Source organism: Solea solea, chromosome 5 (genome assembly GCF_958295425.1).
Source record: "Solea solea chromosome 5, fSolSol10.1, whole genome shotgun sequence".
Lineage (NCBI taxonomy): Eukaryota > Metazoa > Chordata > Actinopteri > Pleuronectiformes > Soleidae > Solea > Solea solea.
In genome coordinates, this window is record NC_081138.1 from 23,001,856 (window position 1) to 23,073,944 (window position 72,089).

The 72,089-nt window shown below is 41.4% G+C and overlaps 2 protein-coding genes and 1 long non-coding RNA gene across 3 annotated transcripts; 2 read left to right on the top strand and 1 right to left on the bottom strand.

The window, feature by feature from the left end:
- The first annotated feature begins 9,134 nt into the window (after positions 1-9,134).
- On the top strand, positions 9,135-13,883 carry LOC131459878 (putative uncharacterized protein DDB_G0286901). Its single transcript, XM_058630015.1, has 3 exons — positions 9,135-9,280; positions 9,635-13,151; positions 13,430-13,883. Exons 1-2 carry the CDS (start codon positions 9,226-9,228, stop codon positions 13,006-13,008), a joined length of 3,429 nt encoding a protein of 1,142 aa, XP_058485998.1. The 5' UTR covers positions 9,135-9,225; the 3' UTR covers positions 13,009-13,151; positions 13,430-13,883.
- A 7,425-nt stretch (positions 13,884-21,308) lies between these two features.
- Positions 21,309-37,633, bottom strand: large2 (LARGE xylosyl- and glucuronyltransferase 2). Its single transcript, XM_058629088.1, has 14 exons — positions 37,499-37,633; positions 32,571-32,863; positions 32,093-32,175; positions 31,790-31,913; positions 29,901-30,072; positions 29,506-29,610; positions 29,212-29,324; positions 28,097-28,222; positions 26,966-27,121; positions 26,475-26,638; positions 25,785-26,063; positions 25,551-25,697; positions 24,809-25,004; positions 21,309-24,042 (listed from the first exon to the last, which is right to left on the bottom strand). The coding sequence occupies exons 1-14, from the start codon at positions 37,596-37,598 to the stop codon at positions 23,845-23,847; spliced, it is 2,256 nt and encodes a 751-aa protein (XP_058485071.1). The 5' UTR covers positions 37,599-37,633; the 3' UTR covers positions 21,309-23,844.
- LOC131459361 (uncharacterized) lies at positions 33,310-37,623 on the top strand. Its single transcript, XR_009240241.1, has 3 exons — positions 33,310-33,498; positions 33,750-33,840; positions 37,506-37,623. It is a non-coding gene; the product is annotated as an uncharacterized LOC131459361 (long non-coding RNA).
- Positions 37,634-72,089: the final 34,456 nt, after the last annotated feature.

Sequence of the window (72,089 nt, forward strand, 5' to 3'; positions counted from 1 at the left end):
CACGCTCTTGCACCATTGTATTATCAACACGTTTGTAATTGCATGTAACAAATGTGAAGACGCCATCACAACACGTGAGTCATAAGTCTTAAGGCCTTGGATCTCAGCTGCCAGCAGATTAATGATCTACTTATTTAAGGTTTTTATTTGAGATCAATTTGAACAGAGCTGCCCATGAGCCGTCCATTTTCCAGGGGGTCAAAGTGCATTTTCTTTTCCCTGCATCACAGCTGAAGGATGAATGGAGGGATGGTTCCTCCAGGCTTCCTAATGCTCATTGATGTTTTAACTCTCACTTTAAGGCAGACTGGTCTACATATGATTTGAACTGTTATCTCAGGACCCAGTGGCTATAAAGTCTTAGTAATACATTTGCCTCTGGTGGCAAATGCCAATATTTTCATTTAGGTCAATGTAGTGGTCTCCAGGGTTGTTATTACCCGAGGCCTCCAAAGCCTCCTGACATATAACAGAGGCAAAAGGGTTCATGAGCTTATCCAGGTTTGAATCCTTGATAAATCATCATTTTGTCAGGTCGTCATCACCATGCACATTGAGTGTATGTACCTGTCTAATTTTGGAAAGTAAAACTCTCTTCCACTCTTTTTAGCCAAGTCATTCAAATGTTTGGCTGCCTTACAGAGATCCTGCTTATGCCTCTTTTTATCCTCTCAGAATAAGACATTTACCGTCACGATACCACACGCTAAGATAGAAATGATTCCCATTTTGTCACATGACTTCGCAGCTAATGAGCGAAGTGCTGCAGCTGAAGCTCGAGGGCTTTTATTGTCTACACAGATAAAGACTGTTAGCGGGGGAAACAACGTCTGACTCGTGTGTTTTCGTATGTTTTGACATATGTATGTTGATGTTTTGTATTATTAGGAACCACAACTCTTCATCAGTGTCTGTTCTGTGTTGTTTTGCCAACAAATACGCCGATGCTCACTGACAAGAAAATTGACTGAAGCATTTAACTGGATGTTTGTTTGTTTGTGTTTTGTTTGTATGGCTGCTCAGTCTTTGGTTGTATTTAGAGATCAGCCTGCTTGAGGGTAGAGCCCAGAAACGGGAAGTGATGTGATGTGATGTGATGTGATGTCCGCAATGAACTGAACTTGGCGTATGCATAAATATGCAGTGCTTAAAAATGCACCAGACCACCTGTCATTAAAAGGAGAAAACGTGTTTCTGTTGTTATGTAAAGTAGTAAATTAGAACGTTTGTGGATAACAATAATACAATTAATGCTATATATTAGCATTAAAAATATCATTTTGGTGAAAGAGCTTCTACATACTGGTATGTTAACCATTACAGCACATATACATACATAAAATAATATTTTTCCTTGTTTGCAAGTCTTGTGCCGGACCACTGCAAAAAATGAAAATATATACTATGAGTGAATGTATCTAATCACACCATTTTTTGGACGTATTTACATAATAAGGCTGAAGATTTGACTTTTTTCAAGGTATTTTTTTCTTGTTTGCCATTTTCTTGCTGCACTGGCTGAGTAATGTTCCCCTAATAGTGGTTTTATTTTCTTGTTTTTTTTAGAGGCATTTTTGCTGGTGGCTGCTCACACACAGTCAGTCTGGAAGATAGAGCCAAGCCGATAATAAGTGGAAGGCGGGGTTCAAACAGGGCAGGTCACCAAGGCCGACTAGACAAACAAACAAAGTACAGACAGAAACACTTGTACATAGCAAACAGAGGTGACCTGACTCACTCTTCCACTCAGCCTCCTCTGGAACGCAACAGAAAACCCCACAAGAACAATAACAGCAGAAAATGGCCCATTCAATACAGCAGTTAAACAAAAAGAAATCTGATAAGTGTATAAGAACTGTGTTTGGCGTTACCTCATTTTAAACAACGGTCCTGCTCTGTTATGTTGTTCGTTTTACTAATGACAAGGACTTCCCTTAACACATTACAACTTCTCTCCAGGACAGTGAATCAATGGCTGTAGGAGTTGTGACACTGTTACAGAAGTCACATTTTTCCAGCCTTAATAGAATGGGAAATTATGTGACCATGGCAGAATATTTGGCCAATAATTTGTTCTTTTTGGGTACTTGAATGCCCGCTGTCATTGAAGAAATTGAGAAATTGTATGGGCGGTGGAGACTATGAAGTCAAACGCAGCCAGCTCTAACATTGTTTACTGTATTCAAGTACTTGTTGGTAGAGAATGAATTTATTAACTTCATTATGACCTTAGTTACAGAACTGAGTCTTACGTCAGTTTGTAGAACAAAGGAATATGCTAAGTCAGCATAGCTGAGGACTGGTGTGCTGACGAATGGTCCTTAGAGAGCTGGAAGCCGCTGCTTACATCCATCATGCCGCTTGGTTTCTTGGAGGCTTAGGGTAGAAAAACGTGGGAAAACAATAGCGATGGATTTCAGAGCGCTCATGAGAACATCTTCAGGTTTCCCGGGCATCATTAAGTGAGTCCATGACTCTGACTGGGCTTCTTTCCAGCATGGACCAGCAGAAATATGGAGTTGACAGACAGATAATTCTCGCTAAGAATACCATAAACTGTGTACAATAAAAACCCAACACATGCTCCTGATATGTTGCCCTCTCTCTACAGGAATGTTCCTTACTTGTTGGTCCAGCAAATCATTGGAGCGAGGGGAGGCCCTCATGATTTAAACATTCACCAGTGAGCTCTGATGAACCTCTGCTTGCTGCAGTCTTAATTGACCCTCTTTCCCTGTTGATAATGGAAAAGTGGTCACTCATGTAGGCAGCTTCAGAGTTACACAGTGCAGAAAATGTGAAGCTGTGGAAAGTGTCAGAAAAACATAAATACTACAACGTTGACATTAGGAGCATGGTGGCCATTTGTTTCCTGCCCTAAGGGGGTTGTGTTTTAAGCTGTGTTTATCAGTGATAAAAAAGAAGAAGAGACTTGTATTAATAAATTGTATGAATACATTTGGTGGCGATCTGGAGTGTATCGACACTGAGGAACTAATTAACCTTGTCAGAGGTTTGTGCTCTCAAGTTTCATGATGTTTCATGATGGACGCCATCATATCTGCTGTTTTTGACCTCATTATACATAAGGGTTCAAAATGAAAGTCCTTATTAATAAGCCTTTTTAAGTGCTTTCTTTCTGTTGTCCCGACTCTTCATTAATGAACACCTTCTTTCACATACTTTATAATGAATTATTTGCACCAAAAGCAACCAATCAACCTGACTATTAATAAGTGGGTACTTGTGTAACCGCACTCACTATAGTTGGATGTAGACGTCTACGTTTGGTTGAATTCTTTTCCTTTGGAAGGTTGATATTGATTTTATTCAAACGTCAGACGGATCAGACTCAGATCAGACTCAGATCAGACCTTTCATTGTCAGTCGCTGAGTCGCGCTTCATTCCTCACCCAGCGGAGGAGAGATGGAGAGCAAGTGCCGGGGAAAATAAATCATCAAAGACATTTGGTGTGAACCTCAGAGATTCCCAGGCTCCTTGACTGAACTACATGATTTTAGATCTTGTGACAAGAGGATATGATGAAGTTGTTGCACAGGGGACTTGCTATATTCTGATAAAGGACATTGCTTCACAGCTGTTCAAAAAGACACATTTTGACCTTTGGACATTTATTCTTTCCCCAGCCCCAGTCATCTCTGTGGGCAGTAATAGTTATATCACATAGCTTTTCATAAATAAAGATGGATGGTTATATGGTGATATGGCCAAAGATGTTACCACGATAGGTATGTTTCTAATACGCCCATAACGACAAACGTCACCATATAAATAAAGATTAAGTTTTAATATTGAGTAAGTTGAAGAAACCAGGTAATAGTGGATTTAACGCTTAGTGCTCACGTGGCACAGATCTGTGTAAACACACAGTCTGTGGTTGTGTGTTTACAGGTCACATATTCAGGCTGCTATGTGTTGTTTTTCATCTTCTTATGTGTTGTTGAGTCAGTTCTGATTCATTTTATATCACATTTTTAGTAGTGAAATAAAGCACAAAATAGACTGTTTTTCTTTGCTTTTTGATAATAAAAAACGCTAACATAGTAATGGAAAAAAAAGTCATCATAGCACAGCTGCATGAAACTGCCGTGACTTTGGTAAAAAAAAACAACCCAAAAACAGGAACAATAATTTAATAAGAGCTGGCTTTTATTCAGTGTGAATATTCACAATAAGCTTCACCTCCCTGGGTCACAAGACTGTGTAGTGTTCCCAGGTATTTGCAATGGATGCAAACCTGAACCACAGAAATAATCCAATGAATAAAGTTCTGGAGAAAATACTATGGAAGCGCATTGCATTCATTTGAAAAAAAAAGTAATTCATTTGTTTCCTGTTTTTCTACTAAGCAATTACTTCTGCTTTTAAAAAAAAAAAAAAAAAAGAAGCAGAAGTTGATGAATTCTTGACCGCCTGAAGAGGTTGTGAATATTTTATCATTCGCACACATTTACCCAACAACAGAAAGTGTCCTTTTAAACGGCTGTGAAGTCGTTTACCTAATATGGTAATGTTAAATGCACCTCAAACTTCCTGATGTAACTGGTAACATCAATTTCAATTGCTATGATATTAAATTATGTAATATCAAAGCGCTGGCTTTTGTCATTGGTGTGAATGTGCACAATAAGCTTTACCCCATGTGTCACAAGATTGTGTAGGACTTAAATAAAAGGAATAAAAGACTATTTTTAGACTATTATTATTAGACTAGTATTATTATTTTTACACTATCAGGTTGATATGCATGCATGAAGTAAACGAGTAACGTAATTCTGTCCATCAGTGAATATAACTTAGGGCATGTTTCCACCGGCTTAGTTGCATTTCCACTAGCATAGTACCTATCAGTTAAAAAGACTTAACAATCATAAAAATGTGGGTTAATCTCCAGGGTAATGTCTAAAATCTGTTTTCTGTTTCGGGTAAACAATAACGTACAAGTAATGTTGTGATCCTCCGCGTCATGTCTTCCTTTTTAAGAATCTGACAGAGAGGATAAAGGAAACAAGGGGTCGAATCAGCTAACTCACTGCCGGTGCTGACAACACGATGCCACAGAGATTAAGTCTGTGAAATGCCGTGGAAAACACTCCACCCTGGTGTCGCTCCACAGGCCATTAATCTGACACGACACCCAGAAGATGGGGGGGGGGGGGGCATTTAGTTCCTGAACAATGCATCGTCATTGCCTCCCTGCCTGTCATGACTCTTCAGTGATATGTGAACGAGTTCCAGTGTTTTCTATAAGACGACAGTGCATATCAATGTAACCGCTGTACAAAATCATCATCATCATCATAATCATCATCTTTTTCTTTCATTTACATTTGAGCAGACCTATGAGAGGGCTTTGCCATGTACAAAGATTCACTAACATTCAGTGAATTATGCAGGAATTGCTGTTAAAAACACAGTTTTCCTTGTCCTCACCTTCCTTTGATCTGAATGCAGGTTACCGTGGTAACCATTGTCGTGGCAAAAAGATAGTGTGCACGAATAGCACGCAGCAAGCTTCCTCCCCATCTTGTTTTTAGGGCAAAATTGCTCCACGATGATATTTTATTTTTAAGCCACACATTGCACCACCCACTGGCAACACTGGTCTGCTTTAGTTTTTCATTAACTATAATCACCTTGGGGCCGTCGCTCTCTGTGGTTGAATTATTAGGATGATTCTCAAAATCAATCAATCCATAAAGTACATTTTAATCACCTGACCCTGCGCACCCCTGTTGACCTTCACTTGCACCTTTTCAGTGAGCACTCAACAGCCACAAATGAAGGCCCTTCTACTTTGACTTGACAAATTAAAAGAAGCCATCATCTGTGATTTATTCATCTGCTTTCCTTTTTTTCTGTCTAGGCTTAAACAAGCAGCAGCCACAAATTTATATGACTTATTTAATGTCAAAGGCAAGACCTTTTTTGCACGAGACACCTTCCATGTCCTGTCGGTCTGGAAATGACAGGTGTAGAGAAGATTCACAGTGTAGAGACAGTCATGTTACTCCTGACGCCTCAGAGATGCTTCAGACAGTTGTGTTCAAGGACCGACCACTTTGGCAGAACATTTCAGTGTAGTGTGTACAGTATGTGATGCACTTGTGTCACTGGTTGAAGCCTGAGGCGATCTGTGTGATCTATCTCAAAGCCTTGGGTGTTGTATTTCGTCAACTTGTCCTCCAACTGAAACGTAGCTATGGGTCGTTTTGGGCCAAACCCTGAATACGACCCATAGATATGTTTTTAGGACACAACCCATAGGTATGTTTTTAGTGCGCCGGTCCAGTACTTTTCAACTCAACTAAGCACAAAAAAAGACAGGGTTAGGTTGTAAAAATAAAAAAAATAAAATTATTGAAAATAACTGCCAACTGGATAACGACACATCCAAGGAACCAGGTTGCTGTCATTTATACTAACACTAGGGGTGCTGGTTTTGAAAATAAATAAAGTAAATATAGGTCATGATTCCTTCACAAGACCTTGATTCCGCAACCGTGCACCGACTGAACAGCTGTCAGCCCCAGCACAGTATGACTCATTGAGACTCTGAACTCCTCAGGAAAATGTTCACTTTTGTTTTTACTAATTAGACAAACAAGGACCTCTTAAAGTGTTAAGTATTAATATTCCATTTAACATATAGCACAAGGAGCGTGTAGCCCCATACAACCATACAAGCTCTGAGCAGGTGCATCAGTGATTGTATGAACTGGGATTTTCTACCGTTATTTGAAAATAATTGTCTTTAGAGACGGGGAATGGAGATTACAGATGCACACTCAGCTTTAGTCACTAAACCAAAAAAAAGAACTACAAACCATGACAGAAATCTTGGTGCTGTCATGGACTCAGACATTAATTTTAACAGCCACATTAGTGCACTTACAAAGTCAGCCTACTACCCTCTTAAGAACATAATTATGGATTAAAGGATTTATGGTGAAGCAGGACTTGGGAAAATGTGCCCATGCATTTATTTTCAATAGACTTAACAACTGTAATGTGTGTCTGCAGGCCTCTCTTAAAAGAAAACCCCCAAAATGATTCAGAACTCTTCACAAATACAAATTAGGGGATCATATCATTCCAGTTCTCAAATCTTTACACTCAGTTCCTGTTTGTTGATGAACTGACTTCAAAGTACTACAGTTGGTTGATTGTGATCTGTGTTACGAACCATTGGGAACCTTTGGGTTTTCTGGTCTTTAGGTTTAAAACTTCTTCAGAGTCAAAACTAAACATAGAGAAGTAGCATTCACTTTATATGCTCCAAAGATGTGGAACAAACTTTCAGAATTTGTTTCATATCAGGTTCTCAGGTTTAATTCATTTCCTAATTTAATCTCTCCTTGCAAATGCCCATTTTGTACAGTCTTGGCAATTTATCATGATTGTGTTGATGTAATGTGCTGTAACATGAATTTGACTCAATCCTCACAATGTATGTGAAAGATATCAGATGTCATAAATCAGAGATGAGTTCTGTGGCAGCAGTCATTTGTTATTTGAAATGTCAGACGTTACACTGTGTCGTTCTTTGGCAGCGCACACACACACACACACACACACACAGCAACATGCTGTGTGTCAGTGCTGCATCTCTGTATGTCTCTGTATGTGGAGCAGCCCCGCAGCAGCCCTTCCCTCAAACACTGGCACATGTTATATCTCCACAAGCTGCCAGTTCACAGCAGGGATACATCCACTTCCCCCCCCCTTCAGGCTTCTTAGCAACAACTTATCAATTATTAGTCAGCGTCTCTACATGTAGGTTACCCGGCTCCACCTGTCACCAGGCGCGCTGCACATATACTGTATGTTTACGTCTCGCCAAAGAGGTTAACAAGTATTAACCACATGCTTATCTCCAGGTAAACTAAGGGAAACTCTCTTTTAGAGAAGGGAAACTGTCATTGTTGTGAAAAACAGCGAGAATCTTCTTCATCACTGATTTCACACTGCTTTTGCATTTGTACATAGTCTCCTGGTATATTAAGTAAGAAATGGGCCCAGGTCGTCTCTCCGTTTATCTGAATTACACATTCATTATTCTGATGTGTCCTTGTTCCTTCAGAACATGTTTCTTTTAAAAAAAAAACATAATTACACAAACACTACTGCAGCAGAAAAATCAAGCGCTATCCTCAGGGTTTGCCCGGAGACGACAGCGCAAGATGCAAATCCATGAATTAATCAAAGATGTGTTTTTTTTTTGTTGTTTTGTTGTTTTTAAAGTGTGGCTCTGAGAGGTCTGTAGCTGTAGAATAGTCAGACTGACAGAAACAAAGAGACGTGTCTGCATCTTCTTTTCCTACACAGGTGCATTGAGGTGTTAACATGACACTTTGTATGAAATCTTTAAGGACAAAATAAGAGAGGCTTGTCAGTGCATTACTGTCAGCGACAACTTTAGCCAATTAAACAGCGGAATGATCTGTCTCTGCACATAAGACAGGCCTCTACCTTTTCTGTTTTTAAATCTTTTCTCATCGACCTTTGACACTACTTAAGTTGTTGATGTTATTTTATTTTGCTTTTATATTCTTTATTAGTTTTAAGTGTGTTCTATTCTATTTTTACCAATGCTTTATGTCTTTTAATATATTGTATTGCCTTGTGTGAGCTTTTGTATTTATTCTGTCTTTTGGTACAGCACTTAGGTCCACTGTGTTTGTTTACAAGTTTTCTTTACAATAAAGTTGGATTGGATCGGAAATAGAGGCCAGAATGGGGAGGTGGTGTTAGACATAAAAGGAGGGAGAAGAAGAACCAATAGAACCTTGAAAATCGTGACAGAGTTTATAAACAGCACGGCCACAAGAAAGCTCCATGTTCAAGCATTTGACATGGAGACAAGAAAATGAGCAAAATCTGAAAATCAAACAATAAAATACAACATTTTTGAAAGATTAAATCAAAAATGTTTTGCTTCTTAAAAAGTGTTGTTTGATCAAAGTGTCTAATTCCATATGGTAACCTCTATCTAATGAACTATAACATCAAAGGTCCATGAAGCCACATTCCTTTACTTGCAAGAATATTTAATCAAAGGCTTAAAGCCAACAGTTACTTACCAAAATTACGCTGCGCTGTTCTGTTCGTGCTGATTGACAACAGCCGTGTTAGTCGCCAATAAGATGTTTTAAAAACCCTCATGAGACACAGGTAGCATCTTTCTGTTGAAGGCTGAAACTATGGCTGCTGTTGGAGCGTTGCTGGTTTTTGTGCTGACTGTCCGGATTTTTAAAGGTTTTTATATTTCTTATATTATAAATTGGTCATGTACTTGAGAAGGTGTAAGCAAATGCAAATGTCTAAACCACTTTCTTCAGGTGTAAGCCAGTGTGTAAATGTATCTAGTTAATGTTGTTTATTGCTCCAGATGCAAATCATTACAGTTTAAAGTATTGAAATTATACATGTTGTGATTAAAATCGGTGTATTTACTGCCTCTCTGATCAAACACCAGCTCCTGTATTTGAATTTTGCCCTTGGCTATTTTAGACCTTGCTGTTTTATCACTCTCTTGTCTAATTGATGCAAAAGAAGTTGTGAGTTGGTGTGTTGTGAGTCAAATGTTGCTAACACTTGTTCTGCCCACAGTCTCCTGTTTGCCACTTGGTAGAACAGCTGAATTATATGAAAACGAGACATCCCTGTCCAACCAACAGGCTGGCGGCGACAACCCCACCAATGAGACAGCCCTGTCTGACCATCACGTTGGCAACAACAATGAGACAGTCCTGTCTGACCACCACGTGGGTGACAACAATGAGACAGTCCTTTCTGACCACCACGTTGGCGACAACAATGAGACAGTCCTGTCTGACCACCACGTTGGTGACAACAATGAGACAGCCCTGTTTGACCAACAGGCTGGCGGCGAAAACCCCACCAACATGACAGCCCTGTCCAACCAACATGCTGGTGGTGACAACCCCACCAACGAGACAGCCCTGTCTGACCACCACGTTGACGACAACAATGAGACAGTCCTGTCTGACCACCACGTTGGTGACAACAATGAGACTGCCCTGTCTGACCAACAGGCTGGCGGCGAAAACCCAACGAACATGACAGCCCTGTCCAACCAACTTGCTGGTGGTGACAACCCCACCAAAGAGACAGCCCTGTTTGACCACCACGTTGACGACAACAATGAGACAGTCCTGGCTGACCACTACATTGGCAACAACAATGAGACAGTCCTGTCTGACCACCACGTTGACGACATCAATGAGACAGTCCTGTCTGACCACCACGTTGACGACATCAATGAGACAGTCCTGTCTGACCACCACGTTGGCAACAACAATGAGACAGTCCTGTCTGACCACCACGTTGGCAACAACAATGAGACAGTCCTGTCTGACCACCACGTTGACGACAACAATGAGACAGTCCTGGCTGACCACCACTTTGGCAACAACAATGAGACAGTCCTGTCTGACCACCACGTTGGCAACAACAATGAGACAGTCCTGTCTGACCGCCACGTTGGCAACAACAATGAGACAGTCCTGTCTGACCACCACGTTGACGACAACAATGAGACAGTCCTGGCTGACCGCCACTTTGGCAACAACAATGAGACAGTCCTGTCTGACCACCACGTTGACGACAACAATGAGACAGTCCTGGCTGACTGCCACGTTGGCAACAACAATGAGACAGTCCTGTCTGACCGCCACGTTGGCAACAACAATGAGACAGTCCTGGCTGACCACCACGTTGGCGACAACAATGAGACAGTCCTGGCTGACCACCACGTTGGTGACAACAATGAGACTGCCCTGTCTGACCAACAGGCTGGCGGCGAAAACCCCACCAACATGACAGCCCTGTCCAACCAACTTGCTGGTGGTGACAACCCCACCAAAGAGACAGCCCTGTCTGACCACCACGTTGACGACAACAATGAGACAGTCCTGTCTGACCACCACGTTGACGACAACAATGAGACAGTCCTGTCTGACCACCACGTTGACGACATCAATGAGACAGTCCTGTCTGACCACCACGTTGACGACATCAATGAGACAGTCCTGTCTGACCACCACGTTGACGACATCAATGAGACAGTCCTGTCTGACCACCACGTTGGCAACAACAATGAGACAGTCCTGTCTGACCACCACGTTGACGACAACAATGAGACAGTCCTGGCTGACCACCACTTTGGCAACAACAATGAGACAGTCCTGTCTGACCACCACGTTGGCAACAACAATGAGACAGTCCTGTCTGACCACCACGTTGGCAACAACAATGATACAGTCCTGTCTGACCACCACGTTGACGACAACAATGAGACAGTCCTGGCTGACCGCCACTTTGGCAACAACAATGAGACAGTCCTGTCTGACCACCACGTTGACGACAACAATGAGACAGTCCTGGCTGACTGCCACGTTGGCAACAACAATGAGACAGTCCTGTCTGACCGCCACGTTGGCAACAACAATGAGACAGTCCTGGCTGACCACCACGTTGGCGACAACAATGAGACAGTCCTGGCTGACCACCACGTTGGTGACAACAATGAGACTGCCCTGTCTGACCAACAGGCTGGCGGCGAAAACCCCACCAACATGACAGCCCTGTCCAACCAACTTGCTGGTGGTGACAACCCCACCAAAGAGACAGCCCTGTCTGACCACCACGTTGACGACAACAATGAGACAGTCCTGTCTGACCACCACGTTGACGACAACAATGAGACAGTCCTGTCTGACCACCACGTTGACGACATCAATGAGACAGTCCTGTCTGACCACCACGTTGACGACATCAATGAGACAGTCCTGTCTGACCACCACGTTGACGACATCAATGAGACAGTCCTGTCTGACCACCACGTTGGCAACAACAATGAGACAGTCCTGTCTGACCACCACGTTGACGACAACAATGAGACAGTCCTGGCTGACCACCACTTTGGCAACAACAATGAGACAGTCCTGTCTGACCACCACGTTGGCAACAACAATGAGACAGTCCTGTCTGACCACCACGTTGGCAACAACAATGATACAGTCCTGTCTGACCACCACGTTGACGACAACAATGAGACAGTCCTGGCTGACCGCCACTTTGGCAACAACAATGAGACAGTCCTGGTTGACCACCACGTTGGCAACAACAATGAAACAGTCCTGTCTGACCACCACGTTGGCGACAACAATGAGACAGTCCTGGCTGACCACCTCGTTGGTGACAACAATAAGACGGCCCTGTCTGACCAACCGGCTGGCGGGGAAAACCCCACCAACATGACGGCCCTGTCCAACCAACAGGCTGGCGGCGACAAGAATGAGATGGCCCTGTCTGACCAACAGGCTGGCAGCAACAACCCCACCAACGGGACAGCCCTGTCCGACCACCACGTTGGCAACAACAACAATGAGACAGCAATGTCTGACCAACAGGCCGGCAGCAACAAGAATGAGACGGCCCTGTTCGACCACCAGGCTGGCGGCGACAACTCCAACAACGAGACATCCCTGTCCAACCAACAGGCTGACAGCATCAAACCGACCAATGAGATGGCCCTGTCTGACCAACAGGCTGGCGGCAGCAACCCCAACAACGAGACAGCCCTGTCTGACCAACAGGCTGGCAGCGACAACCCCACCAACGAGATGGCCTTGTCTGACCACCACGTTGGCGGTAACAAGAATGAGACGGCCCTAGCTGACCAACAGGCCGGCGGTGACAAGAATGAGACGGCCCTGTTCGACCATCAGGCTGGCGGCTACAACTCCACCAACGAGACATCCCTGTCCAACCAACAGGCTGGCAGCGTCAACCCCACCAACGAAACGGCCTTGTCTGACCATCAGGCTGGCGGTGACAACCTCAACAACGTCACGGCCCTGTCTGACTACCATGTTGGTGACAACAATGAGATGGCCCTGTCTCATTGTTGGCATGAGTCGGCATATTATGGGTTAAATGTTGGTAAATGTGTGATTTAGCAACACTGCCACTTGGTAGAAGAGCTGAATTATATGAAAACGAGATGGCCCTGTCCGACCACCAGGCTGGTGGCAACAACAACACCACTTCCAGTGATTGGACTGAGCAAAGGTTGTTTGAAAAGCAACACAGGAGACTGAAGGTAATTCAGCAGCAGCAATTGGAAAAAGTAGAGACACTCCAGACACCATTAGATGCCCTGATTGGGCTCTAGTGTTAGTAACTAACACTAGAGCTGTAACTGTAACTGAAATACATAGATAATTTGGTTATAATGAGGTAAAATGTAAATAAGTGCATTAATAAATAAATTATTAATAGTCATAAATACGTTTAGGGTATAATGTGATGTTTTGTTAAATAAAAGAGAAGGGAAATATGCCTTTAATCTTAGTCTTAATCTTTCATTGGTTACCTCAGGTGCAAATCAGAATCTCCTACAGTAATTGGTTGCAGAAATGGAGGCGACCAGTAGAGGGCGGTGTTGGATAGGGAGAAGAGAGAGAGACGAAAAAAAGTGGAGAGCGCGGCTGGTCGTGAAGCCACGTAGTGAAGTGGTAACAATAACAAAGCTGTTAATTGTTGAAGAGTTTGAAGAAACAAGAGAAGTTTATTTGTGTACCTGAGCAGTGTGTGTATGTTAATAAGTTAGGAGTGTGAGTGAAGTGTGTCTGAGCCAAGTTGAAGTCCACGAGGAGTTGTTGACGCCAGGAGGACGCTATCGCTAAGCTAAGCTGTTGGAGTTTTCTGGATGGGAATATCGCCTTCGTTGTTTTTCTGTTGTCATCATTTGGACAACTCGCTGTTGGGACCGAGACTGAAAGCTGTAAGTTAAACTCTATATTTACTGTTGGAGTTAAGTCGAAAGAAGAGTTTATTGGCCGCACCGCACTGGCCTGCAATGTTGTTTCATGTTGTGTTTGAGAGCTTGTGTGGCTGTCTGTCTGCACCCTCGTTGTGTGATATGTTCAATGAGACCCTCCTACATATTTTCATTGATTTCTTAATTGATTTATTCTTTGAAGAATGAATATTAATCTATACAATTGCATTGTCTTGACTTTAGTGAGGTAAAATGTGTTCTATGGTACTTTATTGAGTGCGTGTTTACAATGTGGTGTGCTGGGGTTGCATTATTATGGCTGATGAGAGGAACAGGATCACTAAGTTGATTTAAGAAGGCAGGATCTGTACTTGGTCGGACTCCAGGATTCCACAGGATGATCATTCTTCACACACTCAGTTCATTAAGCAACAGGCTCCTGTTGCCAAAATGCTCCACCGAAAGTTTGAAAACATCATTTATATTTGCTGCAGCCCAACTTTTTAATGTTAATAATTGATGTGTATGTGACAAACAGTGACAACATTTCCCTTCTGTAAATTATCTATTTGTGTTACACGTTTCTACCACTCAAAGCACTTCACACTGCGGTTTTGCCTATTAACACATACATACAGCTCATCCAAATTCAGTTTTCCGTAACTATTCATTATTAACAGTTGATTGCTTTAAACTCACAACGTTATGCTAGATTTGTTTTTCAAGGTAAACAGGATTTGTTTTTCAACAAACCTGCTAGTTTATTTTCAGCCCACCGTTTACCTCCTCACCCTAAAAACACATTACAGCTCAAATAGTTCAATTTGAGGAAGATAAAGTCTCTGATGTTCATTTGACAAAAAAAATAAATAAAACAAAATTGCCACTGTGGTTCAGAGGAAAGGAAATGAGGTGTAGGTGTGTGGGTGATTTAACTGTGTAAACAGCTTGTTTATCACTGCAGCTGGACCACAGGCAACGGATGAATAAACTCCACACCCCTAACTCACTTTAGTTCTGATGTGTGTTCTGTTTGTCTCTCACTGTGCTGCTTATCCTTTTCCTCATCCTGTTATAGGGATCGGGTCAGTCCATCATAATGCATCATATAATGTAATGTAATGATTCATATGATATTGATATAATATTGGCACAGCACTCCTGAAAAACCGCCTACATGTGATACACGCTGCTCTATAGGGCATTTTTGAGGCATATTATACTTTATTGCTATAGCCTCTCTCTCTCTCTCTCTATATATATATATATATATATATATATATATATATATATACACATACATATATACACATACATATATCCATTTTAACATAGTAATGGGAAAAATAGCAGCCGAAATGCTCTGTCTTGATTGGGGACAAAAATCTTTTTTTTATTCTGCGTAAAATCTCATGTTTTGGCAAACCTGGCGTCTGTTGAAAATGTCAGTCGCTCGTATGGATATTGCTCGAACAGAACTAACTAGAGCTGCAAGGCAGAAGCTACTTAAACAATCAATAGATTTGATACGTATCGGTCACTCATTAACTATGAGTTAAAATTGTAACTCGGTCAGCAAAACTCACACTTCAGTTGGAGCAGAAACGACAGCTTGGCCGTTGAGTGGTAAAAAAATAAAAACGGTTTTCAGGTCCCTGATGCTTTGACCTGATACGTTTCATGGACTCATCACTTCCACTCAACAATGAGTTCACTCAGGTTGACTCCCAATCCTTGAGCTGATTGGTGAAAGCTGAGGGTCAATTATTAGTGTCAGAGCTGTGGCACGATTGATGTGACTTTAACAAAACCCAACTCCCGCAAGTGACCTCGAGGACTCCTCCCCCTCCCCCTCCTCCTCCTTCGTATCTTCCTTCTCAGATCAATGGTAATAAGTGCTACCCTCTCTCTTTTCTCTTTCTCCTACGAGCTCAATACAGCAGGGATTCAAACACACACACTCTCACTTTCTCTCAGAGGGAGAATAATGATGTATCCATCATATTTACTCTTGGGTGGTTGTCATGCTGTCTCTGTTTTATTGACTGCCGAGTCTCTGCAGAGTTTGGGTTTGTCCACTGACGACTGTAACCCTGGACAAGGTAATGGTGAAAAGCACTGAGGCGACGCTGTCAGCAAACTAATTGTGAGGAACCACATTAAAGCTAATGGCTAATTTAAAGTCTTTTCACGGGCTGGAGGAAGCTTGTGCAACGTGATACCTCAAAGTTGTTTGTTGGTTTTCTGACCAATTGAGAGGTTAACTAGTGACACAGTGCTTACTTTCAGGTAACCAGTCGTATCGGAAGAGTTTCCTCACCAGGTGTTAGTAACTTTATTTGTACGGCACGTTTCATAAACAAGGGCAACTCAATGTGCTTTACATAATAAAAAAAAATAAAATGACAGTTATAATTTACAATTTGAACAAAACCCAATTATAACACAAGTGCAGCGTAATAAAAAGAACCAAATGAAACAAAAAGTGAGAGCATGAAATATGAGTGCAGCATAAGACAATAAATTTACCCTTTAAATAATTAAAATAATCTACAGTGCAGAGGATTAAAATAAAAAAATGCGTCAGAAGAGTTAGACTTGAGTTAAATTCTGAAATTATCCAAGATCTACTGTACTTGAGTATGAAAAGTAACATGTTTTTAAACGCATGTAAGTACAAGTTAATGCAAGAAATCTGGGAATTAAGTTCATTCACGACATTAAAAATGGAGATACAAGTCATCCAAACTATTGGTTGCAGATTTTGGGGTTGTCTTTACCAATATGAGACATTCATCCATTCATCTTCTACCACCTTATCCTCCACATGAGGGGCAATGGTGCCAATCCCTGCTGACATAAGGCAAAAGCAAAAAAAATGTGTGAGTTCACCAATAAAACACTTTGTAAGCTAAAGGAAGAAGCCAAAAGAAGAAGAAGATATGTTAGTATTTGGACCCTAACCATAACCAAGTGGAGTTTTTAAATTACCAAAGAATGGGCTGATGACACAGGCTGTATATTAAATCGTGGACAGCACACGCACTGAATTACGTAGCAGAGTGATTTTCTAAGAAGTGTAAATAAAGAGAGGCAAACACTGCAGTAAAAGGTCAAGATGAACGTTTTAAACAATAAATGAAAGAGGAATATTTTCATCTCATAAGAGCAAGAGGCTGTGTTTCTCTCTGGAAAGTTAATTCAATCGCGTGTTATTTGACATGTGACGTCTACAGACGTCTGCAGCGGTTTAATAACCTGCCTTGCTTGCAGACTTAAATGGAACGCAGTGTAAGCTTGTGAGGCAATTTGTTTAGCACTTTATTGGATGAACGTCATTTAGAAATGCGGAGCTAATTAGTTTAGTGCCAGGAGACTCTCGGGCTCTGCTGTCAGGAAGAAGATGCATGAATACGTCTGTGCAAGCTTGCGCTGGTCCGCTCGCATTTCATAATTCATTAGGTGAGATATGCAATCATTTCAATAAATAAATAAATGAAAGACAATTTTATTTCCTCCCGGATTCTCAATTTTTTCACCACCTACGTTTTCTTGTTTGTCTCAGTGCTTTCTTTCATGTATTTAAATATGGTTCAATAGGGCCGGGTCATAGAGACCATAATATTTAGCTAATTAGTCAGAAAGAAACGGCAGTGATTTAGTTATTACTCAGAAGTCGACAAGGGACGATAATAAACATTTTCTGTTTATTAACGAACTTACGCAGATCGTGTTATTATAAAATAATTGTTCAATGCTGTAAATGGTCTGTATTTATATAGCGCTTTTCTAATCTTGATGACCACTCAAAGCTGCTTTACACTACAGTTTTGTCATTCACCCCCATATTTATATTAAATAGCCATTAAAGCATGAGAGACAAAATTGTGTGAATGAACTGATAACTAAGATGATTATTTAAGAATTTAAGAAAAAGCTGCAGTAAATAATAAATGTTTTCAGGTGTGATATAAATGAGCTGACATTGTGAGCAGACCTCAGGTGTTCAGGAAGTGACTTCCACAGATGAGAAGCAGAGTAACTGAATGCTGCTTCACTTTGTTTGGTTCTGCACGTTACGTCTCGTCATATATGTTAATGTTAATGTTTTGTCATGTCTTGATTAGTTCATGTTGGTCTCTTTAGATTTAGTTAAAGTCACTCATGTCCAGTCTTGTTATGCACTGCCTGTTTTATTTTGTACTCATCTTTTCCCTCTGTTTTCGGATCCTGACTTCCTCCCTTTGTGTGATGTTTCCCTTTTATTGAGTTTGCCAACCCAGCCCCTCATTGGTTTCACCTGTGTTCCCCTACCTCATGTATAAATAGTCCTTGTTTCCCTTGTCTTGTGTCAGTACGTTTTTGTACGTCTTGTAAGTTATTGATTATAGATTTTGATCCTCCTTGTGAGCGGTTTTTTGTTGAACTTTTGCCTTCCTCCTTGAGAGAGTCTTTTGTTTGCGGAATAAATTCCTTTTTTTACCCTACTTTGGAGTTGAGCATTTGAATCCTCACTGTTGTGTTTAAAGCCCTAACACTGCATCTGGGAAACACAGTAAACCTGTTCCTGATGATCTTAGGGCTCTGGATGCTACATAAGAATTAGGCTAGGATGTATTTTGGTCAAAGACCATTCAGTGCTTTCTAGACCTAGATTAACACTTTGGAATGTGTCCTTTGACTCACAGGAAGCCAGTGTAGTGATCTGAGGACCGGTATGATGTGGTCCAGTCTCCTGGTATTAGTCAGGACTCTGGCAGCAGCATTCTGGACTAGTTGCAGCTGCTTGATTGATTTTTTTTGTTAAGATGATTTTAAGATGGAGACATACTGTGGTAGATGATGCTGTGGATAAAAAAGACACTTTAATATCATGTTCATTTTAATCAATTTGTGTGTTTCTGAACTGTGATTTGACTCGTACAGTTATACAGTTAATAAATTGCTCGCTTTATTCTTGCAAGGGTTAGGGTCACACTGTTTTTAAACCACAATAATCCGCCCCTGAAATATAGCACCATGGAGAGTGGTTCCAGTGTGAAGTTAAAAAGCTCTTACTTCAGTCAGCTCTTTAAAATCCAGCAGCACAACACGCCTTGAATGGTGTGTCTCCTCATGTCATACTGGAGAAAGGTGAGAGGGTGGTGAAGCCTGCGTGACTAGACTGCCAAAATAAGTAGCAGGAAAACTAAATGACTGCCTTCTCCTGCTTGTCATGTCTTCATGCAGCCAACAAAAAGCAAAGGTGTTATTTTGTTATATGACCAGTGGAAATGGGGTAAAGAGATGCTGGGGACATTGCCATGTAATGAGAGATGGAATGGTTGCTATGGCGACCTGATGCTGACCACTGTATACCTTTTTACAAGTGTGTGTGTGTGTGTGTATATGTATATATGTGTGTGTATATGTATATGTGTATATATACATATATAAATATATATATATATATATATATATATATATATATATATATGTATGTATGTATGTTTATGTATATATATATATATATATATATATATATATATATATATGTATATATACATATATATATATATATATATGTGTGTGTATGTGTATATATATATATATATGTGTGTGTGTATGTATATGTATATATATATATATATATATATAAAACCCAGAGTTGCTTGTAAAATGTATATATGTAATTAGCCAATAACATGGCAGCAACTCAGTGCATGTACACATGAAATTCAATCTGATCATCACCATGCCAATGAGAGTTGACAACAAGACTAAAGTGTGTGGCAGTTCTCTCTAATTATGTGATTCTGATTCAGATGCGTAAAGAAAAAGGTCAGAAGATAACATAGCTCCAAGATATCATGGCTGAAGTCTGCCTGTTGGACACTTGGATGTATTCCTCAACCACTTTGCAGTCTTCGATATGGAACAGATGAGTTAAATGAATTCAAATGAATTGAAACACAGGTGTTATGATGGGATTGTCAAACTGTCTTGTCGGCAGCAGCGCCTCATTATGGAAATATGATGTACAACCTGTTGTGTAGTTTATGGTGTAGGTTTTATTGTTGTGTGGCATTGGACAAAGGGTGTACAGTGGATGGTTGTGCCTTGTTTTTGCATGTTTCACATTTGACTTTTTCTGCTGCAGGAACTGTACATGAAACCCAGTTACTGTTATAAGTGGATCTTTCTCTCTCTCTTTTATTTTAATGCCAAAAAGCACATTTTCCACTTCATTAAAGATGAATTCCTCCCGCTGATCCTGCCTCGTATATAGGAGAATGGTCGAGCCGCCTCTCAAGTCTTCGTGATTTCTAACATTACATGGCTCAGCGAGAAGGCTGCGGCAGCGGCAGCACTTAATGAGGGTGAAGGGTGAACTCGCATTTACACGATGGATTCATTAGACTGACACTGCAACGTATGGTAAATGAAGCTCATGGCTGATGCTCTGCTAAATTCATCTCTCCCTTTCTCTGTGTTTGTGTGTGTGTGGCCCCAGGTCTCCAATTACAGACCAACTTTCTCATCTGGAATCAAGGCTGAAAATCACCTGCTCACATCTGCTGCTTTAGGGGACAACAGGGGACATACATGTGTGTGATTGATACACATATATGTGTTTATATACGTCATATATACATCACATCATGTGCGCCGTGATGTAAAAACCTTTGATTTTCTCTTTTAACTTTGGTGCAAGGAGTGAGCAGTTTACTTCACAAACTATGTGCAGGAACTCTCATTGTAGAAACAAATAAGACACTTTGGAATTAACAAACACAAATTAAATACACAAGGGCAGGGGAACAAGACAAAGGTGTGGCTACGTAGGATGGGGCAGACAATCAGCACAGGAGGTCAGGAAGTAAAGTGACCTGAAATGAGAGATAACAGTGAATACAAAATAAGCTATTACAGCTATAAAGCAGTGGACATATTGTCAAGAAAATGTGCAGTTAAGATGGCATATAAAACAGCCAGGTTTTATAGTGAGCATGTGCCTGTCTAATAACACAGAGCTTGTCACCAGAGACACCGTGTCATTGTTTCCAAAATCAAATAACTTTAAAAAAAACTTTAAATAACTTAAAAAAAAAAAACAAGAAGCACAGTAGAATCCACAAAAGAGCAGTGTAGTCTAAAATTAATAACAGATGTGAAAAAAGAGGCCTATGATTATATTATTCATAATATATGTGCATTGAGAGTGCACATACACATATATGAGCACTTGACTGGTCTATACTGTGCTTTTAGCCTTATGTATATTGAATTATAATTTGTGACAGATGTTTGAAAGATTTGTTAGTTTATACTTGGTAATGCAGTTTATTGACACTAAGAAATTAGAGGATTTGTACCCTTTGTGTTTGTACTAATAATTATGATTAATAATCATTACATTATTAACTACTGGTTAATCCGTTTTTCATGACATAGAAAGTGCATTAGTTGGACTAGAAAAAGACACAAAAACAGAGATTGAAAAGGGCAAATTTATTTAAAGCACTTACATAGAAAAATATGAGGGATTTGAGTCACCAGTAATAAATAGAGTGCCTGACTGTCCCCAGGCCCTGTCAGTCCAACAGTACAATCAATATCCAGTTTCACAATACAGCAAAGGCACTAGCATTTACCACAATCAACAACAAGTCAATGGAGGTGGCGCGGATGGTAGCGGGGGGAGGTGGGCTCTCCAGGCCACAGATGCCATCTGCAGTCACGTATGTTATCACTCACCCTCCCGCCTTAAGTCTCAACTAACTAACCAAACCTAAATTGTTTCCTCTCTAGGTGCAGTTTCTCCAAATGCAGGCAGGGACTAAGAAATAAAGTGACACTGAGATGCAAAAAAAATCAAGAGAATTTACGAAAAACTAAATGCTGATTAATCACAAAGTGAATTTAAAGCTCTGCTGGTGGTCCTGAGAGGCTACAATGACCTGTCCCCAATTCCTCTTTTATCTGCCCCCATGTTGAAGCTAAAAAAAAGTCAAAAGGTAAGCCTGCCTGTCTTGTGGTGAGGACGACAACATGGTCAACCTCCGGGTTTTCAGGTACTGACACTCATCAGGGCACAAAGAGCTTGGTCATTAAAAGATCATGAATAAGATTCAAAATCATTAGAAATCATCTTCCACACTTGAACAGCCACATAGTCAGTCGCTCAGATTGTTGAATTAGGATGAAATGCTGGGCAGACAGAACACGTAAGAAAACAACCGAACTGGAACAATGAAAAACAAAGGTCCAACTGAAATGGAAATACACATTTTTCTTTAGTAGCTTTGTAAGTTAGGCATCTCTTGCCTAGAGCCAAATGGCGTTATCGTCTGATGACAAATCAACCTCAGGGGCAGCAGCCAATATTTTGGAGCTTCTGGTGGAGGCGACAGGCGTCTGAGGCCAAGACTCTTTCATTTTCCACCGTACACCGTTTACAGCGTGACGGGCAACATGAGGGGCAGGACTTTAAAATACATGTAAACATGTTAGTCCTACTGAAAGTGGAATAACACCCAGATTCACCCAAGCTAACACCCGGAAATAAGATAAGAAGCCGGTATATCAAAGAATAAGACAACAGTGACAAAAATATGGCGAAATTTAGGTTGGTTTGTTTTTTTTGGGGGGGGGAGACTGAGGAAGAGCCTAATTTTATGTTCTGTCAGCTTGCTAACAACTAGCTGCACGCTAAACCAGGAAACTACCCTTTAAAACAAGCTAAAGGGGTAATTTTAACCTCCTAGCGGATATAAATCGTTTTTTTGCTTGTAAACTGCGACAAGTGAACAGCATGGTTGGGCTACAACTGTAGCTCGAGTCATCTGTGTGTGAGAGATTGGAGAAATTCCTATGCTATATGCTAACATATTTTCACTAGAATTAAATTGTGTTTTTAAAGATTCTTTTTTTTAATGATGATACATGACATCTCAAAGTAACTCTAAAACCATTGGGAAACTCTGCCACCTCCATGTACATGTATTTAATGTTTATAAGATGCTATAAAACACTAAAATGATTGTAAAACTTAACTTCCACCAAGACTTGAAGTCCTGTGTACTCAAGTTGTGCAATTTCAGCTGGATTTAAAAAAAAAACAAAAAAAAAAAACAAGGGTGTTGTGGGTAATGTAGTTCAGTAGAAGACACATATAAACAGTGAGTCAGACAGTATGAGATGCTACATAAAAATGCCTCGTCACCATGTGGAGTTTCATTTAAAGCTGAATGCTTCATCGATAAGCAACTCACTGTCAGATGTTAGTGTTGGTCACGTGAGTTGGTCCCTATCATATATGTATAAACACATATGTACGCATATATATGTCTGTTAATGTTCTCATTGTCGAGACCTTTGCTTCTTTCAGGAGGATTAGAAAAAAAAGTCCAACTGTTGACATGCACATATATGATCAAGACGAAAGCAAAAATTATTCTGACAATAAACGAGGCGTGCACGCACACACACATACACACACAATGGATTTTCAGGAGTCAGAGAACAAAAGATAGAGAGGAAAAAAAAAGAATGATTCTCATGTAAAGTCGTAATCAAAATGTTTGCTGTTCATTGGTTTTAATTTACGCTAGAAAAAAGGGAAAGTCATGACATATGAAAAGCGATAAGGCTTAAATCTTTCTCCAGGTCAACAGGCTCACACTGTCATTCTCTCTTAGTTTTTTTTTTTGAGTTGAATGTCCATATGTCCCCATGGAAGGACAGGTTTATGTCTTCTGGAAAAAGCCCTGATTGTCAGAACAAATTGTAAGAATAAGGTTATTTTCCGGCTATAAAGCTTGTCCAGTCTGAACCCACACTCCACTCTTGTCCATCTGGTAAGTTCTACATTTAGAAAGTCTATCTTCCCCTTCGTCATGTCAAAGTTCTCATCTCTGCATCATTATGGCCTGCCACGCAGAGCTTTGTCAGTATGAGCCAGACCTCCTGTACTGCAGCTCATTGGTCCAGCGCTCAGGGAGGCGTCAATGGAAGCCTTACTCAGCAGCTTTTAAATGTTCCTCTGAGCGGTGAGGTACTTGAGAGCAGCCGAGCCGTACTTCCTAGACAGGTCTTGGTGAAACTCGTCCTTCAGGGTGTTCAGACAGTTGCGGTAGCTGGAGCTGGAGCGAAATTTGGAGATGTCAAAGCTGGGAGCGTGCGGCATGTGGATCATGAAAGCATTGGGGAGGACCATCAGATCAAACTCCTGAGAAGAGAAAACGAAGTAGATGAGATGAAGGAAAAAGGAAAACAATGAAACCTTAACATTAAATTAGTGTCTCCTCTTCTCTCATTCAGTTTTTGTCCTCAACCATCCATCCATTACCAATATCACACTTGCTATATGTTGGAGATTAACGCATGTATTCTTGATTCTTAAGTCGTTTAACTGATCTACAGTTCGGTATTGTTCGGTTTGATTCCTGTGTCGGACGTCGTGCTTATGCCTCTTCCATTGCCGACAAAAAAAAAGTGCCATTAACAAATTAAAAGGGCCATTAACAAATTCCAAGTACCATTAACAAATTAATAAAAGTGCCATTAACAAATTATCGTTAATGGAAAAACCAAAAAAATGCCAAAAGATAGGAAATTGCAGTTGTTTACAATAACTGTGAATAAAACAACAATGGCCCTTTACTTTGGTCGACGGTGTGTAAGTGCATACCAGTGCCATCTGCAGTTCATAGCAGATAATCCTTATTTTAAATTAAAGCCCTTCGAAAGAATAGTATCTGAATTTCAATATGCTCCATTTGTGTTAAATCTACAGTAATTCTATGATTTTAGATTTAAACATTCGTGAGTAGCAAATCCTGCAGTTACAAAGTTTGAATCATTTGACAGCCCTAGTATACACAAAATACAAAATGAAATGCAGTGACTGCAAGGACGAGTGAGAGAGTGGCTTAATGCCACCAGCTTATATTGTGCAGCCACACCACGTGAGGTGAATTTTCACACAGGCATACCTGTGCATCTAGCTCCATGATATGGGACACCTTGTTCCAGCCAAAGCCCACGAATCGCTGGTCATATTCCGGGCAGTCTCGTCTCACCACAACATATGGTTCAAAGTCCGACTCCCACTCCACCTTATAGGGGGTGGTGGCTGTTCGCCATTTGGCATAGTTGGTAGGAGCGTGACCCTTGGGCCACACATGATACCTGAGGTGACCAAGAGAAGAGAAAAGATTTAATGATGATCACATTATCTGTCACCCACTGAGAGTAAGGCCCTTAAAATTGGTCCCGAGAGATCTGGTCAAGTTCACACCTTGCATTGAAATGCTTCCTGGGTGTGACTGCACAGACGTGGCTGATGTCAATGTGAGTGTATAGTTTTATTAGTTACCTCTTAAATTGTCCTAAACTTATCATAACCAGTAGGCCAAAACCTGGTCCTAAAGAGACAGAATCTCATTAACTGGTTATGTTTAGGGTTACGATTTGAATTGTGGTTAGGCTAAGGAATAGAAGTCAATGCGAGTCTGTGTGTGAATATCTTGGTGCAAGGTAGAGTTGGGGGGAAGTGGGGGAATCAAAGCTCTACTCACACTGCTGTAACATTAAAACAATGACTACTGGAGTTAATATTGTGGCATTGCCTTCTAAATGTGATTTTTATGATTTTTGTGATCAAATCTGAGGGCACATTCAGGTAGGATGTTAATACCAGGTGTGAGTAAATGCTCTGTTTTCATATACTGGTACCTGAAGGTGTAGAGGGTCCCCATGTCCAGCATGGAGAGCAGCTCAGCTTTGGATTTGGGGAAGGAGAGACGGTAACGAAGTGTCTCGAAAGCCGGAACCACGAGAGCCTTTTTAGTGTGAGCCATATCAAGCTGCACCACAGACTTTCTGCATGGAGGGAACAGAGCGTGTGGGTACTGATACATTTCAGCAGTTTATTTTGCATGCCTCCACCTCTTAAACTGCTGTTCTTACCTGAGGTAATCATAGAGACCGTACATTGGCAGGAAATCCACATCAGTCAGGAACACATACGGCGTGTTGGCGTTTTTTAGGGCGATGTTCCTAACCAGGTTGACCGGGTAGAATTGTCCCTCCTTGTAGACAATGTGGTAGCCGATGTTCTTGCGGTTCTTGAGGACCTCGGACGCCTGAGCGTAGCGCAGGAACTGCTGAGCCTCAGCGTCAGACATGTAGAGCGCCAAGCTGATGGGGCCCTCCCAGTGCTTACAGATGGCCTCCAGCATCTGCAGCCTGCACAGAGAACATCACATGTGAAAAATGTGTGGTTTGCAAATTCCCAGAAAATAACTAAATTATCTCTGTTGATAAAAAATAAATGAGATTATTTTCTCAGCTGGCCTTCCCCAGGGCAAGCATGGACAACTGTAAAAAACGGTCGCTCTGTAACAGCGCTTCTTCTACCACCATGCAGTGTTCTTTATACTATTATAATCACTTCAACACCTTTGATGAACTAAATGTCCAGAGCAGCTTTTGTGGTAACACTGGTAATAGGTTTTATGTTATGTTAGTGTCATTTTATATCTAATGCAATTTCCAGCTTGGTAATAACAATGGTGATAATGTGGTCTGGACAACACTCAGGCAATGTGGACTAGTGCAGGTCTGAAAGCAGCTTATGTTATGTTCCGGTCCGGTTACCTGTCCATGGAGAGCTGTGCCACCAGTGTGATGTCAGTGTCATCCTCTGTAGGTGTGTACTGGTATTGCAGGAAGTAGAGGTGCACGCGGTGAATAGTGAGCCGCTCCCGACGGAAGTCGTAACACTGATCGTCCTCATCCAGCTCCTCCAGAGCCGTTTGCAGCTGAGGAGACAGAAAGTTCTCAGGAATGTCTATGTATTTTTTTTGTTAAAGCTTAAATTAAGAAGAATCTGTTGCTTGTGACTGAAAATGATTTGTTTCTTTTGCCAGACAGTAAATCACAGCACCACAGCCAATTTAACCATTTGCATGAATTTGGATTCTCATCTAAATTTAACAACCATTAAGAAAATTTCTACCAATATAGTTATCGCCCCCTTTCTGCAGCACTAGCACTAGCCTGCCAGTGGGCCTGTCCTCACACTCCAATCTCCAGAAGTAGCCTGGAAGTTGACTAAGCATACTGTGAAGTGCATGTGTGTGTCTTACCTGGATGCTCTTGGAGCCAGCCTGACTCGGGCAGCCAAACAGCTCCCGTCTCAGCAGGTTCCCATCATACTCTAAAAAGGTCAGGTAGAGGTTCCTGAAGAACTCGACGTGTTTGTTCTTCACGCGCAGCTTCTTCGGAGAGTTCCAGTGGATCACCTGCGAGCACAGCAACAGGTGGAGGCAACTGAGTGCATCTACTTTGGTTCCTTGCATAAACACAGACCTTGTTCAGAATTGTTCAGAATACTGCAGTTGGTGTTTTAACTGGAATGAAGAAGCGTAAACATGTAACTCCAGTCTTGGCTTCCCTTCACTTGCTCCCTGTCCGTTTCCACATTGATTTTAAGATTTTATTGCTGACTTTTAAAGTTTTAAATGGATTGGCTCCGTCTTATTAAGGAGATCTTTTGAAGAGCCACACCCCTGTGAGAGCATTGCGGTCAACCACCCAGTTTCTCTTAGATGTTCCGGGTTAAAACTTAGAGGGGATCAAGCTTTTTCTGTGGCTGCTCTAAATCTGTGGAACACTTTACCATTCCATATACACACTGCCCAGACTGTAGAGATATTTAAGTCACTGCTCAAACCTCTTCTCCTTGGCTTTTAACTCAAGTGGAGTATAATATCTATATATATATCTTCTCTTAACTCATAATTATTGTTGTTTTATTGGTTTTATATTGTCGTTATTTTATTATCTTATTACTGTGAAGCACTTGGGCCAAATAAACTTGACCATGACCTTGTCAGAACCAGTAGTCCCCATGGAGACCAAAACTTGGTCCTAATGAGGCAGGGCTAAGATTTGAAATGTGGCTGGGTGAAGATTAGGGTAAAGCAGTAACTGGTTATCTTTATGAATAAGAACTTACCGATGGAGTCAGCAGTGAGGCAACAATTCCTATGTTGATGTTGGCATGGGCTGTTTAACTTAAAGAGGTGTAGTTTGCATCTTTTGTTAAGTGATAAATTGTGGCAGCAATGTTTTAATCAGTCTTTCGCTACAGTGCAATTACCCATCGGTGTCTCAATGTAACAACTGTATAGGGTGTTAAGGTGTGTTGAGAACATAAGGAACCCTGACATACAGTCTCAGACAGCTGATGTTCTTTGAGTACGTGCCCCGCTTACCTTAAGGTCAGACACCTCAGTGTAGCACTGCTCAGAGCGAGTGTGATCCGACAGCTGGACGTTCCAGAAGCAGGGCAGCTGATGCACCAGCACCGGGTTCTGCTTGATAAAGGCGTTGAAGATGTCCTGTTCAAATAGACAAGATAGAGTTTTTTTTAAAAGTTAACACTTTTTGCTGTCATTTTCAAATGGTCAAATTTGGCCTGAAAGCAGCTTTGTTATTACAGATCTTCATCAGAGGCACAAACCAAAGGAGTTTCTTAATGTATGAATCACTGGCACATTAAGGCCTTATTTTGGTTCAAAACACAGCAGCTCGTCTCTTGACAGCATCAGAGGGGAGAACCGCATTCTGAGTCTCTTTGCATGTGTTCGCAGGTTCCAAGGCAACCTCAGCTTTGATTTTTTATAACATGTGCACTACATGACAAAGACAGACACCCCGCGTGTTGACTCCTTTGTGTCATTTAAAGCTCAATCAAGGTAAAAGCTTGTCAAAGGTTTTTTTGACTAACCGTAAAAAAAGAAAAAAAGCCTCCTGAAAGAAATGAAGTGAAAGGATGCTCAGAAAAGAATGAGTCTCGACTTTCCTGACTGTGTGAGATGAGGACGAGTGAGATTCAGAGCTGTCTGTTGCAGTGAGTGCAAAAAACAAAATCTGAATTTTGAATATTTAACAGCTTGTTTATGAGCTTCTGTTTTATTTAGTCACACATGTATATTCTTCCAAGCAAGGCATCAAAATGTAATAGGTTTATATGCAACAATGTATTTCACGAATAGAACTATATTGATTTAATCCTTATAAACAGGGGGAGGGAGCATGTTGCTTTCCATTTCTAGTTTGACCAATCACGTTTCAGCAGGCTTTGCTTGCCCTCAGGTCGGTTTCAGCAGCATTCATATGCGGATAGCAGTCAGTAATGTTTACCAGAAACCCCCATTTGTTTAAAAAAAGTGGCTATAGATGTCGTCTCTTTGCTGTATTCATGTATTTTTGTCACAGTTTTCTGTCCTTGTTAGTTAAGAATGGCTTTGACGGAGAATCAGAGAAAAGGAAACTTCTGTTCTATTGTATAAGTGTTTCGTCTCTGGTGGTGGGAGGTGGCCCTGACCTGATCTGCAAGCGACGTACTGAGCATGCTCATGAGCTCCCTTTCTGCCGTCAGCCGCCACATCTGCTCCCAACCGATTCGCCGCAGCCGCTCCAAGTAGAGGAGAATGACGCCTGCAGGAAAAGAGGAGGGAAACCTGAACAACAGAATGATCCCTGTGGAGTCCGATAGATTATAGATATTCAGCTTTATATGATGTGTTTGTCTATCTGTGATATATCACCACATTGGATGAGCTCAGTCTTTCCAAGCTTTTCAGTCAGTTTTTTGTGGGTTTTTTTGTTTTTCAGGTACCTGTGTTGAAGCCGCGTCCCAGTGCAGGCCAGGGTTTGTGGTTTTTCCACAAGTTCCCCAGATACCAGTCACTCTGGTTCTCCACCAGACCAATCACCTGCTTATCTGTGAACACAGTCAGACAAGAACAAAAGCATTATCGATCTAGACGAGTTTTAGTCTATTACAAAAGAAGAGCTAAGTAATCCAGGTTAAAAAAAAACTGTTTAATTGTTACATCATAAGTTACTTCACAAATCTGATTTTACACTATCTGGAGGCCACCATAGATTCTCATATACACTTGGATAGGAAGCATGAGGTAAAAGGTGTTAAGTGCACTAAATCTAAATCACTAAATCCTACGCAGTGGTCCTTTAACACCATGTAAGAACCGTAATTACAAAATGTCTTACCTGTAAATTTCCTAAAAATGCCCCAGAGCTCAGCGATGTCAGTGGCAAAGGTGATGTCCGTGTCTAGGACGATGACGTTGGACAGGTCGGAGGGCAAAGCTTTGGTTAACGTCAGCTTCATCAAGCCATAAATACCTGAGTAGTGTTTGTTGGGTATCCACGACACCTCAGACTGAAAGAAAACAGTCAAAAACATTTTGGTTTTTGCGGTTTCGACATTTATTTAAATCAAAGCACAAACTGTTAGAGCATTTATATAGTTGTTCATTAATTATGAGCAGTGTTCACACGGATTAACACAAAGAGATTTTCAGCCGATTCTGGCAAAGACACAAAGTGTTTTTTTTAGCCCCCTTCAAATTGCAAATAACGTATTTTAATTCATTCTCTTGATTCAGAGTAATTGGATCTGCGTAAGAGCATCATCTGCAAATATAATCGGCTTAAAGTCTGGGCAGATTTTCTATGGTTTGATGTGAGCTAATGGAAACGGGAGCGAGGGACTGCAGGTCGAAGGCATCTGACATTACAAAGGACTCATTGTTCAGCGCAAATACCGTGAGGGAGGGGAATGTGATGATGTGAAGGATGGAGATGCAGGTTGGACTCGCACACACACACACACTTGCATTCCCTGTCACAGTGAGGGCACATTTATCATTCATCAGATTTTCATGAAAAATAAAGAGTTTGATGTTTTTGTGCTGAAGTGTCAGTTGACTTTAGGAGAAACATGTTTCACCAGCTCATCACTCTCTATTACCTGCTGCTGTAGCTGTCACGAAGAAATGAACCTAGTCTCTGTCTCTGGAAAGTGAGGCCAATGTGGACATGACTGAGGCATGTATTGTAGTTAACTTCAAACATACATTGTTTCTGTTTACAGATGTGTTGGACGGCGCAACTGACACAAAGAATCAGGCCATGTCCAAAACATGACATCTTTGTCCTTAAAGTTTCCTGTAAACACAGTATTGTTTCAGGAAATGTCTCTATCCACACAAACTCCCCAAAACGGCCGACTCATAGCGCTGCAGTGACTATGCCAGGCCTGTAAGTGGTGCTGTGACACTACACCAAAAACCAGAGAAGAAGACGTTACAATGCATCCAGAGGTGTCAAACTCCCGGCCCGCAGGTCACACACGGCACCCCCAAGTTAGACTGAATGAATACGTGCCCTCTGCCTCCTCTTCCTTTGAACACAGCGTGGTTGGCCCAAGCACAGCTGCCAGACAGAATACCATACTACGCTATTATTTACTTAATTTAAGATTTATCATCGATATGTTTTTTTATTGTAAAGTATACATCTTTTCATAGCAAACCAGCACTTTTACTTAGAAAATGTTATCATGAATATCCTTATTGCAAAAGTGTGGGGGCTTTTTCCCACTTATTTCTCTAGACCGGCCCCTTCTTGAACAGATTAGATGCTCATTGGCCCCCGGATTGATTAAAATGCATAAAATTATAACAATGGCGACTACATTAAAATGCAAGGGTGGTATGTTGAGATTTTCCCACTTTGGAACACGTTTTCAAAAAGAGACGCCAATACCATTTTTTTTTTTAAAAAACGACACAGATTCACCTACACTGGTTTCAGTGTGGACAGCCCCTCAGTGATGTGTGATTTGGTCCTGATCCATCTTTGATGCTGCTCTGAGGTGAAGCTCCTCTCTTCAAAGAGATTTATAAATACTGTACATTCATCTTTACTTGTCTCTGTATCCTCACAACCTCACCACTGCAGATTTCCCTTTGTTGTTGTAAATGTCAGATGTGGCTTTGACTCTCTTTAAGAGGAATGACGTGGTGTGTTTAAGGAGAGGTACTGTATATGTATGTGTGTGTTCTTCTATGTTTTCATGACATTCCCTATTTTACCTTGAGTTCATCTGCATCGTAGAAGCTGACTTGCACGGACGGGACCATCCAGGACTGGAACAGAGAACTCAGGATACGATTGGCTACTGTGTCGGTGATGAAATGGAAGTGAAGTGGATTTCTCCTGCAAAAGTGCACACAGAATACTTGTGATCAGGTTACTCAGGAAACATGTTAAGGCTTAAAACGTATAACCAGAATATAAACCTACATAACAAGGACAAAACCAAGAAGTAACATATACATAACCAGAAACATAATAAAGACACACCAGGGAAAAAACTAGGACATCACCTGACTCACCTGTGAAAGAGGATGGATTTGACCAGTGTGACCACGTCTCTGCTGGCGTTGTGACCAGCACAAACGCACGCCACGTGTATCAGCTGCAGGGACAGAGACAAAAAATGATGTGAGGGTTTTTTTTACCAAGCGGTACTTCACATGTCTATGATTTGCTGTTTTAATATTGATACTGAAACCTGTGAAAGAGCGAGTGAGCGAGCATGTACCTTAAGGTTTCACTGCAGCTTCTCTCAGTGATTTGAAATGCGCTGAGGTGACAGTGCTTTTACTACAAACACACCTTGTGCACTTTACTATAGCACATAACAGAGTACCATAAACAAAAATCTCTTCTGCTATAGAACTGAGGGAGCGTTTATTATTATTATTATGGTTTTTATTATTATTAGGTTATATGGATTGTTATGCTTGAATGACCATGTGCTTCATTGCATCACAGGATGTTATTAATCTGTGATGTGTTTTCGGTTCTGACCTCACACTTCTGGACGGTTGGCAATCTGGGACACTCTGTGCGATTGGTCTTCTCTTCTGCTGTGTTGTCCCCGTCCTCAGGACCCGTGTCTGCAGACGCTCCCCACTGCTGGTTGCCATAGTTGCCTTCGGGCTGCTGGGCGGCGGCGATGCCCTGTGACTGGCTGAGCTGCAGCCGGATCTGCCGGTTCTCCTCTTCCACTTCTCGGACTCGGGACTCCAGAACGGCACGCTCTAGGACCTGAGCTGCCGGGGTGTCGGCGACGCAGGGAGCGAGGAGGAGGGAGCGACCATCTGAGGAGGGAGGGAGGGAGTGAGTGAGTGAGTGAGTGAGTTTAATGACTTCTTCTATCTCTCTCTTCTCTTTCCGTTGCTCTGTCTCCCACTTTAATGTTACTCTCCTGTTACAGCTTCTTCTCTTGAAGAGCCCTGTCCTTTCCTTCCTCTTTTTCCGACCCCTGTTGAAGGCTAGGATCTGGAGATATTTTCAACCAATGTAGCCCAGTCTAAAATAACACTAGGTTGTAAATAAGGTGATCTGTTAAATGAATAAGTTATTTTCATTAAAAAAAAATGGTTAATTTGATTGTTATTCGTATATTTGTGATATACAGTCTGTGTTGTCTGTTTAAAATAAGAAGCTTAAGACAGTGATTAACAATGTAAATAATATAATAATGTTGTCTGATTTGTTTGATTTTAGTGTGCAGGCAACTGTCAATTATCCCTGTAAAGCTTGTCAATTGGTTGCCTGTCGTTCAATCGTGAGATACGGGGGTGGGACATTGAGTAGTCAGGTTAGTTAGACCGACACAGAGAAACTAAGAGATGACACAGGTGGTTTTGCTGTAATGTCAGATTATTGTCCTCCTGCCGGGATAAATGCAGAGTTTATCAAATATATATGGACGTACAAAAGCACACAGAAGGTAAATGTTATGTTGTGGTAATCACGGACTGTGTTACTGCTAATAATATGAATGCTAAACGTGATTAGCGATTAGCTCGCACTAGCTTGCTGACGGTTGTTTACACATGTTAAGCTGGTTGTAGTAGCCTTACGTTACTTGTGCTCAATGTTTGTTACTGTCGTTTGCTATGTGAACCCGGAATGAGGTCATGGAAGCGCGTAGAGACTCGATATGACTAGTTACGACATGTATGTATTTATGTTCGCCAGAGGACGGGACGGAATACACTTCTTGGACCTTGTCGAAGCTGTATCGGCTGTGAGTGAGAAGCCACGCGGGTCATGGCCATGGTCACTGGATGTGAGTACAAAACCAATTGCATGTGCATTTATCATTTTACATATATCTATATAACAATATCATTTAATTCCTTTTATTTTGCTTGTCTAAGTGAAGCGGAGCATTGAATCGGGCCTGCACCATTTTATTTCAAAAAACTGTTTTGAGTTGAAGTACAGTGTGAACATTGTCATTTATTTGGATATTGAACTGTTTGTTTATTTAAAGGTACTGTGAATGTTACTGAAAGATCTGTGAATATTCTGAAACAGTTTTAAGTGGATTTATGCCTTCAACAAGTGATCATTTTAGTTTAATGTATCATGCTCATCTTTTTAAGTTAATACACTGATTTATTTTTAAAGTACTGCGTGTGTGACTGATAATTAGAATTCATTATAAATACTGATTGGGTTTAAAATAACATTTACATTATTCCAGGGTTAAAATATATTGAGTGAACCAAAGAAAGGGACCAGCCCACATTAAAACAATTACATTCATATTCATTCTTAGTAGGATTCATAATATTTTAGTTCCTGTCAGGCACCAAACAATTAATTTACTTTTTATTAAAGTTATTATTTGATCCAAGTTGATACGGCATAGTATTTTTTATCTACACCAGATAAGATAAAAAAGTATAAAATATATTTGAAAGTATATATATATATATATATATATATATATAATATTAGTAAAACAGATGAATGTGAACAGTAAATTTAGTAGAACATTTAAAAATATTCAAGATACAAATACTTGAGTTAGGTATATAGTGTTGTATGAATTGTTTTTATATTCTCAGTTGGTGCAGTCAAATTAAAAATGGTTTTATTCTTGTGGTATAACAGTGAAGGGAGGACACATGAGCACAGACTCTACAGTCTGGTTATTTCTGAAGTTGCAAGCAGGGACATTCTTCATCACTCATACTGTAAGAGCTGAAAGTGATCAGAACACTGTTCGCTGTGAGCACTTAGCTGTCAATCACATTTGAGACATCCTTGGATAAGTGGTGTTCGCCTGCACAGCTAAACTCAACATGTAGTGAAATATTATCCGCATAACAAAAAAAAAACATCTTAGTATCTGCGTCTGACCTCGACCAACGCATTTTTTGGGGTTGGAATAAGTTTCCCCACCAGAAACACACTGGACTCCTCTGGGCTCCTGTCATTAGGATCAGGAAAAGAAAACCCACACCTCAGGTTTGGACACAGTCATAAATAATTTGCCGGATGTCTGAGGATCGTGTTCTGCGTCAAAGTTTTATGACCCATCAGTCTACCTCACAGGCTGCCAAATGTAGCATCAAAACAGGTTTGTAGGTTATAAATCACAGTCATGTCAGCCTGCTGACATGTGGGATCATATACGGTACACCACCCATCAAATTCCAGTACTGTGTTTTAAATGTGTACATTACAAAAAACTGATTGGGATGAAACATTGGCATGTCTTTATCTTATTGGCTGTCATCAGCAAATAATATGACATTCAACAATAAAGATAATGATGTTTATTACCTCTGTGTGATACTTGGTTAGGAGACATTTAAAGTGTTGATTTTAGGGCTACAACTAACAAATATTCGGTTAATATCAATTATGTTCTCGTTTAATCGAGTAATTGGTCCAGAAAATGTCAGAAAACCTGGAAATGATGATGTCCTCAGTTGTTTTGAATTGTCCACAAACCAAAATTATTCAGTTTTAAGGATTTCTTTGTTGAATGGAGCAAAGAAACCAGAAGATATTCACATTTAAGAAGCCGAAACATTTGAGAAACTGGTTTTAATTATTTAAAAAACACTCAAACTTAATAACAGATGATCAAAAATGGTTGACGATTCATTTAGTAATCGATTAATTATTGAGTAAATGTTTCAGCCCTAGTTGATTTTGTAACAAAGATTTCTTTATGTTCCAAAAAGAGCATCAACAGTAACAGTAAACCAGAGACGGAGAGACTGCCTCGTGTCATCTGTCATGTATGAAGCATCTGTCCCTGCCCATCTGGAGGGACATTTTAGAAGGACAGAGAGCCTCTGTTACACTAAGTTAGTATTTAACCACACGGAGATGAGACTCAACTATCAACTGTTTTTCTTACAGAGATCCTGCCAAAGCCAAATTAAACTGAATCTATTCCAAAAGTAACTGAGTTCTTTCTTGGGCTGCTTTCCAAACATGGATCATTTTAGTCCAGTTCTCAGATCTTTATGGTCTATACAGTGCAGCAGTGGTGGTTGGCTTATGCTTGAGCTCATAGTTTTTCACTGTAAAATGCGACCAACAGTGTGAGTCAAGGGACACACACTTATTTTGAAAAATTACCAGGTAGTTCAGCTTCCTTTCTAACTTTCCTCTCCTTCACCCAGTCACTCGCACTCTGATACAATTTCAAGGACATTGGACAAATCTCCACACTGTTTGGCTCATTTTAAGTACAACACTTTGAATTCCCCTGCTGTTAAAATGTATTATACAAATAATCTTGCTTTTGCTTATTCCAAAAACAAAATTTCATGGAAAATCAGTTCTGAAAGCATCGGAGAAGGTTCCAGATCAGCCACTAATAGAGGTTCTGCTGAACTTGACTTTCAATATTTGATGACGTGAAACCACTGGATGCTCAGGACTTTGCAAAGATGTATAATTATGTCTGGTTCAAGTGGTTCTGCATATGTTTTATTTTTTTTGCTGAGATTTCAATCCTGACATTAGAACAGTAGGTCATTAGATCTTTTCCAATGATGAAGTATAAAGTTCCATCTTGAAGTGAAGTAAGGTTGGATGATGGGCGAATATATTGGCTTTTTGGCAATTTTTTTAGGCCAATATTTGTCATTTTATTTTGATGATGTAATCCCTGTTAAGGGCTGCAATTGGAGGCAAAGATGTGTCATTTAGTCTCTGAGAGATAAAGTCCAGTGTATCACAGAATTCACTATGCATTAGGACAAATGCTTTGAAAAGAGGTGACACATCAGACACAGAGGCAAATGGAGTCTGTGTAAAAACAACATTGTTTGGTCAGAAACAAATATGTTAATTTGGATGCTGTGTTTTGGATAAAAAAGAAGAAAAAGTCAGTGGTTGATGACATCCAATTATCGTATAATTTCTCAAATCATGAGAGGTGTTTGTGGATTTGTAAGGACCAAAAATCATATATAGAGTGAGGACATTTTGGCTGGTCCTCATGTCTTTAAAGGGCTTTTTGGGGGTTAAGACCTGGTTTTGGGGTTAGGGTAAGGCTAAGGGGCTAGGGAATGCATTATATCTATGAGTGTCCTCATTATGGATGAAGCGCAAACGTGTGTGTGTGTGTGTGTGTGTGTGTGTGTAAAAGCAGCTCAGAGACCCTCGGTTGTTGACAGCCGAGGCCTCAATGAAAGGATGAAGAATTATACAAAGAGGAAAATTGTCTCCACTTGTATATAAAAAAAAAAAATATGAATATACTCGTAGGATTACGTGGATGTGGAGCTGAGTCGCATACAAACTGATAATTGATGTTTTCTGTTCTCTCTGGTCAGATTCCTGTGACTCTATTCAACCCAAACCACAACTCCAGTCTTTTATTATCAATCAGTTTCTGACTCTGACTCTGCACAGCAAGAATTCGCTCGACTGTCGAATGTTTCTTAGTGGGACGCTCTGCTTGTACTCACTCTCCAGGTTTCCAGCGAGCAGGTAGAGCCAGGTGAGCAGGCCGACCGCTGTGAGTGACACCACCAGCAGCTTCAGGCGTCCACGGCACAGCAGGTTCATGGTGGGACGGCAGCGCTGCGGGCTCTGGGGGGCTGTGGGGGTGGGGTGAGGGAGGGGAGAGGAGCGGAAAGGGGGGAGAGGGGGAAGGGTGGTTCAGGTCGGGCTCAGTCCCTCGTCTGGTCCCTGCAGCATCTTTTTATCTGAAGAAAGAGAGGAGCAGACTTCAGAATCCCACTCAAAATGTATTGGACATAAGCCCCACCCCCTCCATGTTAGTAGGACATGGACCAAAGTAAAGTAGAATTAAAGCCCAGTGGTTGTTTGCCTCCGCTGACTGATGTGGTTTTTATTTCACTCATGTTCACATCAAGAAAGAGGGAAGTGTTTAATCTATAAAGCATACGAAATCCAAATATACATCAAACTGAATGGTATAATATGTAACACTCTATATCACAAGACATCAGGAAACATATTGCCTATGTAAATATACAGTAGAGTACTGATGTCTTGAGCAGAGCGTGATGTTATTGGACGTCTGTTTTGGTTTAGCCGGTCCAGCAGCTGCATTAGATTATCTCTGAAAAGGCCTGTCCCTGTACATAAATATCCTGCTTTCAACTGTGTTTGTGTACTGCGCTCTCATAGGATGAACACATTTTAATTATTATTCCCCCTGTCATATTTATGACCTGTAACGCATACACAGTTCACCATGTGTATGTCATGATTACGAGTTCACCGGCTGGTTCCAAGTGAGCACATGAATGGACACAGCAAGGAAAGCGCTGCTTGGTTGTAAGCTAAGAGTTTGTTTAAAGTGTCCAGCTCAAGGTGAACCTCCAGAAGTTAATGTTTTGGTTTTAAAAGGATTCAGATAAGGAGGGAGATAAGAGCAGGGTTAATTCTGGTCTGGCATTTCTGTGATGGGGAGGTCTGTGAGCTGTGAAAGGGCTCCAAGGTAGTAAGAGAACTGAGGTTTTATGATTACTTTTGAAGGACACACTGTGCTGGAAAACAGCAGACAAAACAACTTAAACATCAGCGCAACCTCCAGCTCATTCATGTGACATAAATAAATACTATATTTTAGAGACATATGTGAATGAAAATATTTTCTTTCTGTTGAAGGTCATTGAGTGAGTTTGTGATTCTGTTTCGTCAGTGCTTAGAAGGGGAAAAAAAGGCTTATTTTATCAAATTGGGACCACACGTCTCTGCTCTTGAAGTGCTATGCCTTTGACGTTGTAAGTCAGTGAGCCTTGGAACTGAATCTGACTTAAACCCAACAGGCGTCTTCTCTTTACTTTGTCCAACCCGGCCAGCAAGATTGTTCTGGTGGGTCGCTGTCATCAGCATTCAATCTGCAATCAATTCACAGTCATCAGCTGCTGTGTGGCAACTCTTAAAAATGTGATTACAGAGCATATACAGGTGTGGTAGCTATTCTTTTTCACACCTAATAGTCCGCCAGACTCTGTATGATTGGGGACTCGGTTCAATTGGGGGTTGCAACACTCAGCTGGTCAGTTTGCTTTCGCACTTTAGTGAAACGAACCGAACGTGTTCCCCTCCTCGCCTGAGGCGGCGCTGCATCAAGAATTACTGAAGGAGAAGTCAAGACAAACAGTGAACAAGAAAACTCACTCATCTGTTGGTTAATGCGGGACATCATCACTTTAAGCAAACCGAGACCTGCGTTATTAGGCGGACCAGACTTTTTTGGTTTGGTTTGGTTTGCACATTCACACCTCGCCAAATGAACCGCACATTCCAAGCAAACCAACTAGGGTTCGATCAAAAGAGGCTGGTGTGAATGCACCCTCACAGATCGGACATTAAGATAGGGTGAAAGTGTTAAATGGAAACCCAAAGATAATACACTGGTCCACTCAAAAGATGGTAAAAGAGGAAGAGAATTGGCAGAATTCATGGACAGCACTATTGCGATAGGAAAGGTTCAGCTGACTATATGTAAAAACACAGTTATGGGTCCATTGTAACTAATTGTAAAAATAATTGACTGTTCTGAAGTGGAGTCATGGTTTCCAGGTTTTTATCAGAGATCTTTGTCAAAATCAGGAACTTTCTAGTTAACAAAAAACAGACACAGGTAATTATTGAAACCATGACGACTGTCTGCTCCGAGAACAGAAGCCCACAAACAAAAATCTGCCCTGCTTCTGATTTTTTTTTCTCAAGTACCTCAAGATGATTTATGAGTTAATTTGTGAGGCTGATGTATGTGCTGTGGGGTTATCATTAACAGCAATGAAAGGTGCTGAGAGAGGAAGAAAAGAGGGGACAAAGAGGAGAGTGAACCAAGGGAGGATGGAGATAAGTGACGGGAAGAGGAGAAGGCACCGACATTGAAGTATGTGGAAGGGAGAGGAGGACTTAAAGGAAGGGATAAAAGAGGGGAAAAGAAAGGAGACTCAAATGGTGAATTAATGACAAGATGGTGGAAGAGAAGAAAGGACAACAAAGGTAGATTTAAGTACTGCGGAGGAGAAAAGAAAAGAGAATAGTGAGTAAATAAGGTTGAGGTTGAGTTGTGAGAGGTGGAGGTGTGTCGGTCTTTCAGCCTCTAACGCTCATAAAAGAGGAGAAACAGTGAGGGAATAAAAGTGAGGGACAGTGCCACTAAAAAAGGACTTTAATAGGCAGCTTCTGTTGATTCGGCACAAAGCGCTTACACTTCTGGGCTCTAATCGCCGCCGTAAAAACAAAGGGCTCAGCTGGTGATGCGAAGTGTAGGAGGACTGCAGCGGTTTGCAGCCTCTCAATTGTTTAATCAGAGCCTGTAACAGCACTGCCGGGATGACAGTGGCGGCGTGGGCTGACGCGGGGTCATGACATATAACTCAGCGAGTAACGGCTGTAAATTAAAGGATAACAGAGTGACAGCAGAGAGTGAACACTCGGCACACTAAGTGTTGCGCTCATGGGACTCTGGGTTCATGTGACAACTTTTTTTGTGTGTATAAACCATTACACCTGGATTGAGTTTGAAAAAGCAAGGCGATCGTCTTATTTATTTTCTAGCTTAGAGCATTAACACCCAACCTGAGCCCGAAGGAACCAAGAAACAGGTCAAGCCACATTCAGACAAATTTGAGTTGCGTCAGATTCATAAGGCCTAGTCCAGGGATCTGCAACTTGCACCCTGTCCCCTCTCCATCCAAATAAAACTAATCTGGAGCAGCAAAACCAATATGATCCTTAGAGTTAAGATAATATCACACAGGTTTTTTTATACAGACACAGTTTGTCGTATTAAGAACTAGAAAAAAAGGAACTGTTCACATTTCATCGCAACCTTTAACCAAAAACTACTTCAAAATAAAACACAGAATTATGTACAGTAGACCTAATCCTGCCATTGTGGAAGTTAATGGAATTAAAAGTAAAATATTTGGGATTTATGTAGTTGAGAATACCAGTAAATATGTGGATCCAAAGATGGACAGGACAAGTTTTGTTGAGTTTGGGTTGGTTTTCAACATAACTTGACGTAGACATTTGGATTTGATGACACAAAATACACTTTTATTTATCAGCTTGATTTCTAATTGAGAGGTGTTCACTTTGAGAGAAGAAAAGAGACCCCTGGCCTAGTCTGAGGAAAATTAGGGCAAATTGAAACTTGACATTAAGAGCGTCAGGAGACACGTGAGGTTACGAGAAACGGTGACACTGCTGTTCTGTTCTTGTTTGCTCTTTGCTTATAAAGCATGCTGGTGAATGTCTGCCAGACCGATGAACGACAGAAAACACATATTTTGAAATTTTGAAATCAATTCTCACTGACACCGTTTTAAGTGATGTGATTCTTTGAATGTTCCCACTTCCATGTGTATTTTGCTGCATACGTTTTCCCACCGGCTCTCTACAAAGAGATCAGCCTCCCCTAACTCTGATAATTTTACCCAATCCACAGTGAGTGTCATAGAGGCAAACAAACCAAAGTGTGAATGGGATGATGCTGCGTTCATGAGTACTCCCTCTTGGTTTTGATTTAAAAAATGGGACGCGCCATCTAACTGGCAAATCCTAGTCGCTAGTCTGAGCGGTCACATTCACAATTTGTAAACTGAATAGTTCAGCCTGGCATCCATTGCAGTTATTTGACCAGGGAGTGAATGCTGATGGTATCTATTGACACTGCAGACAAAAGCCAGATTCTATGGGGTTTTTCTGAAGTGAAAAGGGGGGACTTTAATTTCATTTTATCACCATTGGCCCAAGATAAAAGGTGACAGGATCGCAATAATCAGTAGTCTTTATCCTTGGGAGACCGAGAATGTCTGCAATAAACGTCCTAGCAATTCATCCAATAGTTGCTGAGATATTTCATCCACACAATAAATCTGTTAACCTTGTTGCTGTTACAATCACTGCAGGTTGGTGAGAAGCAAATTCCAGCACTGAATGCTTCGTTTAAATTATTTTTGCTCTGCAAAAACAGACTCAATATGATACATTTGGAGGTCAATAGGAGGTGGAATTTTTTTTTTTTCTTTTTTTCTTTTAAATCTCTCATTGTTAAAATGTTGAAGTAATCTTTTAGTATGATGAATACTTTAACTGGAGGAGGATTCATGCTGCAGCATAAGGGGCAGAAGGGAATAGCAAAGGTGGAAGAGGCTTTGTGGATAAATGTAAAGTTTGTGACGCCAAGAAAAGAAAATATCATTCATCACTGCTAGTGAAAAGACAAAACTCAGCTGTGCTGACATTTCCTTGTCTCCTCTTCTAGTGCAACACGGTCCAACAAGTGTTAGTTAATGCTGGGCCTATAACATTGTCTCCTAAATGTAGGATTATTAATATTACATATTTTGATGTCATGGCGGAGATTGGTAACAAGAAAAACAGCAAGTATCAGTTGCAGTAGCATTGTTTGGGACAGGCCTAATGTCTTATAAGTGCTTTCAAAATTCAATTCAATTTCTTTTGCCAAATTATCCAAAATAAAGGCTGAAAATAGAGGTGAAATCCAACGCCCACGTTGCGCCTCCAGTTACCGGTTCCCTCAGTGAATCGTGAACATGCAGTATGATAATGCAATTAAGAGTTGAAAGCGGTGTTTTAGTCCGGCGGCCATTTTGCTGTTCAAACTGAAGGGCTTTTTAGCACCTAGATAATCATAGAGGGAATAGTCCTGATGAAGGGAATAATCAGCAGGCGCTTCCTGCATTAGAGGACAGAGATAAGAGTGAAGATGGGTAATCAACTCCACTCTGTCTATTGAACTCACGCACGCACGCACACACACACACACTTTACCTATTAACCATTTACCTGTGATTTCCTGAGAGAGGATAGATTAGGACACAGACACAGTTTCGCTAAGGACAAATCTCTCTGCAGTGTACTGCTCCGTCACCGTTTTAACGCCATCCATGTGTCATTTTCTATGAAACGGCTGATTTCCTGAGGACAGCTAAAATTAATGTCAAATAATATGACAAATATGACTTATTATTGTAGTAAAAGGCTGGTGAAGGCTTCATTTACAACACAGGAATTGTGGGTATTATTTAAAACGTTTTTCATCCGTTACAATGTCTCATAACAACTCATAACAGTCAGACTCATCTGATCTGACATTTGCTGTTCTTGTATGTAGAGCTGCAACTAACGATTATTTTCATAACCGATTAATCTGTCGATTATTTTCTCAATTAATCATTTGGTCTATAAAATATCAGAAAACCTTAAAAAAAATGTTGATCAGTGTTCATCAAACCTGGAAATAATGATGTTCTCAAATGTCTTGTTTTGGCCACAAACCAAAATGATTAAAATTTAATGATTTTTGTTTTATCCAGAGCAAAGAAATTAAGAAAATATTCACATTTAAGAAGCTTAAACAATCGGAAATCTTGTTTTAATTTTGAAAAAAGCTTCAAATCGATTAACAAAATAGTTGTTTAATAATTTAATCGATTAATTGTTTCTGCTCTACTTGTATGTTGATTAGCAAATGTAAGAATATTAATGGCAAAATGAGAGCATTTATTATAAATAAATCACGGCCCCATCTAAAGTTAAATAGACCATAAAGCATGGGATGCTTCAGGACACAGGTGCCAAACTCAAGGCCCGCAGGCCACATTCGGCCCACCATGCAATTGTGTTCGGCCCACAAGATATTTCTTTCCTGCTGATTAGTACCCACTGATTAGTACCACACTTGTCAAGTTACCTTGCCAGTAAAATAAACAAACAAATTAAATGTGGACTTTGAAAGCACGGAGCCAGTCATTTGTATTTGGCTCCCTCTCTTTTAGCTTTATACATCTAGTAAAAAAATATTGAATACAGCCAATTATTAAGAAGCGAAGATACATGTGATTACAGGTCCAGTATGTGCTGTTCTACTGAAATACAGCAGAGGAAATCAGGCAAGACGGACAGAAATGTTGTTATTGTTAATGAATTTGACACCCCTGCTTTAGGACTACGATGTATACAGTAATCTACCTCCCCCTCGTTTGTGCTCTTCCTCTCTGCAAATCAATTACTATAACAACCATATATTATATAGCTACTAATTACTGCTAACGTTATTATTATCCTCATCGATCCTTCATTTATGGCTGGTTTTTGTTCTCAGGGTCACTTGAAAAGCAAGTTGGAACTAATCCCAGATGGCATTGTGGCAACCCTAACCCTACGAGATGCTGATAATTGTTATTACTGTCGTTGATTCTTGACAAACACCTGTTACACCACTGTTCCTGGTCTCTGAGTCTGGTTCTGTTAGCGATTTCTTCCTGTTTTTCTCTTGCTCTATTGTTGCCAAGTGCTTGCTCATTGTGTTCCTGTTGGGTTTCGCTACAGTAATTGTAGAAGGTCTTGACCTTACCGTGTAAAGTGCCTTGAGATGATGTTTGTTATGAATGGGGCTTTTATTGTGAAATAATTGCAGGAGCATCGGAGGCACAGCTTCATACAAAAGAGTCATAGCGTTTAGTTGAGTACAAATGAGGATTAAAACATTTGTTTTTCATTTTTATATGACCAATGCACTTTAAATTGACACATTTTGATTTAAAAGTCAGTTGTGGAAGATATGTATTTTTAAATATACAGTATTTTGGACTTTACCACTAAACTGAATACATTGTTGACGTTACAATGTTCCGGACCATGGCTTGAGGGAATTTTCCTTACCCGGACGTCTTGACCACCCCCTGTTGTAAATGATTAACAGCCACTGACCTTCACATTTACTGGCCCGACAGTGACTTTACAAATGACACAAAGACAACTAGAGTCCACCAGCAGCGGACAAGAAACAATCACCTCATTTTAATCAGGATTACCAGTGTTTGAAAAACCTGTGTGTACGAGTTGCCGTAGCCTAAGTCTCGTCTCCCCCTCGGAGCCTTTCTGAAGGATTAATCTGAGAGAGTTTTTCCTAATCTGACATATTTTTTTATCCCACAGATTCACTGGTCAAATATTCCACACTCGCCACTGTCACTGTGTCCACCTCCTCCTCCTCCTCCTCACTCCTTTTGTGTTTTAGCTCCTGTTGCAAATGTCAAAGGGACTTTCTTCTGTTTGGATTTTAATTCTGATTCCTTTGGGTCTCACAGGAGTGTGCTCGGCTTAATCTGCTCCTCTGTCAGCATGAGGGCCTGCTCTGCGAGGTTGAGTGTGTTTCCCTGTGATTTATCAGAGTGGGGTGGGATTAGTGGCTTTGTGACCGGGGATGACCTTTTCATTTCATTTTCCTGCAGGCTCACAGCTATGTATAGATATATATATAATTAAAAATAATGTAATCACTTTTGTGTGTGTAGGTGGGGAGTGGGGAATATATACAAGGAGACAAACTGTACTGTGAGGTATAAAATCTATATATATAAAACTTTTATGTGGGAGAGTGAGTAGTTTACAGTCTGAAAAGGTTGTCAAACAGCGAGATAAAGTAACAAACATATTCTTAATGTATCAGCATATAGAGCAGGTGTATATTGTAGTGGGTAAACCTTTTGTTTAGTGGGTTAACCACAGTTTACCAACTTTAACACTTCACTTTCACCTCATAGTTGCACCAACAAACAGAATTCATGCTTTTACTACCCACAGTTGCTGTTTTTCATTAGTGGTAGTTTCTGAAATTAGGTAAACAACTGCAGACGACAATAAAGTGGTTATGAGATACAGGATTTCACAGGATTTCAATCTGTGTGCGTGTGTAGAGGGAAACCACTGGTGTTAAATCCTATAACTTCAAAGACATCACAACATACACCTCGACTTGAGTCCACTGTAGAAGGCACATGTAAAGATGCCTTGTTAAACAATCTCAAAGCAAACAAATAAAAGCCCGCAGCAGCATGAGCGATGGAAACAAACCTTCAGGGAATCAACAGATATAAACCTGATGAGAGCAGAAGCACAAAGTCAAACGGAGGTGGATTTAATCTGCACTACAGAGGCTGCGCTCACGGCACAGGGGGTGAGACATGTACTTGCACAGTGATACAAATTGTTTCTTCCTCTGCAGCTCCTCCATCAAACTCACAGATGAACATGAAGATGAATGATAACCCCAGAGGAAATGAATGCAGTGTGCACAGGAATCGCCCACTGAGCAGCGGGAGCGACCTTTGCCTAGTCGTCCTACCTGGGTATTTCCGCTTCGCCATTCACTGTGACCTAAGCATGTGGTAACAAGTCCAAGTTCAGCAGCACGCTGGGAACCGCACGTCGCTCTGCTCCCGATTCCTCCTCATTTAAAGCTCTGACAATAACCTCCGCCGCTCTTTTCCCTCTCAGTACACTTTAGTCCAGATTCTTTAACCTCTGCTTAATGCCCTGCTTTCCTTCCCTCCGCTGCCCCTCCTCCTCCTCCTCCTCCTCCTCCTCCCCCCTGTGCACAAACACACCATAAATCGTTCCACCTCCAAGGGAACGGCTCTGATTTCAGCCCCCCTTCCCCCCCGAGGGCTTTTACTGAGACGAGTTCAGCTCCGTCAGACGGATGGGAGGAGAAAGGTGGAAAGAGGAGAAAGAATGGGAAAAAGGAGCAGTGTCACCTTACATATTGTCCAGGGGAAAAAAGGTTTAGGGTTGGGGTTTTTTTTTTACACGCTGGAATTTAAGAGCCTCTGAGACCAAAAATAGTGTTTTGTTTTGGCCGTGCAAGAGGGCAGGACGGAGCTTTGATTGCATTTTGAACAGACTTGTTAACTGCACAGTGAATTCACCTGATTCTATGGTTCAGTCCAGAATATTTGGAACCTCCAGACAAACGCGAGTGAGACTGAAAGACAAATTAATTTGCATGCAGGATGTCCTCAGACTCTCTCTGAGTCTAACATCAGATTTAGTTTGTTATCCCATAAATAAAACCCTGCACTGCCTTCCTGCCACGGTCCTGATTATTTCAGTTTAATTTTCTTTTGAAGCTCATCTCATTTATCATCCAGCAGTTTGACTCTTTAAATCCAGGATTTAACTACTCCAGATTCCTGCCTGCATCTGGTTTCATTTATTATCTCTTCCTGCGACTGAACTTGAAATGTTTCGGCACAACGCGCACCACAGGTACACCACATGCTTCAGAGTTTTTACCTGGCATAGCCTTTAATGCTATAATGCTGAGCTAAGCAACCGTTCAATATTTTTGGTACCCTTCCCTTGGGGGACCAGAGTAACAGTACGGGTGGAGCTAGACCCATGCCAGAATGTCATCTGTTACATTTAAAGCCCGCGTCTGTATGGGCTCATCTGGTGGAAGGAAGTGAAAGATTGCACAGTGACGAGCTTGTGTTTGCATATTTATTGGCCAGGCCTTAGCAAAGGGATCCCACATGGAGAGCTGTCTGGAGTGCTGATGAATAACTAAGTCACTACAGCAATTCATACAAGTCACCCATGGCCACTTCACCGATCTCAATCTCAAAAGGTCTTTTACCTGGTTAAATAAAAATGGTTAGATAAAAGTGTAAGGCTTAAAGACAAGGGAAAGTAGCTCATAATTTAGTTCTGATGCATTTAGTTATGTAAGACAAAGGTGTTTTGGCAGAGTTCTCTGAGAGCGTAAATCACGAAACATTAGTATTTCACCACCTGGAGATAAGACTACAGTTTTTATGGAGATTTTGGCAGCTACAGGTTTCACTATATATATAAGTTACACATGTATGTTGACACTGTTGGTGCCAATAAATAGATTTTCCCAAAACATGACTGGAAAATTCTCACGTTCTTTTCACTCTCACGGAAAACAATCTGGAGTCACTTCCCGAAAGAAAAGTGAGAATCTAGTTGGAACCTGCCCACAGCTCTGATCACTGTTTACATTAGAGGAGGTAGCTGGAGTTTCCCCTCGAGGCTGCAGATTCAGGTATAATGCTCGAGTTGTTTCAAGATCGGAGACGAGGGCTGCGGAGGTGCAGTCGCCTCCCGGTCTCCCTGCAGATCCACTCTGTTGATCTTAGTCTGTAATGAAGAGCTTTGTTAGCTCGGGCATGCGGCGTGCTGCGACAGCTTCCCAACACTGTGGGTGTATGTGGTGAGCAATTACTGTGCTGTTCACTCCAATACAGAACATCAAACCTCTGCCTCCAGGTGCACAGAAACATGGACTGAGGTTACCCTGAGTAAAATGTAAACATCCAAGCAAGACACTTTACTTAACCATGCGATGGCACGCTGCAATGGAGAGTTCCGCCTTTTCGTACAGTTTATTTTGCGTTATTTAACATTTAAATAAACGAACTTTGGACATTTGTGAATCGATCACCAAAAAAACCCTGAATTCTTGTTTAAATACTTTTATCCCAGATATAAGAGGCCTGATCATCCCAGCTGCAGTGGACTTCCTTAAAACCACTTGCAACCCGGCTGCCAGCAGAAATTTTGAATTTGTTTTTAAATAACTATTTAAAATGGGTCGTTTAATGTGCTGCTGGTGGTTTCTTGAGTTCACACTATGCTGATTAAGCCTATCAACTCCACACAACATATTCTCTGCGACTCTATCTCTGTTGTTCGTTTTTGTGCACAGAAAGACTGACCAGGCCACGGCGGAGGAAACAAATAAAGACATCCTAATATGCGGCAGCTTCATACAGTTGGACGATGGCTGAAAAAGAAGCACCCATTATTGGTTTCAGAGTTGGATTCTACTGCTAAAATTAAACCTGGACAACTGAACGCAACCCAGCTGACGCTCTTCACTGCACCACACAGCTCAAAGTTTTCCTGCATGAAGTAGGTGAGAGTCACATTAGGTTGAAAAAAAGATATACAACATGTTATTTAACAAAGCACCCACAGAAGGTAAGAGCTGTCTCTGCCTGTGTGTGTGAGTGTGTGAGGGAAAGTGTTTCAGTAATGGAAGTCTCACTCTTGACAACTTTAATATCCAGAAAAGTGTAGAAGTACAAGTTGCACTGCAGCAGGAGCAACCATTCCTCCACTGGGACAAAAAACTGATAACCAATCACAGGTTGGGGGGGGGGGGGGTCAATACCACTTCCTGCAATTAACTCCAAGAAAAACAGCATCTTTTATTTATTGCCTCCTCTTCTCTGGCACTCTCTGTCTGTAAGGCCCGCTGGTGTGAGAGGATCAGGTAACCCTCCTCCTGATGACTCGACAACTTAACACCAACACTTCCCTCCTTGTTATAGGGTCAAAGGTCAGGTTTACTGCGCCACAGAGTGTTAACACTGTGGACGGGTGACACATAAACAAGATGTGGGGGGGGGGGAGTGAAAGGACAAAAGCTTGTGTTTCCTTAGAAAGCGTGTAGAGTTCAGTGGGTTTCATTGGACGCGGGAGGGCAGGAGTCTGGTTTCCTCTCGCACCTGCTGCACCTCCCAGAGCAGTGACTTATCTGACTAATCTGAGATCTGAGCTCCCAATCTTCAAACAAAACATCATAACCATATCGTCAGACGTGTCATTTAAAAAATCCTAAAGAAATGTGTAAAATTCAGTTTATCTTCTCTAAAGAGTGAACAGAAAAAACTTGATTAATTCATGTATTTATTTCAACTTATAACAAGGTGATTAGCACTCCATCGGCACGATGGTATTTCAGGTTTCGTGTCATTTGTACTCCCTCATCTCACAGTCCATTCCAGGAACAACAATTTCCCTCAGGGATTTTGCCCTAATTTGTGATTCATCGTATTCTTCCGAGTGTCCACTTGTACAAGCGGAACTCCTCTCATTGCCTCTAGCAAGCTTCCGCTGTACACGCTATACCTTTTGAAGATATTATTCGCATAACCCTCTCCATGTCCGCTACGGATGTAGGTTTAGATAGATCCCTCCATTTTCACAGCACAATAACATAATATCACAGTGGACTTTGAACCCTCCCTCCCAAGTTTGAACAAATATTCCAAATTTGAATAAAAAAAGTGACAACCAACAAGTGAAAGGACAACCAATATAATGTGCGGTAACTGTTTCTCTCTCTTACTCTCTCCATATCCTTCCCCTCTGATTTGTAGCTTCACACCCACACACTGTATAAATAATATGACAATTGATTCTCTGTTTACAGACTCACTCACACACAAGAGCTCTTCACTGTGTTTCTCTGTGCATTGCTACCCACACAGACTCATGTACGCCGAGTCTGCTTCAGGACAGCAGGGGGCTGGGGGAGAATACTGAGGATGCATTGTGGGGAAAACACACTGTGCATTTGCCGTCTTGCTCTGATGATCAGACTATTGTTAGTGATATAAATATGGGGTATATGGAGTAAAAGATTCCCTCGTCTCCTGCCGACTGTTCCGAGTTAAGATTTGGACACAGCACGGAGCAATGACATCCAAACACCCGTGGTCAGTCACAAAGGAGAAGTCGGGTCACATTTTAATGCCAGGTGTGAACACACCTACTGAACATAATGATCAGATTATGACAGAAAAGAATAACTAGTTCACACACACTTGATGCAGTGCCATGTTGTCCATCTCTGCAGCCGCTCGCCGCCCCTTGTATTAATGAGCTGCACTCTCTGCTTTCATGGATGTCAGTCATCCGCAATAACAGGACAGGACAGCAGCATGACACACTTTGCTCTAAATAGCACACACACACACACACACACGCTAACAATTATAACGTGATGTGAAGGCAAAGCCACACAGGTCACTGTTAAGAAGACGTTCTCAAAGTCAACGGAGTCAACAAAATAAAATTCAGACAACAACCTGAACCAAGTATTTTGTGGAGGGACATCACAAAACGAAAAAAAACAATTAGCACTCGAGGCCAACAGAAGAGGTCTGCACACACAAAGATGTGAAAAGAATCTGACTTTTATAAATGTATTTTACACTTTTTCTGGTATGAGGTTTCAACAATGTAAAAAAAAAAATACTAATTTTTAATGATTTTTAATAATGTAATTCACTGTAAAATATATCAAATGTTGACATTCTGACCATTTATTTGCTTTAATAGATGAGGGTGAAGGATTTGGATGATGCGACTGACTGAACACCTTTTACAAAAAAACCCACAACATGGCTGACGTAATATATAGGTAACAAACACACGGCATTATCATGGCATCATGTTGCTGTCAAGACATTGGACGGACGACCGCAGACGACCACGGTGAACCTGCGGACAAAAACCCTTCATGTCCAGAAGAATCTTTCTAATCTGCCATTCAGAGTTTGTACTCATTTGCACTATGATGTGGTGCCACCGCATCGGGCTTCGGCTAATGTGATGAGTCACACTGCTATTTCTATCCAGTGCACATTAACGCCGCTGTCACAGAGGCTCGGCACGCTGATGTCAACATCAGCTTTCTGCTTATCCGTCTGACAAGGGAAGTCCTGCGTGTCACAAACACGCTGGTGGGTAGTAAGGGATTTATTGACCTGACCTGTAATACTTTTCTTTGACCTCTTCAATATGTTGCCTTCACAACACATGTAAAGCAGCAAGACACAATAGGAAATAGATGGCAGATAAGGGCAGGGTTGTTAAGAGCCCATTCCGTCAGCCTTGATGAATTATTATCCTTTATTTACTGTAGAACAAGTGTCGGCCCTCAAGGTCATCCTCCACTTGCTTTTGAACTCCTGTTCAGTATTTTGTCCTGGCTCAGTGGCCATATTTAGGTGGCCATCATAGAGTCAGTAAAGTTAAGGACTGCTGTCCGAATATATATATACTCACAGGGAAGCAATTCACTGATTAACGTGTGTCTGCCTCTGCTGCACTAGGTGGCAATACACACTTTAAGCTGGTTAGTACTGCATGGTTTCCTGTTTAGGCGTGTTAGTCAGACCTGAGACTTTCATTTCATTTAGACAAACACCTGAGGAGAAAAAGCTGCTGTATCCTGTTTTCCAGCATGCTTATAGAATCGCACAGGATTCCAGAAATTAAACACGGGGTCTATAAGTGTGAACGCAAATGAGAAATGAGAAGACTTTTCCCTGCCAGCTCCCTTCTCTTATCTTGGCATAATGTCACAGTGCGCTCATGTGAAAATGCAACAGCTGAATTTGAATTATTGCCCATAAGTGAATGTATGAGAGTCTCGCCTCCCTCCCGCATGCTAACGCCAGGCCCCATCCCCTCGTCTGCATCTCCAGATTCTCACCCACACAACCATGCCCCATGGAAGCCATATAATTGGAAACCCGGGATAACACCCAGATTAAATTCTCCTAAAATATGGAGTTTTTGTGTCTAAAAAATGGTTGGATAGAGCTCAAACGCTCCTCAGATAGAAGATAGTCAGTAGAAATGCCATTTTCAAATGAAAACCATGGGTCCTTAAGTCACCTCTGATCTCTGACGGACCTTTCCACCCTGGCCAGGCCAGAAAACGATCTCTCTCATGGCTCCTGAGCTAATTAAACCCAAAGCCTAACACCTACCAGATGACCTCATCAGCACACCACATGACCCCTGGAAATTCCTATGTGACCAAACAGAGGGGAGGCTCAATGGGAAGGGTCAGAAGTCAGGAATTAGTTGTGGGAGAGTGAGGTGTTGTAAGTGAGCACAGTGTGGGTGTGTGTGTGTTTGTTTACATCCCTTTATATTTGTCTGACTAAAACCCATCATTGTGAGGACATTTTGATCATCCTTAAACAAACTTTTGTGTCACATCACTCACGTCAGTTTGGCTGCGTGTGAGCACTTGTGCACCTTGTGTTGAGGACTGTTCCTCGGTCCCCTGGCACCACTCCCTCTGCCCTCCATCTCTAACATCTCCTCAGTCAGTGATAGACTGAACAACAGCAGCTGTAAGCCTTTGTGTTATTCACTTTCACCGTTTTTTTGGGCCACTCAACCCACCGGACCTGCTCGACGACTTGTCACAGCGATAGCTGATAGATGACAGTTGAGGAGCACAGAGCCCAAAGTTGCACCTACACTGAGCTGACACTCTGACGAGTAGGTGACGAACACACAAACTTGGCGGTGGCGTTTATTTCAGCACAGCACATTAACGTCTTACATTACCTCTAAACTGTAACTGAGCTCTGGTTGCCAGCTTCTCTCACAGACACACAAAAACACTCATATCGTTGCTGTTGTAGCTCGTTCAGATTTGGTATTAAAATCCAGGTCTGAATAGTCCCAATGCGTCCTGATTCCAATCCCAAAACCACCTCCTTAGTAGACGTTATGTTCATTTATTTGCAGCCACCTCCAAAACATTATCGCTGATCTCCAAATTATTCTGTTTTCTAATTTACCATTTACCATTTCACGTCTTTTTTCTCTATCTCTCTCTGTCTCACACATACACACACACACACTCAGCTCTGGCTCTGATCATAATTGTGTCCACCACACGCACCAAACATGCAGTTTCTTCTGTGGATCCGGCTGCTGAGCTAAATATGTACCAAAAAAAAGTATTTTCCACTGCAGCTTCCATTTCAGGAGGGAGGAAAAACAACAACAATTTGGCAGCGTGATAATCAGTTGAAGTCTGAAGACTTTAAACACCGAAGCTGCAGCTTGTCACATAAATAAAAGCCATAAAATAATCTGAAAGGAATTAACAAAGAGGAATAACAACTCACGCCTCTGCACATCATCTGTGTTTCCTAATCCGTTCATCTCTTAGCTACAGCCAGACAATGACACCCGTTATTTTCTTGACACGACTGATTTTCCGTTTCACATGCATCAATTTCTTCCACGCGCGCCCACACACATTCACCGGATTGAGCGGCGTGACATCCCTGCCAAGAAAAGAAGAAAAACATTCGCTTCTCACCAGAATCACTCTGACACAAAATCCAAGTGTGGATGGGGGATGTAGACAACTTCACCAGGAAACTCCGGGAGAAAACACAGCCTGTAAAACAACATCAGGTGTGAGGCCACAGACAACACGACTGAGACTAAATATGGCGTATTAAAAGTCAATCAGTTCATTGCCGTCATTAGTTTGTCATTCGTCAATACCAGAACTCAGTCTGAGTCGACTTCAGCTGACATGTTAACTGGCACAATAGCGATTGTGTAGCAGTGCAAAGGTCATGGGAGGTAAAGAAAACATGACAAACGCAGCAAAAAACAACAAAAGAGAACAACTTTTATTAAAGTGCCAGTGTTTAAGCTTTTCCACTATACCGTTGTAGCACAACTCGGCAACAAGGGCGGAGATGTCATAGAAACTAGAAACAAAACCACACAAACTAGTGACGAGCAAAGCAGTTGTTTTCGGTGTACTGACTCATTAGAATCAGTTCATTAAAAAAGATTAGGTTAGTACTTCCTGCAAGTCTTTTGTGTCGCACTCTGACCACTCAGTGGCCGGCAGTCTGACGACGTCATGCATAGTATTGCCTCAGCTCGCTTGGAACCTCGCCAGAGCGGGTACTAAAAAAAATAACCTGTTAAAGGAAACAGGTACTATCACGCCGTATAGTGGAAAAAAGCATTAGTGTCTCTGTCCCTCCAGACTTACCTCACACCTCAGACGAGCCTGCACAGTTATCTTAAAGGACAACTCTGATTCCATAATCCAACGATTCTCTTCAAACAAGTGTTTTAATATCTCACTACCTCACAGGGTTTATCCCTTGACCTTAAGTTATCTTCCGACATTTCTTTCATCTCAATCAACCTAAGGTTTGCTGCAGTCTCTCTTTATTAGCGTAGCAGTTCTGCTTGTGCCTTCTCGCCATCAACAAAACACTGACAAACACTGAGGCTTATTTAGCATTGTGTGGAACACATATTTGTTTATATTAAAAAGTTTCACACTACAGCTTTGAATACATTTTCAATACTGAAACTGCAACGCTAATTCCGCACTTTTTAGACCCACTCGTAGGGGGGCGGGACCTCATTCCCAGAATGTAAACAGTGTATCCGCCATCTTTGCTAACAGTTGCGCTAACAGGACCATGTCTTCCTTTAAGCAAATTGTCATCTCGTTGGGTAGATTTTCTTTGTGATACATTTATTACAGGAATGATATTAAATGTATAGAAAAAGGGACTTTTGATTTCAGCAGACATGAGACAACTGCCGCGTCCCTCACAATTTCTATTCGGTTAATTATGACTCAGTCTGTGACGCAGAGAAACCATGAACATGTAAGAGAACAGCATCCACCTGGTGTTTATGGTGCGTTTCTCATGCAGGGGTGTTTATTATGACACAACTCAACACTGGCTCTGAGGAGTGTCCTCTTGGCAGTGCTGTGTTTTTTTATGTTTTTTTTTTACAATGCACTGAAACTGTGTCCCAGAGGCCGCGTGAATAACACAGAGAAATCAAGACTCATAGGGGATCGATGTAAATGTGGGCGGTGTTATTTTTATACCACTATTACATCTGCTGTGGCTCGTGCTGCTCTGTTGTTTGCAAAGTGCACATGTTGTGTTCCTCACCCACAGTCTGTATGTACCACATTTATTTGCTTAGTCATCCCGGCTTAGTTCATTCTGTCGCTATGATTATATAAGTCGTAACGTATACTTATGGGCTTTATTTGAAGAAAACGTTTGTACGAGGGGCGCGCGGATACTGTGCTCATTGTGATTGTGTACAAAAGTAAAACATTGGATACTATTGCTGCCGTTTAAACATTTACAATCCCCTCTTAGAGTATTGGAAGAGGGAGGCATTTGTGAATGCTTTTCACTTTGACATCAAAAGATGAATATTTCAGCTTTAGATAGCCTTCGCTTCAAATGGAGCACCAAATTTCTTTAGGTGGGCAAAGAAAAAAAAGGAAGTATAGAAACATTTAAGACTTGAATTTGATTTACTTAACGACGAGTGGCAAATCCTTTGCCGCGTGTCATGTTGGCTCCTCAGATGTATTTTATCAAATTACTCGACTTGACAGTCAGAGAGCAGAGCACAGGTTGCAGTCTGCTCTACTCTTGTAATCACTGCTTATCTTAAAGTATTTCCCAACTGCTGATATTGCAACACGTCCACTTATCGCAGCAGTATCGGAGTACACGAGGGCAGCATCCGACCCAATACCCGATACTGGTATCGATATCAGTGCTTCCCGAGTTTGTACACATTAGTGTGAATGCTTTAAGTGCATGCTCAGCGTCTCCTGCTCCATTTTTGGTGTGTGTTTGTGTCAGTGTTATAGCGCCACATACAGGCCCAGCATATGTACTACAGTCTTAAGAGTTGTTTTTTGGGGGGGGGGGGGTTCATGTAGATGAAGACATTTCTTGAAATGTGGGAAAAGCTTAAGAACAAAAAGGGAAAAGATGGTATCAGGCAAGTTCTGTTTCCGTGTGGTTAAGGCTTGATAGTGTGTGTGTGTGTGTGTGTGTGTGTGTGTGTGTGTGTGTGTGTGTGTGTGTGTGTGTGTGTGACTAAGCCTGAACCAGTGGGAGGTCCTGGGCTGTAATGTGTTGTCTTTCTACTGGAGCTCTTGTTGTTTGTGTGCTAACGGCTCACTGATGGCTGCAGGATCACAGGCAGATTGACTCGTATGTGTGAAACAACAGGGGCCATTAAAGCTGCATGATATGACAACCCAGGGTGGGAGAGAGGGGAGGGTGGGGGCTGTGTCTTTTCTTTTTGTCTCAGACAGAATCAGGAATCAGGAAGGGGCAGCAGATTAGTTACTAAGCTTAGCAAGTCTTAGGCCACAGCCACACGTGATACATTTGCAGCGTGTGAGCGGCTGTGTCGTCATCTGCTGTGTCTTGTTTGCAAAGGCCGCATGTGATACTTTACATAGGCCCACCTACAGTGTGTATGCAACAGACCTGTGATTTAAACATGATCTCACATGGTTTTAGGAGACGCATCCACATTTACACACACTTTTCAATGCCAGATGTGAACAGTGGTATTTATGCACAATCAAGCTGTGATCAGGTCACTACCAGGTCTAAACATAAGAGTATTACCATAAAACAATATAGATTCTAAAAGCCAGCACGTCTCAGTATACAGTCACACACACACGTCATTCCTGCAAATATTCCAAAGTGCCTTTACTTCCAGTCACAACATTAGCACAAACAAGTTAGAACGCCAGCATTTTATTGAAATACATGCAGACGAATGGATTCAAATGATTTCTGATATAACTCAGATCTTTGTTTATCTGTAAATAATGTTTTCAAATGAAACTGCAGAAGAAGCCCAAGGCTGAGCCAAACCACACAGTATTTCTATTTTTTTTTTAATCCAACTCAACCATGTGCATTCAGAAAATCTGAATCTGAATTAAACGCTGAAACGGCGTCATTCTCTGATCAGGACAAATAAATCAATGAGTGAAAGCCCGCAGGGCTGCTGTAACTTTCCCAGCATGCTTGGTTGTGAAAGCTCCCATGGGCACTTTGGGTTTACATTTTGAACTCTTGAATTCTCGGAGCAGCTGAATGTGGAGAACATGCTGTTGCTGCTGCTGCTGCTGCTGGGTGATAAGAAAGATATCCAAATAACTTCAGGGACTTTGGGGGAAATTGTGTTTTGGTGGAAAGTTTGCATTGTGTCTGTGTGGCTACATCTATACACTTTTTGTTAAAAAAATTCCAACTGAGCGCATTGAAGACGACACTTTTGCGTATTTGCACTTTGCAATTACTGAATTACACAGTGGTTCCTGAAAGCTGAGAGGTTGCGCGTCAAAGGCAACGTGCGATTATTACGTTAATTTCACTCGCGCTGTTGCAGGAAGCCGGCGAATCAGCTTCTTTGTCACCAGAGAGGAGAGAGTTGGGGAAAAACGCCTGTACATAGTTTGCATTTTTTTGGCCTGTTTTTGCACATTGAGACTAAAACTCAAACACATGTTATTTTAAATGTGTGTTATACTGTTTCCAATTTCAAATTTAACACGCAAAATCTGGTGTGCATGTACAACTACAGGTTTTTTTTTCTAAATAACACCATTTGTTTTTCTTTATTTTAAATTGTTAATACACTATTTTGACATGCAATAAATTGTAAATAACTATTCTGGAGAAATGGGCAAAAGCACATTTTCTGGCTCTTTAATGGTTAAAATAAGCAAAAAATTAAAGTCCAGATGGACATTTTGAGGCTTAGGTATTAAACCCCAGCATTTTAGAAGCCCCAAAAAGAAGAAATCTAGAAATGTTTGGAAACAATTTCAATTTCATTGTTGGCTCATCATCAGTTTAATAAATAAATTAAGACCTTGTTCTGACTCCTCACTATTGTTTTTTTGTTAGTAATCAATGTGCAAACTTAGCAAACAATTGCTAAGGACAGAATCAATTTATTTATTAGTTTATTAGTAGTATAAACACAGATTATCTCTGACATGGAGATAAAAACCCTCATCTGGATACTGATCCTTTTTATCAGATGTAGCCTCTGTGTGTGTGTGTGTGTACACACCTGTATTTGTTCCCTCTTTTTCTGACATAAACACTGACATTGTCAGGAGATTTAAATAGTGAATTTTATCTGGATTCAGTTCAAATCAAAATAAGAACAAAACATGTGCACAATGTGTCGAATACAAAATCATTCTACAGCAGAATGGAGGCTTAGATTAGACATTTCTCGCACACACACACACACACACGGATATCCACTTTGCATGCACGATTAACCCACCGACTGGCTCTCCACTGCTGCTTCAGTAACTGGTGGAGCAGTTTGGAGTGAGTGCTGGAGAATAATGAGGTTATTACAGCATCACTCCATGCTTCATTACCCCCTCCGCTCCCTGATATCTCAGCTACACCCGCCACATCGTCACCACACTCGACAGCTTCTTCTGAGTTTACAGCACGTCCGGCAAAAATGTGATGGCCCACATTACTACACTGACAATCTGATGTGTCGGATCAAACTCAGAAAAATGAGTTGTTGAAGTGCATTTATCACACAATTCTATATTTACAGTGTGAACAGAAGTGATATTTGATTTAATTGATTTGTTGATTGGTTCATTTACTGTTTGGCTGGTTATTTACCAGTTGGTTGATTGATTAACTGGTTGGCTAATTGTCTGGTTAATAAGTTGCTTAATTGTCTGCCCGGTTTGGTATCAGGCACGTCGTTCGTTTTCCACTGCTATAGTGCAAGGATGTCAAACGCACAGCCCATGGGCCAGAACGGGCCCATCAGTGGGTCCAATCCGGCCCCAGAATGAATTTGGGTAAAATTTCACATTATAATTAGAATTTAATCATAATGTGAAATATTATATTTTCCAGTTACAGATACCTGTAAATGGTTAACTAATTTTGTTGCAATTGCACTTAATTTTCTCAAGAAATTTCAGGTTGTTCATAGTAACAATAGGTTGATTTGTAAAAAGATACATGATTTAATGTAAAATAAAGGGAAACATCAGGGAGTGCTTGTTGTTAATGGTGGTTATTATGCCATTGTTTGACTGGGACGGCCGATTTGAGATCAAATTGTGCTGCATGTGGCTGCTGAACTAAAATGTGCTTGACACCCCTGCTATAATACCTCCTCAACATGGGGGGGGGGTTGTCGTAGCATGACAACAAAACCATTGTGGCGTTGTTTTATACACGACACAAACACTAGTGAACAAGTGACGCGCAAAGCAGTTATGGAAATGTTTTTAGCTGGAAAATATTGAGGAAACAAAACTGGAGTATTGAGTAAAGTAAAAATAGCTGCTGCAGCGTTAACAGTGACTCCAATAGAAAAATCTAATTTCTGACACTGACAGGTTCAGGTGGTTGTTGGTGTCATATCATTATATGATTCCCTCCCTCCAGAGATGGATATTTGTGTTTAAGACTAAAAACATGTTGTATTGTTTTTAGGGATGTAACGATTACCGGTATGACGATAAACCGCGGTAAAATTCCCGACGGTTATCATACCGTTTCAAATTTTAATTATCGTTAAAACCGTGATTGATTACCGCAACTGATTACCGAAAAACTCACAGTGATACTGCTCATTTCCTGGAGAAGCAGCAGCACCTGAACGGCACTCGCTCAAGCGGGCGCGCATGCGCAGTTTGCACTGTCTGTCCAGCGACAACACGGCTGAAGCCACCTGCGCTCCAGAGATTACCCCCCGTAAGATCAGAAATCTGGGCATATTTTGTATTTTTAAAGGATGTTGAGAGTAAAATAATTGAAGACTATCAATGCTTGTGCAGAAAATGCAAAAAAAAAATCTCCGCGAACTTCGTGGCGCGAAGCCACTTCCAATATGATGAGCCATCTCCGTGACCACCACACACAACTTTTCAGCGGGTAAGTCCAAAAAAACGGGATTTCGGAATAGTGGGTAGTGTGCAGACGACAGGTACCGTAGCAGACCAAAATGTGTTTGTTTCTGTGTTTTTTTATTTTATTTTTATGCTGTGTACGACCGCTGCTACTTAATTATTATCCGACACAGAGTGAGGACCTGTGTGTGTGTGTGTGTGTGTCAGTCAGTCAGATGATAATTATTAATAATAATAATAATAATAATAATGATAATAATAATCATATAATATAAAATATCTTTTTTTAAATAAAACTTGGTTAAAAGATTTCAGTGTGTGTGTGTTCAGTACTTTTGGAACATTTTGAACACATCTAACAATACCGTGATAATATTGATAACCGTGATAATTTTGGTCACGATAACCGTGATATGAAATTTTCATATCGTTACATCTCTAATTGTTTTTTTGCTGCTCAAAGACAAAACACGCTGCAGAAACCAAAGAGAAAAACAACATCACAGCTCAACTAAGCTGTGGAAGAGCATGTGAAGCTGCTTTCAGACAGGCACTGAACTCCAGCCGTTCTCCATTGATTATACAGAGGCGCTGGAAGTGAGAACACAGGTGTCCTCAGTGGCTCCCTGTGTTTGAATAGTCTAAATGCAAGTGTTACTCATCTCTGAGCCACTGACCAAACATTGGGTTTGGAAATTGTGACAACTGCATCCTTTAGCTCCTTGTATTTAAATAATAAAATCAACTAGTCAACTTTACAACTCTGCTGACCATGTTTGAACCAATCAGAATTGTCAGATTCATTTCACTACTTTAAGGAAACCTCGGTTTATTTGAGGACAGTGTGAAAGTCAACTCTCACTCACGTCGGACAATTGCTGTTGAAAGACGATCCATCACAGTTGATGTTTTGGCGCCTGTAATTACATTTTTCAAAGTCACATTGTTGTAATGTCATGCTGCAGCGGAGACACTCGGCTTTAATGAGTGGATGCCAAACATATTGTTTCTCAGATCCAGGGGAGCCAACAGCGAAGATAATGGGATGTTTAGTCGTTTCTGGCATTTGAGTTCATTGTGATTAATGATGGATCCCCAGGACTGATTTTCAAAGCTCCTTCAAATTAACTTCATCTTCTTTCGGCTCCTCCCTTTAGCGGCCACCGCAGTGAATCATCTGCCACCGTCTCGCTCTATCCCTTGTGTCTTCCTCTGTCACAGCAACTGTCCTCATGTCGTCCTTCACAACATCCATGAACCTTGTCTGTGGTCTTCCTCTTTTCCTCACGCTCAGCAGCTCCATCTCCAACATCCTTTGCCCAATATAATCACTAACCCTCCTCTGCACGTGACCAAACCATCTCAAACTTGCATCTCTTACTGTATCTGAGCTTTCACTCCATCCTCGTCACTCCCAAAGAAAATATCAGCATCTTCAGCTTCACCATCTCAAAGCCATACATCACAGCAGCCCTTACTACTGTCTTGTAGTACTTCCCTTTCACTTTTGTTGCTATCTTTCAGTCACACATCACCCCTGACACTTGTCTCCACCCACTCCACCCTGGCTGTACTCTCTTCTTTACCTCTCTTGTCCAGGTGTTTAACCCTTCTGTTATCCACTCATCCTATCACAGACAAGATTTGGCATGCGTACTTCCCATTTCCGTAACTTCTACACCGTTTGAGATATTTAGAAATGTCAAAAAACTATGGACTGGCAATCTGTCCAGGGTGTGACCCCCGCATGTCAGCTGAGATTGGCACAGAACCCCCAGCGTGACCCTCACGTGGAGGATGAAGCGGTAGAAGATGGATGGATGGATACTGGAGAGCAGAGAATCTGAGCTTTGCGCCCATATACTTGTCATTACGTGACGTCAGCTTCTCAGTACCTTAATTCCTAAACCGTTGAATAACTGCCAGATATCAAAAGTGAAAGTTATCTTGGAAAAAGGAGCAGAAAGCGGCATCTACACCATACCACACAGGGATTCTGCCTTCCTCCTACTAACCTTCAATCCTCTTCTCTCCAGTAAGTTTAGAATTGAATCAAACAAATGAAAAAATGAAACAGAAAATTCTTGAATCTCAAATGACGCAAAATGTAACCAATTCATCTCACCGTCCACCTGTCATCAGTTGACAAACTGAATGCACTGTAAACTTTACTGTGTGAATGGAAACACACATTCAGGTGAAGTTGAAAAAGAAGTTGCGCAGTTTGAAAATGATGACATTGAAACTTCCACTGTGCTGGAAAATAGGGAAAACAGCGGATGCAGCGGACAGGAGGAGTAAAGTGTGGACGGATGACGGGAAACCAAAACATTCCTCCGTAGTGCAGGACACAAATACCACTCGATTAATAAATTAAAGTGGCAACCATACACCACCATACATAAACAGCACTACGACACGCATCGACCACAAACACTTCTGCTGAGCGCTGCCGTCTCTAGAGGTTCACACCAAAGTCGCTTGCAGGAGGCTGAGAGCAGCTTCTCAACAGGTTTTTTTTTGTTTAAATGAACTCTCACTAACACATACCTCCCATCATGAATGAGATTATAAATTACGACAGAAGACGCTGACTTACCTTGAGAAGCTTCAGGATTGAGACATCCTTAGAGACAACTGGCTCATGACTGGCAGGAGTTTCTGCTCTCAGATGCTCAGACCAGCTGATCTGAATACGAAGAGGCCGATGCTGCGGACAAAAGATCCCGTGGGGAAGGAGCAGACACCTCCCAACACCTCAACCCCCACCCCTAACACCTCCCATACCTCATCCTCTCTTCATATGGAACTGCAGGAGTTCCCCCCTCCTTGCCCTCACCCCAGGGCTAACACCCACCTCCCCCAACTTACCCCATACACACACACACACACCACTCACACTCAAGCATTCTTAAAGTGAGGATCATGTTGAGAAGCAACATGTCCCAGGATTAAAACGCCCGCCGCCACCCCCCCTCTTTCACTAAATGATCAGGGGTTTGGGGATTGTGCGCATGCTCAATGACTTCTCTGTTTTTGGTGTGGCAGCGTTACAGCGCCACGTACAGGCTCGGCATATGTACTACAGCATTTACAGTCATTTTGGGAGTTTCATGCGGATGAAGACGTTTCTTGAAACGATGAACGGAACATTTTTAAGGGAAAGCTCTGTGTCTGTGTGGACAAAGGCACAAAGTGCTCTAGGGTGCATGCACACGAGAATGAATTTAGAAGAAACCACAAAAGTTTGCATCATTTTAGATTTGTATCCCCATACCTGCATTTTTGGAGCCCTATAGGTCACAAGGTTGAAAAGAATCTCACTGTCTCTATCTTTGTCGTTTTCCTTCTTGGGTTTGGAGATTGTTTGGCCCCGCGGTTTGGTTCATACTGTCTCTGTTTCTGTGATCGTCCGTGTGGATGGAGACATTTTTAAGAATGAAAAAGGAAAAAAAAAAGTTATTTTTCCATGTGCATAAGACCCTAGGATTACTGTACATTCCACACTACACAATGTGCTGCTGTGGTCAGGAGTATTATCGGGGTCACGCGCTGCATAATCTTGGACGATCCCCAACTGTTATGTCTCATCACGAATGTCTCAAAAGCACACGTGAGAAGTAACAAGGGGAACAATCACTCAGTTATTTATAGAGTTGAATTCCTACGGACAGGCACAGTTCGTAGAAAGAATAAGGCGTGCATGTTTCAGCAGGAGTTTTATAGCCCACAGTAGCTGCAATTATGTCCCTACAGCAGCAGCCTCTCCTCCTGTGCTCCTCTGGGAGCTGGAGCAAGAAAACTTAACACCTGCCTAACACACTCATTTCAGCCCATAGTGTAAAGAAAAACAAAATCTATAACAGTTCTGTCAGACCTCAGAGTGTCAGCACTGCTTGTCATGGAGCACTCTGTCTGTGTTCCCATTTTGTACATCACATGTCTTCCTTAAGTGGACAAAAAGCAAGGCCCCATCACGTAAATGACTACATTTAAAAGGGGAAGACATGTTGTGTGGTTAGGATGAGGTTATGGTTAGAGTTAGGCCAGTAGTAGTTGTGGTTAAGTCTCCAGGAAATTAATGCAAGTAAAATGAAATTTCCCCTGAAGTCATGACAGTAGCACTGGTGGAATGCAAAGCCTGTGTGTACACTGTACATAATCAGTCATTACAATAATGGCTGAAACATTTTCATTAAGGAAGCTGAACAAAAATGGAATATAAATAATTACTATGGAATGTAATTCAAAAGAGACTTTTTACCACATGCTCGTAATTGAATAGATAAAAAAAACCACAACTGAATGTGTTGTTAATGTGGGGATAAAGTACTGGAGTTTTACTCCCACTTATTAATGTTAATATACAGTATTGAGCAACACAAATCTGATGTCAGCGCTCGGGTGCCGTGCAGGTGAAACACAAATCTCACAGGTTGATGAACCTGGGGTCTGACTGTGCAGATGTGTCTGATGTTGACGCGATCATGAGAGGAGCGTGGAACATGGAAAACGTTTTAACGTATTAGAAGAAGAAATGACGTTGGAGTCGGTGGTAATGTTGTGATGGTGGTTACATATAAATGAAACAGGTGCTGATAAGTGTAATAAGACTGATGTGTAACAAGAGCAGCTGAAGAACAATCGGTCACATGTTTCCGATAAACAGTTAACGACTGGAACTCATGGGGGGGGGGGAGGTTAGAAACCTAAGGTGTGCACCACGGTCCAAAGAAATTTGCACAATGAGGTAGCGGAGGCGGATAAATCAGCCTCTAAAGACAACACTGCACAGGATGCCACAGTTCAACCTGCAGGCATGAGTCACCGCTCGACACCGCGTGTGTGATCAAATTTGCGAAGCCACGCGGCTGCATAATGTCTGTCTCTGTTTGGTCAAACGTACTATTTATTCCAGCAAGAGGCAGTAAACACATCTGTTATTAGCCACGCTGTCATCAGGTGGGGTTAATAGAGGGACCATTAGAAGAGAGGGGACAGATGGGGGGGGGAGGGGGAGAGGGAGATAAGGGATAATGAGAATGAAGCTGTGGTTAAGCTACATTGAATCAAATAAAAAGAAGGTGGTGTAGGTAACTTCCCATGAAAGCAAAGCATATTAAATGATGTATAATCAAATAATAAACAGATTTATGTCTGCTATCTTATCAGTCTGTTAAATTAGGGGTGGTAAAAGGTCATAAATATGAGTTTGTTGATTTTATTATAGACCAAGACAATCAGTTATTTGTATTAAAAAGTGAAAAATGTTTTTTCTTTTGTTTCTTTAATCAGTGATTGCATTAATTATAAATGTCATAATAATTTGTGGTGCATCTATTGCTGCATCAAGGTGGCAGCAGCAACAAGCATTTAGTTAATGGGCTGAATGTGGGTTTATGATTATAGATCAGAATCTGTTTAGTCCAAGTATAACATTTGTACCAAATCTGAAGAAGCTCCCTCTGTGTGTGTCTGAATATTACATTGATAACATCCAACATACTTTGGAAGGACACAGTGACCTTTACTTTTGACATCCAACCACACATTCTAAAGAGGTAGCCACAAATCATCGAATGTCAAAGTGAACATTTGTACCACATTTGAAAAAAATAAAAAAAATAATTGTGTTTACAAAAAATGGGACAGAAAACATAAAAAGATAATTCCTCTGGTCAAGGTTTGTGTTTGATATAGAGCTCCTTATCTTCACGGCACGAGTGGGGAAAAAAAAAAAAGAAAAAGGTCAGTAGATACAGTTTGACAGATCAGAGCTTTAAAGGCTTAAAAGCTCTGGATTATAAAACTTCCCACTAAGTGATCGATACGGTATTGAACGGATGCAACAAAGTGGCCGTTATATAATCTCTGTTCTGATAATAACAACATTCACCCACTCAAACAGGAAACATTAGATAGTGCTGATGTAGAAGTGCACACGCACACTTGCTATTTTGAGTGCAACAGTGCAGAGCACTTCAAGTATGTGGATGATTCAGTAAATACAGTCAAACGCTGGCATCGCCTGCCTGTTACATATTCAGCTGTAGGTGAGGTGAGGTGTGTAACATCTCACTTTAGCTCAGATTAACTCAGATGATCGCGATCAACACACTATAGTAAATTCTTACTGGATGTGAGTATAATGTGCACTTCTAATATAACACTTCTTGGTGTTTTCAGCCACAGTGTTGCTGCATGAAGCTGTGATGTGCTACGTCTTCCCGTCTGAATGCGATGCACCACAGATATGAGGCCGTCCATCTGCCATCAGATCTCCGAGGACAGATGCTAATGCCAGGTCTGAACTAGGTCAAACGCGTACACAGCAGCATCACCACACGACACGATAGAAAATATGTGGACGCATATTAGAGTTCATCTTCTGTGTCTCTAGTTTCGGACATTGTACTACAGACTTCAGAGCGGGAGCTGGATCCCATTCAGACACAAGAACGTGCCATGTTCACGTTACCGATTTTTCAGTCGCCCTTATCCTTCCTGTTCCTGGCAGTCACTACCTCGCAAAAATGAGGTCATGACACTTGTGGTGAAAGCATTGGAAACTACGCCAGTTCAGAGGAAAGCAGGAGAAAGAAAAAGAATAATACAACATAAAAACACATGCACGTGAGCCAGAGCAGATGCTCTGTCTCTTTCTCTTACTCCAAGTTCAGATTATTCCCCTCACTTAGATGCACTCACATACCAAAATGTGGCACCGATTAATCTGATAGAAATCGATAGTACCAATGTAACGCAGAGGGTAAATGTAGAAGGACCAAGTTCAGACCCCATCGCTCTCCTCTTTGTCAACTGAGATCGACCCCAGTTGCTCTGTGACCCTCAGAAAAGCTGCTTCATTGTTGTCTGTGACTTACCATCACTCATATTTTCAGGCTTTTTGATGAAAGTAGTATCTTTGCATAATAAAAGCCCAACTGTGAGGGACGCAAACTGCAGTAATCGGTCACTGATGCAGCAAAGTGTGTGTGTCGCTTCAACTGTGGCTTCCTCCACAAAACACACCTCTATGTAGTTTTAGTGTCTAAAATCATCTCAATCCAAATACACGTCACGTGACAATTCAGGTGAAAACAGGAGGCAGTCATTTGCCTTTCAGAATGAGGAACAACAGCGCTGACGAGTCAAATTTGTTTGTTTTTCAACTGCTACTGACGAGAAGCGTTAGTAACGCTTTGATTCACAGCTGGTGGGCGATTCACGACTGATAACAAGTCGGTAAGAGAATGTTTAGTGTCCAAACTGTTTGAGTTTTCCAAAATCCAAAATCTCACTCTCTATCCAAGCTCACGAAATCACAACCCCCAGAGTTTACTCATTAAGTCAGAACCAGCAGCGGTTTCCAGACGTCTCTGCTTTGCACGGTGGACGCCAGCGATCACCATAGCAACAGTGATTGGAAGAAGACCTTATGTGGATGCATCAGTCACTTTTAAGATTTTAACATGCAACCAGTAGCAACTGGGTCAGTGGACATGAAGCAACCCGTTTATACATGCGCTCATTTATTAATCATGTCCTGAAGTATTAATTATGTGTTTGTGCATCTGTACACTCCCCACAAACATCCTGCATGTGTGTGTGTTGTTGTTGTTGTTTTTGGCACAAACACAAACTTTTTTAAGAGCAGAGTAACAAAGCCTGGTCCTCATGACCACTGACTGTCCAAATGAATGGACGGTGATGGAGTGTCATAAGAATAGCTACACAAACCTCTGTGGGGGGTTTAATTAAGCGTGGTTCACCACACACACACACATGGGTCACATGGACCTCAGACACACACTCACACACACATGTTGGCAAAGCTTCTGTTACAACACTGTAATGACTTGCATTCGTTTGGACAGTCTGACCAAACACTTACCCCTAACCAGTGCATTCCAAACCTTAATAATATAACAATTTACAACTTAATCCACATCAGGATCAGACTTTTTAATCCCCATTAGACCTGGCAAGGTCCGTGTTCACACCAGAAAAGAATGTCCATAAACAAGTCTATTATATTGTAAATGTTGCTCACCGTGTCTGTAGAAGTCAAGTGTGTCACTTCCTCTGATTTGACTCACTCCATCTCCTAATCCAAGGGAAGAAAACCGGTCCAAAATCAATCCGCCATCAGGGCCAGAGCATCTGCACAAGTCGGCAGTGCTGTCAATCCACACTCCACAATCAGCCTGAGTGTGTGCGTGTGTGTGTGCGCGCGCGTGTGTGTATGTATGTAACGCGCTCACATCAAACACCGCTGCAAATGCCGACACACACACACACACACACACGCACGCACGCACGCACGTACAAAGAGAGCAAGGAGCGAAGTGGTGGCACAGAGACACCGTGTGAGGCTGCGGAGCTGTCGGGGGAAGAAGAGACTGAGGACGTGCACAGTTCCGACCCCGCCGGTGTTAGAGGAGTAAGCACGGTACTGCTGCTCTCAGCTCAGCGGACCCCGTCTCTGTCCGTCCGTTATGTCAGACTGTTCACCGGGACAGTCCGCCTGTTGGCTCCGAGGTAAACTCACACCACTCTCTGCCGAGTGTTTCTCCTGAGAGTGGCAGTGCAGCAGCATCCTTTACTCCTCCCACACACCGGGAGAAGCCCCGCCCTCCTCATGGATCCAGCCAATAGGGGAGGCTATTCTCTCTCTCTCTCTCTCTCTCTCTCTCTCTCTCTCTCTCTCTCTCTCTCTCCCTTACTTAAAACTATTGTCCGTTTATTCATGAAATCCCCAACTGATCAGAACCATCAGGTTTCAGATTTAAAGTAACTTAAATCACCTTTCTTTCAATCTTTGATGCTTAGTTTGAACTTCAGCTGCTTTTCTTAATGATGTTTTCATGCCTGAATGCTGATTAAAGGTAGGGTTAGCAGCAGCAGGCTACATTTTTAATTCAACAGTCCAAGACTTTCCAGACAGGAACGCGCAACGAACACAGATTCACAAGCTCTGCGCAGCATCAGTAACTTTCTGTACTTTTTCAGTAGTTTTTTGGATACTTTTTTCAAATGACAACATGATGCCGAAAAACAACAAACAGTCTCAAAAGACAAAAATTGAACCGACCTGTAGAAACAGGGCCACCATGTCATCATTTTGCAGCCCTTTCTGGGCTTCCCGTTCAAACGCAACACCGATTTACACTCTGCACTTTGATCGCTCTGCATCAGCCTTCTTCTTGGCAGTAGCTTTCCCAGAAAAACGTCTTTCGTCTGCGTCCAAAACACCTTTTGTTTGTTGGCACCTTTTCTGTCCAGTCAATAATCCAACACTTTAGTCCTCACAATCAAGTTCTCTGAATCTAATCAAAGACTAATGTAATTATTACATCCACCAAGGGGGTTATCATTGTTCCCTGTTTTTCTGTAAGCAGAAGTCAAGAAGTTATTGTTCTAGTATTGTTATTACTTCAGCAAATTTCAGACGTTTATACTTCAATAAATGTACTTTTCTTATCAGTATGCATTCAAGCGTTTCAACTGAATGACTGTATACTATTTGAGCTGCTGAATAGTTTGCTGTTGGTTGACAAGATGATGAACCATGTCATTGAAACACCATTTATTATCCCTAATTACTTATGGACACTGTCAATGATTCACCTTCTAACATCAGGAAAAAATAAACTAAAATAAAAGATTGAACTTCATGTACAGAGGCAAGAATAAAATGATGTGGATCAGAACAATATTTGAGAGCCACAGGTCACATGACTGTTTGTAAACAAACACCACCTGCAGACACATGAGATTGTAGCCTCACAGTCCAAAGTCCAAGCACAGACACCACAACTGGATCGATGCGGTACTTTAGAAGTGCTCTCATTCTCAGTTAATGATGGATGCAGACACCTTCACTCGTATCTTCATCAGTGCAGAGGAAAGTGGAGAGAATACACTTTAGACTGGCTGAAGGTTTATTTCAGGTTCATTTACCGAGCAGTTGAGAGAAAAATAAAAGTACACCAGACCAAGAAATGCCTCAGAAACAAAACTGTGATACAAATAAACACCAATGGATTAGACGGTGTCAAACTCATTTGAGTTCAGGGGCCACATGTAGCTCAAGTTGACCTTAAGTAGGCCGGACCAGTACAATAATGGTCAACCATTTGACCATTGGATCTACAAAGGCACAAAACATTTAGTCACAGGTATCTGGAAATGGAAAAATATGTTATTTATGGGCCCGTTCTGGGCTGTGGACCATATGTTTGACATCCCTGGACGAGATGAAACCAATCATTGTTCACACTACACAACTGAATAACGATCCATTTGTTGAATCCATTGTTGCTCAGGGATGGAACGAAGCATTTGTCAGCCGTATTATTGTGTGAGTCTTTCAAAATGGCAGCTGTAATTGTCCAACCTTCAAATGCAGCCTCTGAAGACACAGAGGAAATAAGTGTTCATAGACCTTATGTGTTATCCTCGTATATTTGAACATGACATACATGTTTTTACCCATTTAAGCCACTAAAAGGACACCCAGCTAATGTACCCTTGTAAAAGTGACTCTCGGCTCCTGTGTGTATGTGACCAACAAATTCATTGGCCGCGTAGACTTCATTGGTTGAACTTAAACAAGACAGACTGGTCATGGGGGATTTACCTGTAGAACCACTGTCACCTAGCAACAGGGCTGCAGATAGATGGTACATATCACCAATGGTCCACAGCAGTTCACATTCTTATCAGTTGCCACTTGAGAGCGATTGATGATGTGTGTGGTTTGAGAAGTATTAAAACTGCAGGATACGAGATGAGAGGTTTCTCTCTAGAAGAAGGATTTTCCTGGTTCGCCAAGTCTCTCATCATTTTCGGTGCTCAGGCTAAAAGGTAGGCAGGAGCAGACAGAGGTGGAGACAGACACGGAGATTACAAAGTAGATTCCGGAAGGAAAGGAAGCTGAAGCAAAGAAAACAGACATCACAAACACGTAAATAATTCATTGACAAGTTGAAAGACTGTGTGTAGAGAGAGGGAGAGAGAGAGAGAGAGCAAAGATTGGAGAGTATGCATGTTTATGGTGGGGTCAGAGGTCAGACAAGACACATATAGTACAGGACAGTTAGATGCCCAGCCTGATAAGTTGTGCATCTCTCACACCCATAAACACAGGTCTACAAAATAATGAGGGTTACCCAGGGTTAGGACGCTGAGGTGCAGAATGTTAGCTTCCTCTCAGATCCCACCCAAAAAATGTTATTATTCCTATATGTATTAATAACACCATACATGTGTTACCCAGCTTTAAGGTGAGAAGAGTAAATAAATAAGTAACTGTGAGACCGTGTGTCATCACGTATAACAGTTGATTTGGATGAATTCATGAATGGAAGAATTAAAAAAATGAGTAGAACTAAAAACACCTTTGTTCCACGACCGTCTTTGTCTACCCAAGATGGCACGGAAGAGATCTCCACAACTATGAGGGTGTTTGATCCCGCGCCGCGTAAAAAAAAAACAACAAAAAAACAACCCAAACGCGTCACACGATCACAAGCCAATTCGTATGTGTGCAGCGGAGTCGGTGTCGCTGCTGCAGACAGACCTTTTAATATTTGATGAGCTGCCAGATGGCACAGTAGAGCTTTTAATAACCATCTTTAACATAGGTAGTCGGTGTGTGTGTGTGTGTGTGTGTGTGTGTGTGTGTCTGAGTGAGTGTGCATTTCCATTGTGGAGTTTCTGCGATCAAAGAAACCAACTCCAGTGGAAGACACGCGTCAAGAGCCAGACGCACATATCAATAATTCATCACACACACACACACGTATGGTAACTGCCAAAAATGTGGAGTGATGCCGAGACAAAGACTGAGGGAATGCTGAGTGTAACTGTCT

Bases quoted from the DNA above. Each gene is read 5' to 3' on its own strand.
- large2 (XM_058629088.1), bottom strand. From the start codon at position 37,598: ATGAACCTGCTGTGCCGTGGACGCCTGAAGCTGCTGGTGGTGTCACTC. The intron at 28,223-29,211 runs GTCAGGGCCACC...CTATTTGAACAG, and splicing joins GTACGTCGCTTGCAGATCAG to GACATCTTCAACGCCTTTAT. The intron at 24,043-24,808 runs GTATGCCTGTGT...TTCTCTTCTCAG, and splicing joins TCATGGAGCTAGATGCACAG to GAGTTTGATCTGATGGTCCT.
- LOC131459878 (XM_058630015.1), top strand. From the start codon at position 9,226: ATGGCTGCTGTTGGAGCGTTGCTGGTTTTTGTGCTGACTGTCCGGATT. The intron at 9,281-9,634 runs GTTTTTATATTT...TTCTGCCCACAG, and splicing joins GACTGTCCGGATTTTTAAAG to TCTCCTGTTTGCCACTTGGT.